This window comes from Mus musculus, chromosome X (assembly GCF_000001635.26).
Source record: "Mus musculus strain C57BL/6J chromosome X, GRCm38.p6 C57BL/6J".
Lineage (NCBI taxonomy): Eukaryota > Metazoa > Chordata > Mammalia > Rodentia > Muridae > Mus > Mus musculus.
In genome coordinates this window covers 134936563-135008651 of record NC_000086.7, presented here as the reverse complement: position 1 = coordinate 135008651, position 72089 = coordinate 134936563, and the positions used below count along the sequence as shown (strand labels likewise).

At 38.8% G+C, this 72089-nt stretch overlaps 2 protein-coding genes across 5 annotated transcripts in view; both read left to right on the top strand.

The window, feature by feature from the left end:
- Zmat1 (zinc finger, matrin type 1) overlaps nt 1–37280 on the top strand; it is a 37838-nt gene extending 558 nt beyond the window's left edge. Inside the window, exons 2-7 of the mRNA NM_175446.3 lie at nt 15007–15113; nt 16154–16255; nt 16343–16517; nt 18023–18088; nt 30905–31004; nt 34626–37280. Coding sequence (NP_780655.2) covers nt 15007–15113; nt 16154–16255; nt 16343–16517; nt 18023–18088; nt 30905–31004; nt 34626–35955 — 1880 coding nt within the window. The 3' untranslated portion in view covers nt 35956–37280. The remainder of the gene's footprint in view (nt 1–15006; nt 15114–16153; nt 16256–16342; nt 16518–18022; nt 18089–30904; nt 31005–34625) is intronic.
- Nucleotides 37281–43897: 6617 nt separating this feature from the next.
- Nucleotides 43898–64126, top strand: Nxf2 (nuclear RNA export factor 2). 4 transcript variants are annotated; one of them, NM_031259.2, is made up of 22 exons: nt 43898–44024; nt 46634–46728; nt 51082–51184; nt 51449–51602; nt 51977–52060; nt 52185–52289; nt 52407–52487; nt 52618–52687; nt 52841–52929; nt 53036–53143; nt 53315–53424; nt 56124–56160; nt 56511–56765; nt 56848–56903; nt 57055–57162; nt 57264–57322; nt 57435–57550; nt 57641–57683; nt 58233–58305; nt 58786–58965; nt 63700–63760; nt 63864–64126. In NM_031259.2, exons 1-22 carry the CDS (start codon nt 43990–43992, stop codon nt 63897–63899), a joined length of 2058 nt encoding a protein of 685 aa, NP_112549.1. In that variant the 5' UTR covers nt 43898–43989; the 3' UTR covers nt 63900–64126. The 4 variants fall into 4 exon arrangements, with proteins under 4 accessions (NP_112549.1, NP_001276664.1, NP_001276665.1 ...); NM_001289735.1 differs by having other exon boundaries at nt 58768–58965; NM_001289736.1 differs by lacking the exon at nt 43898–44024 and adding an exon at nt 44755–44823.
- Nucleotides 64127–72089: the final 7963 nt, after the last annotated feature.

Below are 72089 nucleotides of genomic sequence, written 5' to 3'. Positions count from 1 at the left end.
GGCATCCCTAACCTCCCCTTCCCCAAAGCCCACCCCCCCCCCAGCAAAGGAATGGCAGATACTCTTAAGACAGGAGTTTGAAGGGGAAAAATAATAATAAACATAATTTTTGTCTTAGCTAGCCGCTTTAGGGGGAAGTAGGATGCTGATGTGCAATTTGGGAAGAGGAGGCAGAGCAGAAGTGCTGTGGAGCCAGGGAAAGGAAAGGGAGAGCAAAGAGGGACTATCAGAAATTTAACAGGAACCCCCCCCCCCTCCCTGGTGCGATTCAACGTCTTGCAGTGTAGAAACTCAGGAAATAAACTCGGCAGTGTGATATTTACAGAGAGACGACAGAGTTAGCAATTTGGACAGTTTAGCATGTGTACTTGAGCTTTCAAGTAGAATTTGTTGGACGTGAGGTCATAGGTTCCTCTCTGGCAATGAGGCCTGTACTGAAGAGAAAGTGTTTGGCAGAAGCACAAATTTCAGAAATCATTTGGAGAATTTTCTTTGGTATTTGAGGTTAAGGCCTAGTGAAACAGGGTTAAGGGCCCATCTTTAACATTTCTTTGGGTTCAAGTAAGTGCTGTTGTACCTGCCACCACTTACTATGCCAAACATGGAGAGCTATCTCTTGACTGTTTGAATATAAGCGACCTTTCACACAGGCTATTATGTATCTGTAAGCAGCCTACTATTAGACTGTGAAATCTGCCATTGCAATGTGGTTGAAAGCAGTTTGGGCGATGTTCTTAAATGGTTAAGACGGATTCTGCTACAGAAGTGCTCAGATCTAATAATTACTGTAAAAATATTTTCTGGATTACCTTATCTTGTTCATGGACATCCAAAGTGAAAGATTGTGAATGTAAAAATAGAGGAAACAGGTTAGATTCCCTTTTTCTTGGGTAAAGACACTCATTAAAATTAACCTCATAAAATAATTTCTTCTGATGTATAAATGATATGCCCTTGAGGGCCATTCCACAATATTTCACATCTTTCACTTTGGTGGAATGACAAAACAAATTTTTTTAAATCCCCTATAATATTTGCAATGGGCATATTATATTAATGCCATCTACTAAATACGGAAATTGGGACTCCACTGGGATATGATCATGATTTAGTAACAGGCTAAGTGAAGACAATTTTTGAAAGAGTAATGTCTTCAATCAGCCATGAATTATAGCATTGTTTGGAAACTCCTGGGCTTTTACATTTTCAAGGGGACTTTGTGGTTGTTTTTTTCCTTTTTTTTTTTTTGGTTCATTTTGAAACATGGTCCCATGTACTTTACACTTGCCTCAAATTCACTGTGAACTGGTCCTCCAGTCTCCACTTTCTGAATGCTGGGACTACAGGTTTGTACCACCACTCCTAGCTTTTACTTGGATAACAAACTTTGTCCATAGCCAGCAAATAGGTGAGAGTTGTTTTGTAGGCATTGAACAGTTTTGGCTCTGGTGACCAGTTCATACTGAACTTTAGAAACAATATTTTATAGAAAAATGGCTTTTTACCACTCTGTGTAACTGCTTTGGTTACAGTGTCTTTGGATATGTGCAAATAGTAAAAGCATTCTAAGAGAGAGAATTTCAGGGACCTTCGTGATGGCACAGAGGGAAAAGGAGCCTGTGCCAAGCTTCAGAAATTACTCCTATGCTGTCCTCTGACCTCTCTCTCTCTCTCTCTCTCTCTCTCTCTCTCTCTCTCACTGTGGCACATGTGTACTCACACAAAATGAAACTCACACAAAATGAAGACAAGAACATAATTTAATAAAGTCCAAACAATATCTGGAATCTGGCACAGTACATACAGATTACGCTGTTTATAAAACTACTAGACTTTGGGATCCTGAATTGGTCCCAGATGTCCTTGGTTTGGGCTTCCATGTCTGAAGCAAGGGACTTGGAGAAGACAAACTCTGAGATTATTCTCTGACCTGAAAATATGGTCGATGATTTTGGAGTTTACATTGTTACTTCTTTTGGTGGAATTTGGTGGCTGAATACAAAAGTAATAATTCATAAGTCATAAGAAACCTTGATGGTAGTTACCACTTTACACTCACTGAGTAGTGAAATCTGTGTTGAAATACTGTTGAGAAATTTTACTAGTATAGGAAAAAAAGAAATGTAACTGTAATCTCCGATTGTCTGTCCTTTCATTTTAGTTAAGTATTTTTCATTAACTCTGAAGTCCAAACTAAAAGCCCCTTATATTTTCACTTAAAAAAATGGTAGATGTTTAACACATTGTAATATTCAAAACACCATTAGGCCTCAGAACTTTTATTTATTTATAAAACACTATTTTTCTAGCTATAATGTACAAAAGGCAAGGAAAAAGTCTTGGTTAGTTGTGTGCCAATATACTTTGACTTTTTCTAAGTTCTAATTAAGGTGTGGCTCTGAAATATGTCAGACTAATGTCAGGGTCATCATAATTACAAGATTACTCCCGATAAAAATCATTAAAATGGGTTTGAAAAAGCATTTGCTGGCCCAGTCACAATTTGTAGCCAACATTCACAAAGATGAGCCAATGGCAGTAGACATAAAAATTGTCATATAGGGAATGTTAAAAACCTTCAAGAAATTCTACTGGGATATTGAACAACAAACTTAAAACAAGCAAAAGAAATGCCAAGAGAATAATATGCAAAAAGACATACACATAAAGGATAAGGGGAGTTGGGTGGCTTTTTAGGATGCTCCATATTTCATTAAGTGAACTTTTTCAAAGCTATTTATGACAAAATGAATTCTGATCCAGTAGTGATGCTACATACATCTGTAGTTAACCTTCCTTGTATATTTGCTTTTCCCTTTAAAAATTCTGAGTCCGTATTTTAGATTGGAAACATTGTAGAGTTCAGTTTGGTTGTTAATTGGTTCCCATGGCAATTACCTTTCTCATAGCAATTAAAAACACTTTCCTTTGTCTCCCTATTGTTCAGTAAAACTTTGGGTCATATGTTACTAAGTCCTCCAGCCGAAACCCTAGTTAATGGTCTTTCCTTCATTTACTAAGTAATCACTCCATGCCAGTGTGTGTGAACCATTCTGGCTAGTGCTAAGGACCTACAAATAAATTAGAAATACCTGTAATGGGCTTGGGCAGATGACTTAATGGTTAAGGGCACTTACTGTTCTTCCAGAGGACCCAACTTCAGTTCCCAGCACCCACATCAGGAAGCTGATTACTGTCTGTAACTCCAGTTCCAGAGGATCTGATGCCCACTAATGCATGCACATGGCATACATTTATGCACATACATACAAAAACAAATGAAAATAAAAATAACTCTCAAACAGCTATGCAAAGAACTCAGTAACTGTCGTCGGACGTAGCTAATTTGGTAAGTGTTTGTGTCCAAAGCGTAAGGACCTGAGCTCTAGCCCTCAGAACCCGTGTAAAAGCATGCGTGGCGGTGCATACTTGGGATCTTAGCATTGGAAGGGCAGATGTGCGAGGATGACTGAGGCTCGCTAGCCAGCCAGTCTATCCTAATCCGTGAGTGCCAGGTCAGTGTAAGTCCATGTCTCAGAGGACATAGATGGCATTCCTGAGGAAGATTCCAAAGGTGCTCATCTGGCCTCGATATGCGCATGCACACACACCAGTGTACACGCAGATGCCTAATTAAAAAAAAAAAGAAAAGAAATAAAGCTTGGTAGTATTGATAGGAAAATTATAACACAAATAAAAAAGTGGGAAAAGTATAGTTTTGTGAGTCCAATATTCTGCCAAATAGTAAACGGGATTAGAATTCTATTTCCCACAGTTGTCCCATTGGAGATGTCTAGAGTGTGATGAATGGCCATTTATTTGGTGTTTGGGCCCCCTGAATTATATCAGTATGTAAAAATAATCACTAACCATATTCTTAGCCTACCTATACATTTCATACATGCTAAGATAGAGCTTTAATATTTTCCATCTGAAACAGTCTTTCACATTCATCCACTTGTATTAAACTGTTTGAACGAGTAGCACATATGTAGTGGCTGTCATATAAAGCAGCTGTCATGGGATCAAGGAAATTAAGATTATACAGGGTTTTAGCTATATTTCTGGCTTTAAAAGCATGACTCCTGAGTTCCCTAGCCACAAACACTTATCGTTACAATGGTCACATACCCAATATGCAGAAGGACAGCACAGATATTCATCATAAATGCACTCTTCCCGATCATGAAATTCTGTTTTATTTTGCTAGTGTTGAGGTACCATGGAAACACCTGCACTGATTGTGATGACCTGCGTAAAATTGCAAGAACTGTCAAACTCATAAGCCAGAAGCTATTTTAATCCCCTTAAAACTAAGGATGCAAAGTAGCAGTAGAGCTCTGAGCACTTGTCATGCTGACACGCACAGATCCACATGACTAGGAAAGCTGAAATGTCTGAGTGTTCTTTAAATGGAATGCGGTACCAGAGAGAAAAGAGTGGTTAAAATGGTGTGGCAAGTTTAACATGGCTCCTCATTTTCTTTTACCCCAGGACTATGCTCGGCTGATTTTTTTCCCCTATGTTTACGATGCTATTAAAGGAATACAAAAGTCAAGTCAACTCTTGCCAAAAATCCTATTTGATGAAGAAGGTTTGAGGAAGATTATCTCTAAAGGTCTAGTCACAGAAAATATAGCATATATGCTCTTCGTAAAAGCAAAATTCATATTTCACAGATTTTTCTGTGAATAACAATGAGATTTGTGTATATAGTACTGCAGTTTACTCTTTTGGGGATTTTCCTCTACTTTGTCACTATTAAAGCAGAATATATATGCTCCTTACAATGCTGTATTTCTTTACATCAGGATCATTTAGACTCAAATTCACAATTCATCAAAGCACTAAAATACCTAATATTAAGTGATTTTCTAAACTGGATTATTCTAAGGATAAAATATTTGATTTTTTACAACAAAATCAAATATTCATTTGAGAAATACAAGATTTATTATATATAGCCAGTTTTATTTAGAATCACCTAGTTTTGTGTAAGTTTAAATTTATCAGACTAACCAAAGAACATTTCATTACAGTTAACAAAGAAAATTCTCATTCCCAAAACTGAAGAAATATGATAATCTCCCATTTCCTTTCTTCAGAAATACTCTATGGTTTATAATTCCATAAGTGAAATTGGAGCAAAACCATTATTCTTTTCTGATTTCTGCCGTAAGTGTTAACCTCTTATTACAAAAATGTATTTCATCTTAAATTTCCTGGTATTTAGTATGCAGAGAAAGTTTAAAATATAATCATTTAGATTTCACATACAGTTGCATTATTTTTGATTAGGAAGGTAGTTATTGTGCTCTAACATGACAGCCTGGCTGTTTGCAAAAGGCACAATCCAATTTTGTAGATTAATTTTTATTTCATTTGAGCATATATTATGATGGAAAGTGAATGAATATTTGAGTCAATATGGGAAATTCCACTAAATCCTAACTATAGAATATTGCCAGTATTAATATTCATAATTATAAATTACCTAAGAGTATTTCTCTGCTATTACTATTGTCTTTCTCTAGCGTGCTGCAATTATTTTCGAACCAAATCCACATAAACTTACAATCACAAGTTTAAAATTTTAGCTCTCCCAATCCTTTATTTCTTCTACGATCCCTAGCTGTTTCTGTTACGAAGTAAAGTCATAGATTAGATTGGTTCGAAGTGTAGGTGCTTTTACCCCACAAAGAACATTGGCAATGCTTTCAGATACATTTGCTTTTCATACTAGAGAATGCAACTCTTAGCTTACTGGTCAGAAGCCAGAGATACTGCTAAATAACTGCAGTGCATAGGATAGCCTTTCTACAATGTTATGTGACCCAAAGTGACTATAGTGACAAGGTTGAAAATTATTGAATAGATGATCTCTTAAATAACACTGAAGTGAACTAGGGTGATTTTATCTACTAAAAAATAAGAATTTTAAAGCTTCTAGATGAGTACATAATCTTACTTTTATTTAGTATGTAACATGTGTTGAACATTTTGAAATAAACATCTTTTTATATTTGTCAGATCCTGGGACTTAAAAGTTATACATTATATTTCTATATTGTTTGATGGGAAATAGTTTAGAATAGTTAAATGATTTATTCAAGGTTATAAGTCTTTTTACTAATACAGCATTTTTATCTTTTGCCTGTTACCTAGAACTACAGATCAAAGTCCCTAACCTCATTGCAAATTATTATAAAAATTTATATTTTCTCAAATTACATAAACCTTCCATGTAAGAAGGAAATTAAACAGTAAAACATCTTTTTCACTATGCTTCTCTGGTTGGCCTAGATCTGTAGATTAAGTTCACCTCAAACTCACAAGAGATTTGCCTGTCTCCTCAGGGCTAGGATTAAAGGCATGAGCTATCAGACCTCACTAAAGCATTCTAATTAATAGGAAAATAGTATTGATCCATTCTTCAACCAAAGAATGAAGCCACACTTAAGCATAAAGACATTACATTGAATGAACTTTCTTATTCAATACTGTTTATAATTTGTCACAAAACTCCTGTTTCATTTCAAATAAGCCTCCTAACTGTGCAAGAGAGTATCACTGACATCTTACTATCAAAACAAAAGTTTGTAAAGTGAAGTATAAAATAAGCTTTAGAAATCTAAGTCTGGAAGGCTAACCTTTGTAAACAACTAACTACATTGTAGCAGACTGAGACCTGCTGTTTCTCTTGGTCTGATGCTTTTGGTGGTGTTGTTTCTTTGTATTACTTTTTTAATTTTGGGCTTTTTTTAATGTATGTGTGCTCTGTTGTATGTACACATACATCCTAGAAGATGGCATCAGATTCCTTTAGAGATGGTCATGAACCACCATGTGGGTACTGTAAATTGAACTCAGGACCTCTGGAAAAGCAGGCAGATCTTAACCAATGAACCATCTCTCCAGCCCTGGTCTACTGATGCTTTTTATAACTCATTTCTTTTGAAATTAGGTAGCCTTTTAAGTTCATCTTTACCCCACCAACCAATACAATGATTATTTTCTATATTAATAAAGAAGAGGAGAATAGGAAGAATATAAAAAAGGGAAAGAAAGGAAGATATACGTCCCTTAGGTTTCTTCAGCTATGCCTCTGTTCCTAAATCCCAGTTCTTTGACAAACACTTCAGTTTAAGGGCTCTGGGAGCTAGTTATTTGAGTGGAAGTCTTTTCTACTGGGCAGTGCTAGTCACGTGGGTCACATCAAGCAAATTGACTCTCCCTGTCCCAGCAGCTATCAGATGCCAATTGCCTCAGCCAAACTAGGTTCTCTTTCAAGTCAGACTTGTTTCTTTACAATCGTCCAGCCTAAAGAAGATGTCTACCATTAAATACTGCAACCCTTTTTATTGATTATTTTATTTATTTACATTTCAAATGTTATCCCATTTCCTGGTTTCCCCTCTGCAAACCCCTTATTCCATCTCCCCTCTCTCTGCTTCTATGAGGGTGTTCCCCTACACTGGGGCATCCATCGAGCCTTCACAGGATCAAGGGCCTCTTCTCCCATTGGTGCCCTACAAGAACATCCTCTGCTACATATGCAGCTGGAGCCATGGGTCCCTCCATGTGTACTCTTTGGTTGGTGGTTTAGTCCTTGGGAGCTCTGGGGGGTCTGGTTGGTTGATATTGTTGTTCTTCTTATGGGGTTGCAATCACACTGCAACCTTTTTAAGAACTAGCTCTCAGGGAACTCTTGGGCAGAATTAGATTTGAATCCTGGCTCTATACCATAATAGATGTATGACTTAGAGAAGATCACTAATCTCTCCAAGCTTCATGTTTCACTTTTGAATAGGTATATTCACATTCATGATGAATGTAGGGGGCATGCAACTTGAGGGGAAACTGTATTACATAGAATGGTCCCTAAGAAGTAATAAATTTGGTCTCAATAGAAATCAAACTTCCACAATACACCTGATAATAAATTTAAGACTTAAAAACATTGTTTTTACTTTGGGGGGAGATGTTGCATAGTGATGTATGCCACAGCATGAATGTGGTAGTCAGAGAACAACCAATAGAAATAAGTTGTCTCCTCCCACCATACAAGTTTTCTGGGAGTCTTTAAACCTGACAGCAAGCACCATTACCCCCTGTACCAGCTCACCAGCTCCAAAGAGGTCTTAAAAGGCTGAAGCAATTAGTTAAATATGGCAACGCAAAATATAAATGGAATATAAATACATATTAGATCTGTTTTGGAGGCCAGAAACATTTCTTCCCATGTAATTGTGTTCTTTTTTTTATTAGATATTTTCTTCATTTACATTTCAAGTGCTATCCCGAAAGTCCCCTATACCCTCCCCCCTGCCCTGCTCCTCAACCCACCCACTCCTGCTTCCTGGCCCTGGCATTCCCCTGTACTGGGGCATATAATCTTCCCAAGACCAAGGGCCTCTGCTCCCATTGATGGCTGAGTAGGCCATTCTCTGCTACATATGCAGCCAGAGACACAAGCTCTGGGGCGTACTGGTTAGTTCATATTGTTGTTCCTTCTATAGGGCTGCAGACCCCTTCAGCTCCTTGGGTACTTTCTCTAGCTCCTCCATTAGGGGCCCTGTGTTCCATCCAATAGATGACTGTGAGCATCCACTTCTGTGTTTGGCAGGCACTGGCATAGCCTCACAAGATACAGCTATATCAGGGTCCTGTCAGCAAAATCTTGCTGGCATTTGCAATAGTGTCTAGGTTTGGTGGTTGATTATGCTGGCTCAACTGGCGGTTATCATGTAGAAGAATGCGAATTGATCCATTTTATCTCCTTGTACAAAGCTCAAGTCTAAGTGGATCAAGGAACTTCACATAATTGTGTTCTTAAGGAGTACAGTTTAGTCAACTCCAGGAGGAATAAAACCATGTGTTTGTCAGAAATCACCTGAAGCACGAGTCAGCAACATGGTGTGATATTTTCTTGGGCTATGTTAACAGAAGAAGATGTGTATTCAAAATAAGGGTTTAAGTATATATAACACTACATGGTTAAAACATATATTCAAAATGGTTGCAATGCTAAATTTTGTTTTTCAGAATTAAAAAAGAAGATGGAGCAGAGTGCAATGGTCTCTCGTGTAATAGCAAGTAGGAGGCTGAGGATATAAAGTCAAGGCCAGCCTGAGTTACATAATGAGACACTGTCTCAAAACATACAAACAACAGCGAAAGAATGGTCCCTTTTCCTAGTCATTATTGTTACTATGACATCATTATGGAGATTGTGGTTAAGTTACACACCATATAAAATAACTGCAGTTAATTCACAAAATAAGTAAAGAGAAAGGGAAAGAAAAAACATAATAATTGTAAATATTGAAGGGATTTTATATTAGACAAAAGGGGATTTATACTTCCTGCAGTGTTAGAAATCAGAGTAGATCCAGTGGAAGCTCTCAGAAGTGTTCACTGTATTGTTCCTGTACCAGCACTATTGGCAGTATTACAGAATTTGTGAGTAATTTGTAGTGTGAGCCCCATCCCAGAACTATTGAATCAGAAACTCTAGGTATGGGTTTTTTTTTTTTTCAAGACAGGGTTTCTCTGTGTAGCCCTGGCTGTCCTGGAACTCACTTTGTAGACCAGGCTGCTGGCCTCGAACTCAGAAATCCACCTGCCTCTGCCTCCCGAGTGCTGGGTCTTTAAAGGCGTGCGCCACCACGCCCGGCTCTAGGTATGGGTTTTAGTGCTATTTCTTAGTATCTCTCTACTTCATGAGGGCTAGGATTATAGGTATTTACCCCCATTTCTGGGTTATGCAGTGCTTGGGATTGAACCTAAGGAGTTGTACACTCTGCCATCCCCAACCCTAAAACCATAAATAACAATAATGATGCATAAGAAGGTGTTCCAGAAAATTTGAGATTCAATTATATTTGAATTGATTAAGGCAGCTTACTATTTAGATCAAGTAAACTAAGTATGTTTTTGTTTGACTTTTTATTTATATTGGTATTTTTTAGTTAGAATACAAAATAATGGATCTCTTTATGACACCTTAATATAAACATACTGTTGTGATTAATTTGCTCTTCCTCTCTCTTCTCCCTTGGCAATTAGCTCTTCTTTCTCTTTCTACCTTTCTTTCTGCCAAATATATATTTAATATTTGCAGTTCTTTCCCTCATTAATCTCTTTTATTCTCTTCTTGTTATCCCTCTTTAGACCCCCTCTTTCCTTCACATTGTCTGGCTTTCAGGTCATATATCTATATAAATAATTAAATGTATAATGTTAACTAAAAATTATAGAATAAAAGTATTTCAAGTAAGGCAAATGTATAAGTAATAATGGAAAGTTTAGATGGGAACAAATGCTGGTAGGATTCATTAGGGCAGTTGATTTAATTCTGTATTAAATAGAGGAAAATTACTGATTTTTACATGGGTCTTTAATAAAAATTTAGATACATAACTGGGTGGTAGTGGTGTATAACCTTGAACTCAGCACTTGAGAGGCAGAGGCAGGTGGATCCATGAGAGTTCAAGGCCAGATTGATCTACAGAGCAAGTTCTGGGACAGCTAAAGCTACACAGAGAAACCCTGTCTTGACAAACAAAACAAACAAAAAAATCTAACATATAACATGTATATGTCATTGTATTTGATCTGGATTATGCATAGAAGAAAACATAACATGTGTCAGAGTCTAGCTAATTTTACTTACCATGTCTAATTCATTTTCCTGCAATGGACAAAATTTTATTCTTGTGTATGCAATAGATCTCTTCATTTTATATAAATACTATATTTTCATTATCCATTTGACTCTTGATGGGCATCATTACAAGTTATGTAACTTGACTAGTGTGACAACTGGTATAAAAAACAGGGATGTACAAATTTCTCTGGGGTATATTTGCTTTGTGAGTATAGCAAAGATGTGGAATATTAAGTAATACTTCAATATTGGACCATCACTCATCTTCTTTTACAATTTCTCATTTTCATGTATTTCAACTTTATACACTAAACTCAGGACTTCAACACTTGCATGATATACTAATAAAGAAAATTTGCCAGTGATATAACTGTAGATGGTAAGGTTGAATCTCCACCTCTTAACAGGAATAGGATTACTTAAGCTTAACTGTAATACATCTAAATGTCTACCACACTGATACCATATGCTAAGCTCAGCCTTTAATACCCTTTGCTCTTGAGAGATGAACCTTTTCTTTATATATCTATAGACATTTCTGGTTCAAGCCTCAAGCCTACAATGGACATCTACAACTAATTGAGATATTCATGTTTTTGTTTGTTTGTTTGTTTGTTCCTGTCTAGAGATATCCATGCTGAGTCACTCGTTTCTCTCCATTTAATATAAATTTAAATGCCCTATTGTCGCTTGTCATTATTTGGTATCATTCTAAGCTTTCCATTATTATTTATACACTTGCCTACCCTGAATACTTCTATTATTTTTTATTAATTTTTTAGCTATAAAGAGGTATTTTTAATTTAAAATATATGTTTTAATATTGATAGTTAACACACAAAGTAATTTGTTTTGTTTTGGCATTTTCTTGTATATCTATCATTATTATATTGTTCTATTTTGTCTCCCTTCCCCACTGCCCTCCTCTTTACCCCTGATTCCCATGGTTGATTCTCTGCCATCCCTGGAAAGCAACCCTCCTTCTGTTTCCTGTATTTTCCCCCTATCTCTTAAGATCTCTTCATCCATATTATGATCCCCCTTTTAACTTAATGATTTATACACATACATGCATACATATGCACACACATATACACAGGTGTATATATATATATATATATATATATATATATATATATATATATATATACATACATATAATTTTAAAAATAGATTCCACTTATTCCAGAAAACATGTAACATCTTTCATTTAGAATCTTGCTTATTTTACCTAGTATGATTTTCAGTCCATCCATTTTCCTGCAAATGTCATGATCTCATTTTCATTTCTAGCTTAGTGAGACTCCACTGTTTACATGTATTTTAAAGCATAGACAAACTTTGTTATCTATAAATAAATTTGATCCCAGTTCCCTCAGCAAGATATAATGTACTGTCCTACATCTTTTATCATCTGAAACATTTTGGTCTGGGGATTAAAGTTTGTCCATACACACCATATCTTCCTTGTTAAATTGTACTCTCCTTGAAGTTAAGAACTAGTCATTTCCAACATGTGTAACAGTTATGTATATATAATGGAAAGAGTCAAGGTAAAACAAAGGTTTGTGTACCAGCTCCCCCAAAGAAAACATGGTAGTTTATTTTAGTTTCACTTGCTCCCAGTTTCCTAACTCAGAATGTACAAAGTACTATTTACTGTATACATTTGTGTTAAGGTCCAAGGGTTTAACACAAAAAGATCCTCGATTTATTAATCTTTTTTCTTTAGAATATGTAACATGAAGCTAAGCATAATTAGTGTTAGTAAAACTAGATCATGTTGAAATATACAAAGGGAATGAGCTAAAGTATTGTTATTTAGAATTCAAAGGAAGATTTAGATGGGAAAAAATATAAGAAATCAGAATTGTTAGGAATCAATGGAGAAAATAGCTAAGATTTTGAACCTGGGCATATTATGGCATTTGATAAACAAAAATAGAACAAATCTCATTTGAGGAAATAAAGACAGCAAGTCTTAAGCAGTACTATTTTGAAGGAAAAAATATAGTGGAGTAAACGTGGATTTATTAAGGAAAAGTGAAAACTCCCAAGAGTGGGAGAAGCTCTCAGATGGGGAATGACTGTTTCTTCAAGAAATTTTCCTTCAGTAGTGTTACTTTGCCACTAAAGGATTGCCTGCCCAAAAATTTGTGACAGGCCACATGATATGATCTTCAAAGAGGCTCACTGCTAGTGTCCTTGTGCAGGGTTTTCTGCTTAGGTCAACTAATAGGCATGCCCAAGTTCTCAGGATTGTCCTTAAGTCTGAATCCAGTAGACTTACTGGTCAGTTACTTGAGGATGGATCTAGAGCCTGGGTCCAAAAGGATAGTCCTGGATCTTGGACTTGCACTAACCAGCCTAAAGTCTGGGGATTTCAGTTCCTGGAGACTGAATAAGTAAATAAGGGCTTACTCTAGATTGTGGAGCTCTAGGGGCCAGCCTGGGTACTGTTTATACAAGAGTGATGCTGGTAGGTCTGCTGGGAGATGCCCAGAACTAAGAACAAGTGGGACACACCTGAGCAGTAATCTTCTAGAGCATGACTGCACATTTTAGCATGGAGGGTGACCCTGCAGGTGTTAGCTGAGAGGTATATGGTCCTAGTTGGGACTGTGGCAAACTAAAGTTTCTGTCTACAAGTACAAGCCTGTAGCTTGTATCCACAATAGCTGGCTTAGAGGTTGGGGGTCTATGTAAGGTGGCTCGATGGACCAGGACTTAGAGGAATCAGCATGGTTGTCAGGCTAGCTGAAACCCAAGGCTGTTGGTTTCAGTCTGGTGCTGGGGAAGCTAGCTAGATAATAGAATAGCCTGGAAACTAAAATTATTGTACCTCTAGAGCTTGAGATTCCAGGTTCCAGACAGTTTCCAGAGCTGGCTTGGAGACCCAATCTGGAGACCCCTGCCTGAAGTCTGGAGCTTTGGAGAATCTGCTAGGTGATAGCTTTTAACAAAGTATGTTCACTATTAGGGTTCAAAATAAAACATAATTTTCATTACCTGCTTCTTCACTTATACATAAAAATAACTTTATTCTGTGCCATCTAGGATTTGAAAAGGAATGTTACAGGTTAAACAAAAGTTTCCATAATGTGGTATATAATATACTTTATTTATGAAATTCACCCAGGTACTGTAATCTACAGGCTGATTTCATCAGTTCCTGCAAAGGTATTTTATGAGTGAATAATTATTTGAATTGAGGTCCTATCATTGTGCTGATATCTATCCTTACCATATATAGAAAGTTCTACATGCTTTTTACAAAACAAAAGTTATGGTGAATAAAACATTAGTATTCATCTCTTGTCTGCCCCACTTTCAAGAGCTATATGTGTTTAAATTTAATCATTATTTTATACCATTATTATATTTATATAATTATAATTTTATAATATAAATATATAAATTTATATCATTCTGTAACTTTCTGTATCTATATCATTCTGTAACTATTACATGATATAAATTTATATCATTCTGTAACTTTCTATGTGTATATGTATGTATATCATGCTAAAATTGTTAGAAATTGGGTATATTGTATTTTAATAAAACTTTTATTTATTTAGTCTATCACCCATGAAAGTATTATACAAACTTATTCATTTATCCAAGTAATAAGCAAAAGTTTGATAATTTTGATTAATAACCTGTAGATAAACTAATAAACAAGGGCAACAGAATACTGTGAGGCTATTAAGGACATTAGACATAAATTTGGACCTAAAATGTAGATATAAAACTTTTTGGTATGTGCTATTTATTACAAACAGAGGCACTACAGCATACATTTCCTGATGGTAGTAGATGAACATAACTTTATATATTTGGAGGGAAACTTATGTGAGAACTGTGTGTACAAGTAAGTTTGCTAGTATTTTTGAAACAGTAGGAGAGATTTGACCATCATAGACAATGATTTTTAGATAATACTGGGGCTGTATCTCAAAGTATATGACAGTCTTGCATAGATATCTTAGGATTTTCTTATATTTCTTAGGGTTTTCTTCTGTTAAACAAAACATCAAAGGTATTTTTTTTAATTCAGCCTTTCATTACTGATTCCTTAAATCACTTTTTGAAATTCATCAAATTACTTATATCCACTTAACTATTCCTTTAGAATGTTATTGCCTAGACTTAACCATTTTAAATTGGTAATTATTGTCATATTATACATTGTATGTGAGTGTGTGTGTGTGTGTTATGTGCATTTTGAATGGCGTATTTGAGGAAAAAGCTGTTACTACATACTCCCAAACATAAAAACTTGATTAATTCAAGTTTCATTGATATGATAGATTTTTTCTTTACTTTATTGATAGATCCCACGTGTGATGGACAAGAACAACCTGCGTATTTTACAGATAATTTTTGTAAACCATGTGGAGTGGTTCTACAGCATGAATCAGAAAGGATTTCACATTTTGAGGTCGGTTGAATGCAGTGGGAATAAGGATGAGAAATCACATTTTTAAGCCTATCAGTCAACTTCATATAAGTCATCTTGCTTGATTAGTATAAGAACATGAAACATGGTATCATTTCTGTTTGACAGATGAGAATATTGGTTCAGAAAAGGATAGTCACATACAAATATAAGTTTAGGGAATCTAGGTTAAACACAATGATTTTTGACTGCAGGGTTTCTTTTCTTCACACCATTCTGCCTCCCTTTGTATTCACTGTTACTATAGTAAATATGATGTGTTAACAAGTTTGAGAGATAGTATAGAACTCCTAGAGTTTTCCTTTATAATAAATGTAGACTATAAATTTGGCTGCCAGCATCCTGTCATTGAGGTGAGAGAGGCTTATGAGATCCACCACTCTCAGATCTATTGACAAACGATTGCTAGGAGGCAGGAGATCGCGAGGCCGTATCACTCCCTGTGGATATATTACAATTACTGGTTGCTGGGGAAGAGAGATTTTTCTACAGTGGTGTAGTCCCTGATAAGGTGCTCACAGTCCCATAAATATCTCTTACCCATCTTCGTGTAAGCAATCCTAATGATGACCGTCGTGTCACACATAAAAGGACATGGAAGTAGAAGAGGTAGTGAGCTGGAAAGAGATGGGATTAGCAGGCACTGGAGAAGAAAAGAGACAATAATAGTAATATAACTAAAATATGCATTTATGAAAATGTCATAATGAAACCCACTAAATATATGGCTAACATGATAATAAAACATAAAAGTACTGACTTTTAATTTGTAGAACCATTTCTATTTAAATTTTGACTGAGATTTGGAGTTTTAAAAGGAGTGAAACTCTTTCATAGTTCTTGCAGTCAAGGGTAGAGGCTGTAGCTCTATGTGTCATTTGCCTAGCCTGTTCAAGGCCCAGGTCTCAAAAGAAAAAGTTAATGCAAAGTGCTACAACTCGTGTCTCCTGCCCTCACATTCAGAGAGGTCGACATTTTAGGTGTCTCTGCTGTTAAATAAACGAAGTCATATCTTTTTTCAGAGTGAAATACATGCTCAAAATGTTAAGTTCTTTTTTCAAATGCATGGAGAACAAAGCGAAGTGCCTGGTAGGAAAGTGAACATGCATGCTGGAAATTCTCAGGTGAGTTGTCTACGCTGCATGTCATACTTCTGAACTATAAACTTTTGAATCTTTCAAAAGTATATAAAAAGACTGTGCTTTTTACAGGTGTGCTCGAGTGGAGAAGTCAACAGAAACAACTTTACTGATCTGCACAACATGAGTTTTGACTCCCTAGCTGCTGCTCCATCTCACTATGTGGGAAAGAGCCATTCTCCGACTCAGAACCAGTCACTGGAAGAACATGATCAAGTATCTCCATCCACATGCTCACCAAAGATGGGTAAGACTCTATTCATCTTTTTATCTCAGATCTCAGATGCCTAATATATCTTTTTTTCCCACATTGCCCCATCCTTTTTGGAGAGCAAAATTTTACTGCGGTTTGGACAACTTAGTTGTTCTTCTGCTTAGTGTCTTTCTGTGTCCTTGTCTGTAGAGATAATGGCTAACTAAATTTTAAGAAATATTATGACCACTATTCAGTTTACTAAATCCAAATATAAGCATGTGATTGCTACATGTTATGACTAATAATAAGCAGCTAGAGAAATAAAAAACCGCAGATTTTTTAAATTATGTTTCCCCCTTGTCATCATTTTTTGATGTACTATGATCTAAAACTTTGCCTCACTTGTCTGTTCAGATCAATGTCTTCACTATAATATAGTTGTATACTGTACTCCATATAGTGGATGGTGTGTTTATACCCATAGCTTTAAGAAACTAAATTTCTGAATCTCTTCCAATCCTAATAATACACTGTTTTATTTCCATAAATATGAAGTGCTAGTGAATAGTGAGAGTATTCTAAATCCAATAAGTGCAGAGAATTATAGAACATTGCCTCTTTGTTCCTTCTAGTAACATTCAAATGAACAAAGGAGGGACCTCTCACTGAATTGCCGGAACTGGCAGAGTACATTTTGGAAAACATAGCTCATATTTTGAAAAAACTTGCATGCTACCACAAAAATGATGACTGATCAGCTGGAATAATTGAGCACACTCATAAGAGCCTTAACACAATGTCTATTAGGCATTCATTCCTGAAAAAAATCAGCATTTATGTCATATATCATGTAGATATGATATATGTCAGTCATATAGCATATAAATATTGTCCAGAGAAAAGTCATTACCTCTGCAAAGTCTTAGAATTTATTTTTTCTTAATACACTAAAATATTATTGTTCTTTAAATTTATTCTAGTCTCTCAAATTGCCATGTATCTATTGGCTTGAAAAGGGACAGATTCATTGTGCCTTACAAGAGAAACCATTTTGCAAATGACTTATCTACAGTCCCCAAAATCATTTTATTGGCTTTAAGGAGGAGAATAATTGAAAAGGACAGAAAAAACATATTGTTTCAAGTTATCAATTACTGTGAATCATTCTGATGTAAACATCACAAATCAAGACAGAACAGATGTGTTATTCAAGAAAAATATCAATTTAGAAGTTGATGCAATCTGATTTACCCTGTGAGTTACAACAACTCATCTTGAAATGTCTCCCATGCTTTTATTATTCCCATAAATGAATATGCTCAAACAATACTAGGTGTAAAATATTCCTCCAGGCCCATGTCTTTAGTGTGCAAACTAGGTCACATTTATCTCATCTCTCAAAAGAGCCTTTATGACAGATTCCTTTATTCTGAAGCCCTGTCCTGAAGAAAGTGGAAAGATAGTAGTTCTAGAGAATTTCTTTAATAATCCACAATGGATGCACTTCTAATATGTGAATACATGTTGATAATTTTCCATTACAATTATTTCTACAGATGAACCCAATACTACTCCTGCACCTCCACCCTTCCTGAAGTCTGTTATTGTGAAGCCTCCTCCAGGTAGGAGTAAAGACAGACTACCGCCTTGTCCTCTAGCATCCCTGTGGATCAAAATAATCTAAGCAGATATTGTAAGCTCTCTCCTCCTTCCTTAAATAATCTGCTAATGTCCCATAACATTATAGTAGGAACAAAAAGAAATGATACTAGAAAGACATTTATAGCTGAAGAGCAGAGAACTGTCTTCCACCAAAATGAAATACAAATGACAAACAGCATTCTAATCTCTTTCATAGGAAGTTTGTATTCTATAAAACATACTAGTTTGTTTATAAACCACTTTCTTTTATTTTAAAAAACTGATAGTGTTCAAATAATCTAGTCCATTTACTTTGTTTTTTATAGGAAATGAAAGCCAGAAAGTCTTTTATGTCTCTTAATTTCAAAAATCATATGAGTACATATGTGTCGTGTGGTCCCATGTTATTTTAAGGAAGTACTTCAGATCACTACAATATTTTGATATTCGTTTGAGGTATTAAGCTAGTAATTATTGGTAGTATAAATAGGAATATACTTTATTCTTCTTCCCTAAAGAAGAAAATATGTAAACCAGTTAATAATACCTTGTTGTAAAAGACTACAGGTATGTTTTATGCACATATTTTGCTAACAAAGGAAATGAAACATCATAGTTCATAGATTTCTATGATCTTGATTGATAGACGTGGAAAGGTTTAAAAAATGACCAGATGTCTTAGAGATAAGAAAGGGTAGCAAAACTTCAGGTCCAACATAGAGACTGGCCTTGACTGGAGCAACATATCTACCTGCTTTCCATGCCCATGCAAGCACCTTCTCACTGCTGCTGGCTCTCACTGCTCCTTCATCTTCTCTCGCCTACCTTCCTTTCCTCACCTCAGTGTATTTCACCTGTTCTTTTTAGATAGACTTTCTGCTCTCTGTGAAAGTGCTTGTTAATCTTGACTTCTTAAAATTCTATTCTTTTCATGCTCAATTCCTCATAGTCTTGTTCTTTTTATTTCTGTTTGCTTTCTAACATCAGCTGTCCATTCATTGCCAAAATTTAGGTGTTCCCAGATTTCATTATTGACCCGACTCTACAAACCCAATTCTGTGTATTCCCCTAGTTATACCTGTCATCTGTATTCCCATAACCTTTCCATCAAACTTTAGATTACATGTCAAAATGGTAGGTCTTATTTCATGTGGACACCTCAGAGCCATTTTAAGTCAATACTCTTCCAACGTAAAACCCTATAGTTAACTGTCAGCTCCCCAATACCACATCGCCCTCAGTTTCTAAAGCTAATAAAATGCCAAACTGTGACTGTCTTCTCTCCTGAATTGTTACTGTCCGTTTAACTCTATCCCTGCTCTTCCTGCACTACTCTAGGTCTTCACAGATTCCTAGAGCTTTGATAATCAGACTGTGAGGTATGGACTGGCAGGGTCGCTATCTTTTGATAGCATATTGGCAAAAAGAATTCAGCCCTGCTTAAAAATCTAATTCACTTCTTCACACACACCCCAATGTAAAGCAGTGTTTATCTTGTTGGTGAAGAGCAAGCAATGAACCAGCAAGTACTGCAAAATAATAGAGTATCATGTCATGTCAGATGAGGATACATAGTATAGGAAAAAGAGGGCACCTGGAAAAGCCAGGGAACCTTGAAGTTTACAAACATAAATATAGTGCTCAAGATAAATTCTACCTAAGAAAGTAATAGGCAAAGGTTGAAAGATGATGAGAGGATAAGTCCTGCTGGGAAGGAGAATGCCAGGCATGAGCCCTGAGATGAAAGCATGGTTGGTATTTACCAAGAAGAGTCCACAAGATGCCACTGGCTCCTGCATCGTAAAGATGTGTACCAAAGTCATATGTAAGGCCCGTATGCTATTTAAGGATCTTGGTTTTACTCTACACTAGGGTCAGTGTAAAGACTAACTGTGAGTGTAAAGACCTTCAGGTGACTGAAGGGTAATTACAGAAAATATGTGCTAGCTTATGTGTTTTTTTTTCCTAAAAGAAAATGATTTTAAAACAGAGTTGTGGGCTGCAGAAATGGTTGCAGTCCTAAAAATTCTAGGGCTCCTCTTCCAGAGGATCTAGATTGCATTCACAACAACCACATGGCATCTCACAAGCACATTCATTGTAGTCCTGAGGGATCTGCTACCCTCTTCTGACCTACGCAGGAACCTAATTCACTTCCTTAGGAAGACGTGTAAATGCTTCATACTTTAGAAAGTAGAAGACACGGAGTCATAGCCTTCTAAATATTTTGCCTTGAGCTGGATTTGTCTCCACAAAAGCGCTCTCAGTGTAATTATTGGAGTGTTTCATTGAAAATACAAATATTTCTGTGACGCTGTCTTAACTGAATACTCGTCACTGTTTCTCCTGCTTCTGACTAAACTCATACTCAGTCTTAAGCATACTGGTGCTGCCTGGAAGCCTCTTTGCTACCCTCGGGGCTACTTTTCTGTGTGTCTCCTTACCTCTCTATGTGCTTTTTCTCCCATTTCAGTCTAAGGTCCTTAAGGGCAGTAATGTCATGTCAGTTTCTAGTGCTAGACATAAAAACCAGCATAGAATTGTTCATACCCCAGCAAAGTTAGCTTAATGTCTGTATCAATGAACTGCTACTGAATGTTTATCTCACGTGCTTTTCCTTGGTACTATTTCAGTTTCCTACATAGTGTGGTTTGAAGTACTAGAACATTCTGTAGGGACATAGAGTTTTACGTAGAATCTGAAAGCCCGGTGATTTAAGTAAGCCTGAGTACAAATGGTAGTTGATGTTAAAAGGAAACTTTGGAAGAAGTGTTGAATTGCCACTTGCTGGATTTTTTTTCTACTGGTAAGCTGAGGGTATCCGAAATATGTGGTGTCTGAGGAAATCTGGACTGAGTCAAAATGAGAAGTGTTTGGACTGTTGCTGCTACTGTGGGAGATGACACTTTGAAATGTCAAGGTTATCAGAATGAGGGAAGAAGGATGTCTTAGTTGGCTTTTTCTGTGATAAACACCATGCCTAAAAAGCAACGTTGGGAGAAATGCTTCCCATTTGCAGTTAACTGTGAAGGGAATTCAGGGCAGGAAGCCAGAGGCAATAACTGAAGGTGATACCATCAAGGAACATTGATTACTGGCGTGTTTGCCATGGCTGACTCAGTCTGCTATCTTATAGCAAATAGGACCACTTGTCGGGGGGTGAAGCTTTCTACAATGGGCTGGGCCCTTCCACATCTGTCATAAATCAAGGAAGTACCCCATAGGCTTGCTCACAGTCAAATCTGATGAGTTTTCTCAGTTGACGTTCCCTTATCCCAAACGAACCTAGCTTGTGCCAAGTTGACAAAAATCTTACCAGCGAAAAGGATCTTGATGACCTTCTTATCTGAATGTGAGGTCATCAGTATAATTTAGTCTACTTTTTGGAAGAAATCAATTTACACTAATCTCTCAAGCTAATGTTCAAATAATAGATGTGCCCTGTTGTAATTCCTGTCTCTCCAAGCAGTAAACATTTGAGCATTATGAAAACACTAGTTCAGCTAGAGATAGTGGTTCATCTCTATAATGCCAGTACTAAGGAGCGAGAGGAAGAAAGATTACTGTATACTAAATGTTTGAGACTTTCCTGGACTACATAATGAATTCCATGCCAGCCAGGGCTGCATAGCAAAACCCTTTCTCAAACAAGAACAACCAAAAGGAAGCCATCAACATAAAAAAAAAAAACTTATCTAGAGATAAATTAGCTAATGTGAATTTCACAGAAGAATAACAACAGAATTCCATGTTACAAGTGAGCCAGTGTTTTTTTGTTGTTTTGTTTTGTTTTGTTTTTGTTTTTAAAGTAGTTGTGTAGCTATAGAGATAGCCCAGCAGGTAAGAGCCACGGCTGCGCTTACAGAGGATCTGAGTTCAATTTCCAGCATTTACATTGCAGCCCATGACCATCTATAACTCCATTTCCAAGGGATCTCAACACATACATTCTGGCCCCCCATGGGATTCTCACTGCATGTACATTGTACACAGAATACATGCAAGCAAAGCAGCCAATACCTAAAATTTTAAAAGGAAAAAGGCAACTTAACACAGTATGACACTTTAATCCATTATTTTCATTTTCCCTTGTCTGTTATTGCTTCTATTCATCTGCTATTCTGTGACTATCTCTCCATATTTAACTTTCTCTTCATCATTATTACTGCTTGCTTAAGTTCCTAATCTAACTCAGCTTTTAAAGCTCAGGATTGGCTACAGTACTAAGAGAGAACTAAAGTATATATGTATTTTTAAATATTGTGTTTGTTTTAGTTATTTTACTAATTCTAGCTCCAATATTGCACTTAGAAGCTTCAACTTTACTTGTAACTCAACATATCTAAAATTAAAGTAAGACTGTAAGTCCAACTTAAATTGTAAAACCTTTGTCTTTGCCAGGATTACTGTTATTTATTAGGCACTTATATTTGAATCTCTAATTAACTACTTAATTCCCTATATGTTTTCTATAAGCAACTACCATCAAATCTTGTATTTCTCTTTTCTGTACATTCATTACATTTCTATTATCATCTCTTCACATGTTAACACTTTTGGAAACAGCAGTCTATGGCTGTCTTCTGCCCTTTAAACACCTTTGTATATGGTAATTAAAACTTAAAGTAAGTTTTTTTTAAAAAGATGCAAACAAAGTAAATGTATGTATAGAAGAGCTAAATATGCTCAAGGAGCAGTTTCCAATATAAGGAGAATTAAGAAACATTAGAGACAGGTTATAAGATTAGGGCAGGGGTTATAGCTCATCAGGCAAAGATGCTTGTTGCTAAGCCTAACAACTTGAGTTCCATTTCTGAAACCCACATGGTTTAGGTAGAGAACTAACTCCCCAAAGTTGCCCTCTAACCTGCACATGTATACTATGACATATACATATATGCACACATCATATATATGCACACACAAAATATATTTTGAGTTCATTTTAAAATATTAGGCCAAGAAGTCTGACAACTGGGCCAGCTAATAGGCTTCCTATCTCTTCAGAATGTGTTTATGTATTTATACTTACTCCCTTAGACTTATACACTATTCCAGAAAGTGGTAGAATCAGCATGTGGAAATCCAAGAGCTAAGGTATCCACACTGTAGTTCTGCAACTGTCTCTAGACTCTTGACATGTGACTAGCAACCCTTCTAAACTCTATATTTCCACTATTGGAATCTTAATACTGATAGAATTTGTGGAGAAACAAAGGAAGAAAAGCTAAACAGAAAACTTTGCAATAGCCTCTATAAATATTAAAGAAATACATAAATACCCAAGTTTAATGAGACTTTATAATCACAAAGAAGACTCAATAATCTAGGAAGAACTTCAATAGTGAATACATAGTAAAATTATCTAGAAAACTTTCTTGGAAGTAGGAGAGTTCTTTTCCATCACTGGAGACTAAGATTTTTTTGGTCTCATGGGGAGGGGACTGGTATAATCATCCTAGAAAAAGATGCTATAGAAAAGCTACAAGCTAAGGTAACATGAACATTTTCAAAGAGATTCTTTGTATAACCAGCATTGAAAACCATGAATCTAAAGAAAATTGGGAATTTTGTTTATCCTACATTACTTAGGAATACTCAGTATACATGCTGTTGACCAAGGTCATCTCCAGTTTGGTTTTCACACCTATAAAATAAAGATAGCAATAACTTCCCAGAAAAGGTTGCTATGAAGGCCCACACTTAACTGCCTAAGTAGTCCATTTAATAGACTTCACAGTTAAACATTGTTAAACCAGAGACTCACAATCCAAACCACAAACTTGATATAGGAAAATACATAGACAAGGAATTGGAAATTTTTCCCCTCAAACATCTCTTTCATTCATTCATTCATTCATTCATTCATTCATTCATTCATTCATTCATCTATCCATCCATCCATCCATCCATCCATCCATCCATCCATCCATCTATCTATCTATCTATCTATCTATCTATCTCCTGGTCCACCCAACAACTGTTCTACATCTGATACCTCCTCCCTGTTCCCCTGTATCCACGAGGATATCCCCACCTCTACCCCCACCCCACCAAACCTCCCCACTCCCTGGAGCCTCCAGTCCCTTGCATCTCTGACTGAACCCAGACCTGGCAGTCCTCTGCTGCTTATTCAGTGAGGGCCTCATATCAGCTGGTATATGCTGCCTGTTTGGTGATCCCGTGTTTGAGAGATCTCAGGGGTCCAGGTTAATTGAGACTTCTGGTCCTCTTACAGGGTCGCCCTCCTCCTCAGCTTCTTCCAGCCTTTTCCTAATTCAACTACAGAAGTCAGCTGCTTCTGTCCATTGGTTGGGTGCAAATATCTGCATCTGTCTCTTTTAGCTGCTTGTAGGGTCTTTCAGAGGGCAGTCATGATAGGCCCCTTTTTGTGAGCACTCCATAGCCTCAGTAATATTGTCAGGCCTTGGGCCCTCCCCTTGAGCTGGATCCCACTTTAGGCCTGTCGCTGGACCTTCTTTTCCTCTGGCTCCTCTCCATTTCCATCACTGCTGTTCTTTCAGAGAGGAACAGTTCTGGGCCAGAGTTTTGACTATGGGATGTCAACCTTGTCTTTCTGACGGAGGTGGGCTCTATAAGTTCCCTCTCCCCAGTGTAGGGCATTTCATCTAAGGTCCCTTCCTTTGAGTTCTGAGAATTTCTCACCTCTCAGGTCTCTGGTACATTCTGGAGGGTCCCCCAAACCTCATACCTCACAGGGTTGCATGTTTCCATTCTTTCTGCTGGCCTTCAGGAATTTCAGTCCTTTTCCTCCACCCAATACAAGGTCATGTTCCCCTCTCTGTAACCCCCATCCCCTTTCCTTCCCAGATCCCTCCCTCGATATATCTTGTGTATTTGGTACTTTTTTGGTTAATATCCACTTGTTAGTAATTACATACAGTGCACATTCATTTGGGTCTGAGTTACCTCACTTAGGATGATATTTTCTAGTTCCATCCATTTGCCTGCAAAACTCAGGATATCTTCATTCTTAATGGCTGAGTGGTATTCCATTGTATAAATGAACCACATTTTCTGTATCCATTCTTCTGTTGTGGGACATCTGGGTTGTTTCCAGCTTCTGGCTATCACAAACAAGGCTGCTATGAACATAGTGGAGCACATGCCTCTATAGCATGGTAGGGCATCTTTTGTGTATATTTGAAAGAGTGGTATAGCTGGGTCTTCAGGTAGATCTATTTACAATTTTCTGAGGAACCTCCAGATTGATTTCCAGAGTGGATGTACCAGTTTGTCATCCCACCAGCAATGGAGGACTGTTCCTCTTTCTCCACATCCTCTCCAACAAGTGTTGTCACCTGAGGATTTGATATTAGCCATTCTGATTGGTGTAAGGTAGAATCCTGGGTCATTTTGATTTGCATTTCTCTGATCACTAAGGACTTTGAACATTTTTTTATGTGCTTCTCAGCCATTTGAGATTATTCTGTTGTGAATTCCCAGTTTAGTTCTATACCCCATTTTTTGATTGGGCTGTTTGTTTGTCTGTTTGTTTGTTGGTGGTTAACTTCTTAAGTTCTTCATATATATTGAATATCAGCCCTTTCTTGGATGTGGAGTTAGTGAAGATTTTTTCCCAATCTGTAGGTTGCTGATTTGTCTTATTGGCTATGTCTTTTGACTTACAGAAACTTTCCAGTTTCACGAGGTCCCATTTATAAATTATTTATTTTAGAGTGTGAGCCACTGGACTTCTGCTTAGGAACCACCCCCCCCCCATTCCAATGAGTTCAAGACTTCCACTTTCTCTTCTATTAGATTCAGTGTGTCTGGTTTTATGTTGAGGTCCTTGATCCACTTGGATTTGAACTTTGTACAAGGTGATAAGTATGGATCTATTTTCATTATCAACAGCCAGTTAGATCAACATCATTTGTTGAAGATGCCTTTTTTTTCCCATTGTATAGTTTTGGCTTCTTTGTCAAAGATCAAGTGCCTGTAGTGTATGGTTTTATTTCTGGGTCTTCAATTCTATTCCATTGATCAACATGTCTGTCTCTGTACCAATACCATGCAGTTTTTTATCACTATTGCTCTGTAGCAAAGCTTGACGTCAGAGATGGTGATTCCCCAAGCCATTCTGTTATTGTTGAGCATTGTTTTTGCTATTCTGGATTTTTTACCTTTTGATGAACTTGAGAATTGCTCTTTCCGTATCTTTGGAGAATTGTGTTGGAGGTTTGATGGGGATTTCATTGAATTTGTAGATTGCCTTTGGTAGGATGGACATTTTTACTATGTTTTTGTTTGTTTGTTTGTTTGTTTGTTTTTTGGTTTTTGTTTTTTCAAGACAGGGTTTCTCTGTATAGCCTTGGCTGTCCTGGAACTCACTCTGTAGACCAGGCTGGCCTCAAACTCAGAAATCTGCCTGTCTCTGCCTCCCAAGTGCTGGGATTAAAGGCATGCGCCACCACTGCCTGGCCATTTTTACTATGTTAATTCTGCCAATCCATGAGCATGGGAAATCTCTCCATTTTCTGAGATCTTCTTTGATTTCTTTCTTGAGAGACTTGAAGTTGTTGTCATACAGATTTCACGTGTTTGGTTAGAGTTACCCCAAGATATTTTATATCATTTGTGGCTATTGTGAAGGGAGTTTTTTCCCTAATATCTTTCTCAGCATGTTTATCATTTGTATAAAGGAAGGCTACTGATTTATTTGAGTTAATTTTATATCCAGCAACTCTGCTGAAGTCGTTTATCAGCTGGAGAAGTTTTCTGGTGGAGTTTTTAGGGTTACTTATATATACTATCATATCATCTGCAAATAGTGATATTTTGACTTCTTCCTTTCCAATTTGTGTCCCCTTCAACTCCTTTTGTTGTCTAATTGCTCTGGCTAGGACTTTGAGTACTATACTGAATAGGTAGGGAGAAAGTGGGCAGTCTTGTCTAGTCCCTGATTTTAGAGGGATTGCTTCAAGTTTCTCTCCATTTAGTTTGATGTTCGCTACTGGTTTGCTGTATATTTCTTTTATTATGTTTAGGTATGGGCCTTGAATTCCTGATCTTTCCAAGACTTTTAACATGAAGGGGTGTTGGATTTTGTCAAATGTATCTTCTGAATCTAAGGAGATGATCATGTGTTTTTTTTTTCTTTGAGTTTGTTTATATAGTGGATAACATTAATGGATCTTCATATATTGAACCAACCTTGCATTCCTGGAACAGTAAAAAGAATCAACAAAGCTGGTCCTTTGAGAGAATCAACAAGATAGATATACCCCTAGCCAAACTAACTAAAGGGCCCAGAGACAGTATCCAAATTAACAAAATCAGAAATGAAAAAGGAGACATAACAACAGAAACGGAGGAAATTTAAAAACAAAACAAACAAACAAACAAAACCCATCATTTCTTACTACAAAAGCCTATACTCAACAACACTGGAAAATCTAGATGAAATGGATGATTTTCCAGACAAGTAACACATAGCAAAGTTAAGTCAAGAGCAGGTAAACTATCTGAATAGGCCCATATCATACAAGGAAATAGAAAAAGGCATTAAAAACCTCCCAACCCAAAAAAAAAAAAAAGCCCAGGGATTTAGTGCAGAATTCTACCAGACCTTCAAAGAAGACCTGATACCAATTTTCCTCAAACTATTCCATAAAATAAAAACAGAAGGAATACTACCTAACTCGTTCTATGAAGCCACAATTACTCTGATACCTAAACTACACAAGGACCCAACCAAAAAAGAGGACTTCATACCAATCTTGCTTAAGAATATCGATGCAAAAATACTCAATAAGATTCTTGCAAACCAAATCCAGGAACACATCAAAGCCATTATTCACCAAGATCAAGTATGCTTCATCCAACATCTCTTATAATTAACTTGCAGTATTAGTTTAAAAAACTAATTCCCAAATTCATCCCAGAAACAACTTATTCTCCACGAAAGGGGGACAGGGGATGATTTTAGAGTTATCTTTCATTCAGAGTTTTCAAAGACACAAGATCATTAAAGCTGTGGGTACTAATGGGACTATCTTATAATGTTTGATACAGCTGTACTTTGTGTAATATCTAAGACATGTGAAACACATTTATATCCTAAGATATTTATGACTTTTTTTTCAAGACAGGGTTTCTCTGTGTAGCCCTGGCTATCCTGGAACTCGCTCTGTAGACCAGGCTGGCCTCGAACTCAGAAATCCATCTGCCTCTGCCTCCTGAGTGCTGGGATTAAAGTGGTGCGCTGCCATTCCTGGCTTGATATTTATGATTTGTAATAAATTTTTTCAATATCCTTTTCTTAGCCTTTTGAAATATATGTAATATAATTGTTATCTATTATTGGTATACAATGAAGTAATACCCAAAATCTTCTTGACCCTATCAGGATTTTAGTATTTTTATGACATATTTTATGGCATATTCCATTGTATGTACCATGTTTTATCCATTCATCAGTTGATGAGCACATTTCTTGCATATTGTGAATAATGATGTAATAAACATGGGAACGCACATGTCTCTTACATACTGATTTCAGTTGCTTTGAATGTACACTAATATTATATTTACAAGAATATATGGTAATTATTTTCTTAACTTTTAAGTATCTTCCGTATTTTGAATGGCTATTCTAACTGATGTTTCTACCAACGTTTTCTTCACACCGTCACGAGCATTTCCTATCTTTTTTGTTTAGCTCTACTTCTTGGGGTTTGATGGAGTCTCCTTGTTCTTTCAGTTTGCATTTACCTGGTGATTAGTAATGTTCTGTATTTTTATGTGCTTGGTGGACATTTGGATGTTTCCTTTTGAGAAATGACTAGAAGAATTTTGTTATTGAGCTTTTGGGGTTCCTTATATATTCTGGATATCAATTGCTTGTACATGTGTACATATGTATGTACATATGTATATATATATATATGCATGTGCATATATATGTATGTACACATATATACATATATACTTGTATATGTGTATACATGTGTATATACTTATATGTGTGAATATATATACACATGTATGAATGTATATATTGCAAATATTTTCACCCATTTATAGACTGCCTGTTAACTCCATTATGTATTTCCTTTGTTGTTCAGAAGCTTTAAAGTTTTTTAGAATTTGGTATGTCTATATTTGCCTTTAGTTTCTGAATTTTAGGAGCTTTGTCCAAAAAGTCCCCATGTATTACTGTGCCCTGAAACATTTAACCTGTGCTTCTTTCTGTAATTTCCTTTGCTGTTGTTTATCATTTAGATTATACTATAATTATAGCATATCTCCTTTCCTCTCTCCAAGCCCTCTTATATACTCCTCCCCACTCGCTTTGAAATTTATGACCTTTTTTCAAAACTTGTTATCACCTGCATATATGTATTTGCCTTTATGCCAATGTTAAACTTTATTGCTTTAGTCCATTCTGAGTTGATCAATTTAGCAGGTAAGGCAGAAATCTACCTACATTTTTATGTAGATAATCAATTTTCCTAACACCATACATCCAAAAGACTGTTCTCTGTATGAAGGATATCTAAGTACCATTATTAAAATATTCATTGAAATTTTATTGTAACCTATTGATCACTGGTATTAATAGTGAACAATGTTATTCAATGTCATTTTTATTTTATCCTATAAGTAGTCTCTTGTTTCTCAAAATAATGATTGTTCAGCAAATTTCAATACGCTTAATTATGATTAATCTTCCTATAAGTGATTAATCTACTGTTTGATTTACAAGGTGATTCTGATTGTTCTTAAAATCTATATACCAATTTATTGCCTTGTGTCTGGAAGAGTGCTGATTTTGTACTTGTCTTGTGCAAGTTGTTCTTTCCTCCTTCTCATCCTCCTCCTCCTCTTTCTCTTCTTCCTCTTCCTCCTCTTCTTTCTCCTCCTCCTCCTCCTTCTTTTTTTTTCCTTTTTTTTTTTTTTTTTTTTTTTGGTTTTTCGAGACAGAGTTTCTCTGTGTAGCCCTGGCTGTCCTGAAACTCACTCTGTAGACCAGGCTGACCTCGAACTCAGAAATCCGCCTGCCTCTGCCTCCCGAGTGCTGGGATTAAAGGCATGTGCCACCACGCTCGGCCCTCCTCCTCCTTCCTACCAAGAAAAATGTGGAAGGATGATGAGCTTTAGAAATAAGTTTATGTCCTGCTTCTAATTCCACTGTAAAGGCAGAATAGTTAGGTAGCAGTTATACAGCTTCTTTTTTATAGCTTTTAATTTAACTCATTTTAAACAGCAACTATTATTTTAGAATTTTACTTTTATGTTCTAACCTATGTGTGGGCCTCACTGGTTCTTTATTCTAAAATTTGTGGAAATCATTTTTATAATTAGTGAACTACAGTGATTATAGGTTGAAAAGTAAAATTTTACAATTTTTAAATTAAAGTTATGGGACATTTCATGGTTTGGTTGGGTAGAAAAATAATTAACAGCAAACAAAAAGGGTGTTGCAGAACTAGGAATAATACGTTTGTTAGCCACGTCGTTTGAGGTCCCTGCTATACAGTATATATAGCAACAGTGAGCAACGCAGGTAGCAGATGATTAAGAAATAAACAAAGACTATGCCTGTAGTGTAAGTGTGAAGAATTCTAGGCATTAAATTTAGAGACTTGAGCTCCAAGATGCTAACTCTACTCTTTGCTCCCATCACCACCAGCAAATTATTTTATCTTTTGGGACCAATTTTTCTTGAAAAGCTTCAGGTAGAGGGTTTCTAATAAATTCTTATCTATCACTGACAGTATCTGATTTGAAGAGTTTCCATATTGATGTTTTTAAATTCTCTCATTTTATAGCATATAGAATGAGAACCTACGTATGCCATATCTGCAGTATCACCTTTACATCTTTACATATGTTCCGGTCCCACATGCAAGGAACTGAACATCAAATTAAGTAAGTGTTTTTCTCTTGTACAAGAAAGGCATTCTCATGTTACCAAAGACCAAAGCTTCCAGTCAAATACTCTTTAATATATTTTACAAACTTTCTAGATAGTCATTTTCCTATGACCTGAATCTAGAAGTGGTAAGTGGTACTTGTAGCATTCTATATGCTAATGCCAAGGATATTTTACACAGTAATGAACTGACAGATCTGTCTGTTAAATTAGTACTCCTTCTAAATAGACAACATTATGTTTTCTTTGTAGATGTGCTAACAGATCATTTCTTCAGGCTAGCCATGCAAATTCAAAGCATCTCAAAATGTTTTCTTAATTCCAAGGATTCTGTGATCTAGTCATCATCTTTTTTAAAAAACAAAAGATTTATTTTATTTATTGTATGTGAGTACACTGTAGCTGTCTTCAGACACACCAGAGAGGAAATCTGATCTCATTACAGATGGTTTTGAGCCACCACGTGGTTGCTGGGAATTGAATACATTGGAGTATAATAGTTAAAAATAGAGGTCATGAGCCATTTTTAGTCAATATTAATGTATGGTTTTAAGAAGAGGAGAAATTAGTGGACAATTGCAAAGTAATTTTGGTAGTAGGGGAAAGGGTCATTTATATTTTGTATAAATTAGTTTGTTGATTTTGAAATCAGAACATAAAATGTGTTATTTTATCCTATAAGAAAGTATTTATAGTGTTTGGATATGAGTATTTAGGAGCTGTCTGAGTTACTTTTCTATTGCTATGATAAAATACCATTATCAAGGGAACTTATAAAATAAAGCATTTAATTGGGCTTAACAGTTTCAGAGGGATAAGAATCCATGATGATGAAACCAAAGTCTGATAGCAACAGCTGAGAGTTCATGATCTGCAAGTAGGAGGCAGAGATAACAGTGGGGATGGTCAAAGTCTTTTGAAACCTTAAATTCTTCCTGCAGGGATACCCCTCCTCCAACAAGGACACGCCTCCTATACCTTTTCAAATAACTTTTCATCAACTGGGGACCAAGTATTCAAACATGAACCTATTGAAGCCATTCTTATCCAGTCTACGACAGGAGTGAAATTGTCAGACTCAGCAGATGAAAATACACTTTACACATTAGAAAGAAAACTTTGGGATTTTAAATAAATAACCTATCACATCTGTATGTCTACAAAATAACTGATTTCTAAAAATGCCATTCAGACAGTTTATTATGGCAATGGTTATTAAAGTTGATTAGCCACAGTATACCAACATGCATTAACATTTGTAATATTACAGTAGCATAAGACATTTCCACTCTTATGTCCATCCACCATTTACCGTAGGACTGATTTTTTTTATAAGCATGTATTTCTTAGATAAAATAATTAGTTCTATGGCAACATCTTCATGTATCTATAAAACACACTTGATCATATTCATTCTCCTATTATCCTAATATCCTCCCTAATTGTTCCCCTTTTACTGCTATGGAAATTTAAAAAACTGTCTAGATCTCACATATGAAAGAAAACAGTCAATACTTGACTTTCTGGGTCTGGCGTATTTAACTTAATATCATACTCCCCAGGATTTTTTTCAGCAAACAATATGATTTTTAATTTTCTTCATAACAGTGTTTCTTTACACATCACAAGGCATTCTTTACCTGCTTATGGTCACCTAAACTATTGTATAGGATGGTTATTGTAAATGGTATTGCATCAAGTATTGCTGTGTAGGCATCTCTTCTTGTAGGCCACCTAGGATTCCTTGGGCTATATGTTTAGGAGTAATATAGTTGGATCATATGGTAGTTATACATTTAGTTTTTGAGGAAACTCCCTATAGAGGTCCATAGTAGCCACACTGATTTAAATTCCCACAAAAATAGATATTTTTTTTTCTCTGCATTCCCATCAAAATTTGTTTTCTTGTGTTTCCTTTTCTTCTTTTGTTAATTACTTAATTTTGTTCTTGAACAATTTTGTATGTGTACATTATATATTTTATTTTTACTCTCCCTACCTCTCCCGTTTCCCTTTAACTATCCAACCCCCCTTTTCCTATAAATCTCTTTCTCCTATTTACTAGCTTTTGGTTCTGTTTAGTGTTCCATGGAGTTTAATTAGGGATGTCTATGTGATCTTGAGTTTGGAACTAACCATCAGAAGAACCTTGTGAAATCACCATTGGGTACACATCTAGATATTATACTTACCCCTGTCCAAGAATCTGTTGGTTAACAATGGATCAACAATATGTAGTAGGACCTTATGAATCCTTTTCCTCTTCATATCTGACTTGTAGGAGGGCCCAACATCTGTGGACCCATTGGCAGTGTACACAGCTCCTGTAAGTTCTTATTTGTCATATCTATGTTGTGTTTAACCTGAAACTTTCAGCCCCTTTCCTCTTCACCAGCACTTAGTAATTCTTTCTGGCCCATCTTCTACAGTATTTCTTGAATCTTATGTAGGTAGCATACATGTCTAGTCTAGGGCTGAGCCTTTATTCTCAGCATATTGTTCAGCCATAATTTTCTGCATTTATCTGCAATGGAGAGGTTTTTCTATTTAAGGCAGATAATAACCTCTGTGGATATAAATATAGATATTTAGGTCATACTTTGATGATATGTCAATTCAGCTCAACCATCTTACAGTACCTTCCCAGGGTCTAAGCCCTCTTCTGATGGGTTTTGGAGCAAGTTTACAGGCGTATGTAAATGGCTTCCCTCTTACAAAGCAAGCCTAAATCCATTTAGGGAGCATCTTTTCTCTTCTCTAATATTTCCCTGGCTATGCAATTTCAGAAAAGCTATTGAAAACAATATGTATTCTGCAGCTGTTGAATCAAATACTGTATACTTTGGCCATTTGATTTATGGTGTCGTTTACCTCTGAAGTCCCTTTGTTGATCTTTATAGTCTCGGCAATGCATATAGTCTATGCATATAGTCTATCAGTGGAGCAGTTGGGATTTGGAGATATTAAAATGCATGGGTTTATTCATCCAGAAAAAAAAAGGCTGGACAATAGGAAAACTTTTTAAATGTTTCCTCATTTCAGCAGCAGTGAATTAATCTGAGGAATACAGGAGACTTCTTTGGAGTCAGCTTAACAGTATAGATCGTAGGTCTCTATCTTGAACTGTACTTTTGCAAGGTGCTGCTTTCTGCTGGTTTCACCAAGCATTTTCCTTCTTCTGCTAAAAGCCCCATTGAGGGGCATCTTTTCCACTCTTAGTTTAATGCTCTGCATTCAGTATTATGGTATTCAAATCTCATATACTCCTAACACTCAGTGTTCCCTCCTTTCACTCTGTTCTTGTCTCCTATTGCATTTGGGTATCTTTCCACAGCATTCCCTCTCCCTGCCGCTCTGCACTTGTGATTTCATTTCAATTTTGTGGAGAAATTGGTGTCTCCACTCTGCTGTCTTCTAAGAAATGTTTTTGTGTAAAACTTGTGAAATTCTACAGAGGTATCTGACTATCTATACTATGCATTTTGAGCATCAAATTCTTTTTTTAATTTATAGTTTTTAATTTTTTATTTCAACCTCTGTAGATTTTGTTGAAACTAATATTTTAGAGCAAAGAAAATACACATAGTAATCAAAACTTTGTATTATTTTCTTTGTAGAGAATCTCATGTTATCAATCAAGTGAAGAATTCAAAGAAAATGCAAGAGTCTTGTCAAGCTGAGTGTGGAGATGACATCAAAATGAAGAAATCTAGAGAACTAGAGCCCAAGGGTCATTTCAGGGAAATGGAGGATAATTACATGGAAGCCCAAGCCCATGAATACAGAGAAATGGTTGATTCTAGACCCAGACATAAAATGCTTGAACAAACACTTCCACTTGAAAATTTCTGGGCACACCCAGGACCATACAATGATTCTAGAGCACTAGAAGAGCAGTTACCTCACAATTTACCAGCAGAGTCAAAGACATATGACTCTTTCCAAGATGAACTTGAAGATTACATCAAAGGGCAGAAGGCCAGAGGACTTGATCCCAATACTAGTTTTAGACGGATGTCAGAAAGCTATAGGTATAGGGATCAGAGATACAGAGAAAGGGTTGATTCTGAACACAGACAGAGGCCTTGTGAGGAAAGATTTTCATTTGAGGCTCCACAGACCTACCAGCAAGAATACAGTGCCTCCCCAGTGGAGGGCCAATCTCCTCACTGGTTACCATCTCATTCAAAGAGGAGAAATGATGATTTCCAAAATGAATTTGATGATTACAACAAGGTGCAGGAATCTAGAGAATCCGAGCCAAAGACTTCTTTTAGAAGAATGGATAGCTCTTTTGAAACCCATAATTACGAAGAAATGGTTGACAGAAGATCCAGTCATACAATGTTTGAGGAAGGACTCCCATGTGAGACTTTCCAGACTTACACAGATCCATACAGCAGTGCACAAGCAGTAGAAAACACGTTACCTCATTGCTTACCAGCTTATGAAAACCAACCGAGCCTAGATGCTGAAAGCCACTATCAGCTTACCACAGAGGAGTTCTCAGAAATGCCTGCTTCTCTGAGCCTCAGTCAACAAGAAGATAACCCTAGCTCATACAATGTAGACTATGACATTTACAAGCATCTGCCCTCAAATGACAATGCCAGTGCCCATGAAACAAGTCATAGAAGGCGACGTCAGAAGAGAAAACGACACCTGGAGGAAGGAAAAGAAAGACCAGAGAAGGAACAGTCCAAACATAAAAGAAAAAGAAGCTATCAGGATAAAGATTTAGACAAAGACAAGCTCATCAAGCAAAGTAAGAGAGAGGAAGATAAAGCTGGAGTCAGCTCTGAAAAAACCAAGCATCGAAGAAAGAAAAGAAAACATGAAACATCCTCAGAGAAAGAAGAACGTAAGCACAAAAAAGAGAAAAAGAAATCTGTTGAAGAGAGAACAGAAGAGGAAATCCTTTGGGATGAGTCAATTCTTGGGTTCTGACCCTATGGTATACCAAGAAGGGCTAAAAGAAAATGATACTGATTTAGATACACACAGGAATAAGAGGAGAAACCAAGAAAAGTACAGAATCAGCACAGAAAACCTTTGGGGTTTTTTGCTTGTTTGTTTGTTTGTTTGTTTGTTTGCAAAAATTGAAATTGAACATGAGAAACAATATATAAAACATCTAAATCCAGCATTCAAGGAACTGTTTTGAGGTTAACCTACTCAAAAAATTTGACCTTTTAGTTTTACTTACAGAAGAGTGAATAAGAAAACCAGTGGGGGAAAATCTGATGGAATCAGTGGAGAAGTTTTAGATAAAATTGAGCACTTCAGAAGAAGAGAAGGTAAAGTCAGTGTCCATTAAAGAAAACAGTCTCTCTCTCTGCGCAAGTGTGTATGTATATACGTGTGCTTGTATATGTGTATGTATATATATGTGTGACCGTGTGTATGTGTCTTCTGCTCTGCTCTGCTCTCCTCTCACCTACTTCCCTGCACCCCTCTTTTTCTGTCACCTCCCTCCTTTCAAAATGTAATTGAAAGTAGAACCACAAAGTCTAAATCTACCCTTCAAAAAGCAAGGACACAATACCAAGAAGCATGAGTGGAGAAGAAACCTGCTAAAGAGATAGCAGAAGATTCAGTGTTTTCAACTTTGCAGTTTTGTTACCTTACGGTTGAAGAAAGGTTAAAAACTTTGGTTTCCTGAAATTTGTGTTCTTTGTGTATTTGTACATGTGTACAGTTAATCTCTAACAAAAGCCAGAAGAAGTAACATTATTCGTTATGCTTTTTAAAGTCACTTTCTTTGACTTTCCAAGAGAGAAAACTTACTCTATTGCTTATGTATAATATGGTTTTCTTAAAGTAGAGGTGTTTCTACTTTGTCCATCAAGTTGTAATGAAAATAAGTTGTTTGCTCATGGAAATAATGTACTTAAAATGGTGAATTACAAAGCAGTCTACAGCCATACCACCCTGAATTTTCCCAGTCTTGTTTGAATTTGGAAGAATGGTCAGGCCTGTGGAAGACCGGACTTCACAGAATCCTTTTAAGAATTTGTGTTAGTACTGGTGGTATTTTACTACTGTCATGTGGTAACGTTTCTGTTTTCTCCAATGAAAATGTATGAAACAATGTAGACTTTTTCTGTTAAATCTAATTTGCAGTGTATTTTTGTATTTTCTAGTTCTGAAAGTGGAAAATTAGTGTATAATAAATTAGATGATATATACTTTTAAAATGTTCTCCAAAAGGGCTGATAGAAATCGGTCTATATTCTGAAAAATGTTTATATTAAAGTGTTTTAATTTCTAAATATTGCTTTGTGATCTTTTCTGTCAAGAGATGATTGTTCTGCCCACGAGAAGACAAGAAATGGTGTTGGCCACTAATTCTCTAGGAAGACCACACATTAAAGCTGTAATTTCACTTATTCCACTGATTGCTTAGTAGAAGTTAGCATTCAGTTTTAGCTTAACTTTGGGTTAGAAAAAAGACAATTAATGTGAAACTGAAGGAGAAAAGTGTTGTAAGTGGTAAAGGATTGTGACGGGGTGCTAACTTTAAAGTGTTTGATTTTAATTTTTTTAGGCTAGTGCGCTCTTTTATGATCAGTACTTTCTGTAAGCATTTGAGTGTTACTCTGCTACACTAGGAAGTGGAAAGGCCTAAGGTTCTAAACCTCAGGATTAGAATTGTAGTTGTACCATCAAATTGCTCTATGATTTTGCCAAGATACCACCAGAATTAAATATGTAGTCCAGGGACAAAAAAATATAAAATATAATAGTCCCTGGATATGACAATCCTATCAAAAAGCATGCCAAATAATGATGGTGATGTATCTCCATTAGGGCAAACTATTTTATATTTTTTTCCCTGAAGTTTGAATTAATGACAAAGAGATACTAGAACATAATGATGTTTGGCTTTTTAACCTAGATAAGTGAGCTGATCCAAAGCATATCGGGTTGTCATAAAACCAATCCCTCATCCATGAAGCTTTTAGTATAATATAAATTTAGGCCAGTGTATTAACACTCTCTCTTAAACATTTGATATACAAGTAAAAAAAATAGTGTCAGGTAGAGAAAGTAGATTGAATTTCCAGCCACAATGTTGACAAATTATTTTTGAATACACACACACACACACACACACACACACACACACACACACACACACACACTGTTCACAGAAAATGTTAGAAATCAATAGATTTGGTAGGATTTTTAGAATTTATAGGTTAGTTTTTGGATGTCTGTTTTGTGCTTAAATTGGAGACATTTAAAACTATACCATATTTTGTGAGAAGACAGGGACAGATGGGAACAGGAGGGAACCTGTCAGGGGTGGAGCGAGGGAGTACTGGGAGAGACGACTGGCACTAGGTAGGTATTTGGAGGTGGAGGTAGAAGCCTAGTGCAATGGAAACTCCCAGGAATCTACCAGGGTAACCCTAGCGAAGACTTCCAGTAATGGGGGATGGAGTTGGAGCCTGATCCAGCCTTCTCCTGTAACCAGGCAAGATTTCTGTGAACACCAACCCAGGCACAAAACCTTCAGCCTACAATCTACCCTGCCTTCAAGATGTGGCCAACTAATGACCAGTCTAACTTGAGGCCCATGTCATGAGAGGGAGCCCACCCCTGACACTGCCTGGATAGCCAGGAACCAGAGACAGGGCAGCCCAGAGACCCAGGATAGAATTAAACATGACTGGCAAAAAAAAAAAAAGTCAATGAAATGATTCCTAATGGTATTGTGCTTTACTCATAGATCAGTGCCTAAGCCAATTGTCATCAGAGTCACGATCCAGCAACTGATGGGAGCAGATGCAGAGACAGGCAAGCAAGTGCTAGGAACCCTACAGGAAAGGGGAGGGAAGGATTGTAGGAGCCACAGGGGTCAAGAACACTAGGAGAACATGCTCCATAAAATCAACTAAGCAGGGCTCATAGGGGATCACAGAGACTGAAGCAGCGATCTTGACCCTGTATGTGTCTGAGCTGGGTCCTCTGCATACATACTTATGGATAGGGAGCTGGATGCTCCTGTGAGACTCCCAACAGTGGGAGCAGAGACTGTCTCTGACTCTTTTGCCTGCTTTTGAGATTCTTGCTCCTACCACATTGCCTCATCCAGTCTTGAAATGAGGGCTTGTGCCTATTCTTATTGTAACTTGTTATGCAATGTTCAGTTCATCTTCCTAGGAGGCCTGCTTCTTTTTGTGAAGGGAAGCAGAGGAAAAGTGGATCCATGGAAGAGGGGAAGTGGGCAGGGGAGGACTGGAAAGAATGAAAGGACAAAAAAGAGCTACAATTTTTTGAAAAAGAACTATCATAGCATTCACTAAGGTGCATTAACTACTGTGATCTTTTCCAAATGTAGAAATACATTTTGCATTAAAATTAGTCACTGTTTTTACCTATATGGCTAAAACAGCAAATTTTACGAATTAAATTCATTTAAATCTTATTGTGAGTGGAGACAAGGAAAAGGTTGCAGTGGTGATTAGTTTCAAGGAAGTCACTCGTTGCTGGTTTTAGAAAAGGGATTTTCTGAGATTTTAGGACAAACAGGTTTTTTTTTTTCCTCCCCAAAATGTTACATTATCCAGAAAACTTAACTTTATGGTTGAAGCCAGTGACAAGGACCTGGAGTCTAACTTTGACACACTTGCTTTGTTCCTATTACCTGCTTCTGGTCACAAGATTATATTCAAGGTAACACATTTAAATACATATATAGGATTCAAAATTTTTTGACTTCTTCAGCTGACTGCTAAACATATTAAGGTGGACTGTAATAGAATAAATAAATAATGAACTTGGATATGTAAAGCAATGAGAAAGATGTTAAGGGAAACAAAGTAGGTAGTGTCTGCCATGAATAGCAAGCAATACAATTTGTTAAGCTTTTACACGTGATGCCTAAAGTAGTTGAGATGGGTGAGGAAAATAGCAAATTGTACCTTACAAAAACCTATGGTGTGCAACAAAAACGAGAATTTTAAGGGAAGGAAAGGGAATGGGAAAATGATGTAATTATAAACTTGTAGAAATAAATGAAATAAAAGAAATTATAGTAATTTTCAAGAAAAAATATTGCTAATCATCAAGAAACTGGGAAACAAGCAAACCAAAATTAAATTATAAAGATCAGATTAAATATAAAATATTGTAACTAAATAATAAAAATACCTGCAAAATTAAAGATAAGTAGACTTTAGAGATATAAACCCAGACAGATATAGCTCATTCCAGTATGATTTGCTTGTTTTCTGTTTCCTGACGCAAACTGTTTTGTGTTGCCTTGAGTATGTTCTACTACATACTCTTGACCATGATGTTCTGCTTTATCTTATGCCTCAGAGCAATAAACCATCTCTCCAGCCTCAACTACTAGAAGCCTTAAGCAGAACAATTAGGTAAGAGAAATAAAGGGCATCCAAATTGGAAAAGAGTAAGTCAAATGATCTCTATTTGCAGAAATCGTGGTCTTATATGCCAGAAGCTTTCAAAGACTCTTACAACTGAAATATAAAATCTGTGAAGTTTCAGGATACAACTTACAAAATCAACATACAAAAAAATCAGAAGCATTGATTTATACCAATACCAAATTAAACAAAAGAAAAAAGCAATCCCATTTCTAGAAGCTATACATACAAAGGTAATAAACGTGGAATAAGTTTAATCAGGAGAGTGAAATAGCTTCGTAATGAAAATAATGTTTTAAATTATGGAGGAGAAACAGAAAAGGGAACAAGAAAACCCATATTAATGAATTGAGTGAATCAATATTGTTTTTCAAATTTGATTAAAATATAATAACATCATTCACCTTCCTTCCTCTCCACCATCCAAAATTTTCCAGGTCTCTCTGCCCCTGCTCCATCTCAAACCAGTTGCCTCTTTTACCTTGTTATTGTTACATATATATGTGAATCAAGATATAAATACAACTTGCTAAATGCAGTTAGTGTATTTTTGTGTATATCAGTTTAGGGCAGACCACTTGGTACTGGATGACCATTTAGGGGGTTCACTTCACTAATTTTCCATTTTCTTCTGTTCTTCAGGTTGTTTTTACACAGTAAAACACAGTCACTTAGTAGAAGAGTAGCTTTAACTTGGTCAGCTGTAGTGAATCAGACAATTGTCATCCTGCATTCATGTAGAGAACCTTGAAAAATAATCCTTAGAGTGTTGTAAGCTAATTTGGTTACAGAGTAAAACTGAGAGATTATCCAGAAGGTGGAAAGAGGGAGATTAGTAGAGGTAGGAGAGACAGAGTGAGCAGGTGAGAGGAAGTGGGGATAAAGTTAATTCAAGGTGACAGTGACTAGTTTCATTTCCAGGAATGCGGAACCAAATGAGCTAGCAGAAGCAGCAGGAAGCTACAGAGAATTGAAGCAAGGAAACAATAGAAAGGACTAATGTAAGAGGTGAGAGATGCTCAGGACTCAAAGTGGGGACTTTGGATAAAATGCCCTACAGAGAGGAGAGGGAATTTACAGAGCCCACCTCCAGCAGAAAGACAGGGCATCAAGTGGGGGATGGAGTTGCCACCCCACAGTCACATCTCTGACCCATAACTGTTCCTGTCTGAAAAAAATTACAAGGATGGAAATGGAGAAGAGCCTGAGGAAAAGAAGGTCCGGCGACAGGCCCAAAGTGGGATGCAGCTCAAGGGGAGGTCCCAAGGCCTGACACTATTACTGAGGCTATGGAGCACTCACAAAAAGAGATCTATCATCACTGCCCTCCAAAGACCCAACAAGCAGCAGGAAGAGTCAGATGCAGATATTTGCACCCAAGCAGAACAGAAGCAGCTGACCGCTGTTGTTGAATTAGGGAAGGCTGAAAGAAGCTGAGAAGGGCGATCCTGTAAAAGGACCAGTAGTCTCAATTAATCTAGATCCCCGAGATCTCTTAAACACTGGATCACCAAACAGGTAGCATACTCCAGCTGATATGATGCCCCAAACACACATACAGTAGAGGACTGCCAGGTCTGGGTTCAGAAATAGAAGCTGCACCTAACTCTCAAGAAACTGGAGGCCCCAGGGAGTGGGGAGGGCTGGTGGGGTGGGGACATCCTTGTGGAGACAGGGAGTGGGGAGGAGGTATGGGATGTGGAACAAAGGGAATAAAATCTGGAGTGTAAAAAAAAATTAATAATAATAATAATAATAAATTATTCATTATAAATTTTTTAAAAAGAGAAAGAATTGTATCTGGCCCTGGCAAAGGAGAAACAGGCACCCAGTAGCCAGAGCTTCTCCACTGCATCTAGAGGGTCTTCTGTTTTTCAGACATACCAGGGACAAGCTTACACCGGCTATTTTGTTTGGACATAGGGGAAAGTTCAGTAAGTAAAACCTTTCAAATATGGGTTAAATGTGAGGATAATAAGGAGTAAAGAAGTGATCAAGGGGAGGAACCTGAGTAGGGAGTGAGGCGTGGGGGAGCCAGAAGTCCATACATAGAAGAAGGCCTGTAGTTGATCTTTTGTCTGGTCTTTGTGCCTTTGAGCCCCATTTCAAACAAGTTAGTTCCCCTTCCAGAGGTAAACCTAACTGCTCTCAAGGGTTTAGGGGCATCCATCTTGCCGAATTGCTTCAAGCTAACAAAACAAGCGATACAAAAGAAGGCAGAAAGTAGAGTGCCTCAAACAAGGGCCAAGCCAAGGAGCTACTAGAAAATAGCAACAGGAGCAGGCAAGATGGCTCAGCAGGTAAGAGCACTGACTGCTCTTCTAAAGTTCCTCAGTTCAAATCCCAGCAACCACGTGGTGGCTCACAACCACCTGTAATGAGATCTGACACCCTCTTCTCGTATGTCTGAAGACACCTACAGTGTACTTACGTATAATAATAAATAAATCTTTTAGAAAAAAGAAAGAAAGAAAATAGCAACAGTCTTGTAGAAAACATTAAAAGTCAAAGTCAATGAGGAAGAATTTACAACAAAATTAAAATAAGTTTTGTTGAGTGAGGTGACGTGCAGTTGTAAACACTGGCTTAAATGTGTACCATGAATTCTATAGAGGGATAAGGCAATTAGCTGTCAGACTCCTACAAAAGGAACAAGCACCTGCAAGTTTTGTAAAGGAAGTCAAGTAAATTCTACATCTTATTGACAATTCAAAAGAGAAATAGGATCATTTTTGAGCCATTTTTTTAGGAGCATCTACCAATGCTTCAAAGACATGGCTTAGATATCGTAACTTTCCAAAGCTGTAAGTTTGATGACAGAGTATCTGGCAGCCTCATTTAACCAAGGAATGTGGGTGGTTAGTGCATGGGCCCTAGAGTCAGCTTTTGCTAAGCGGGGGGGGGGGGAGAGGAAATCCAGGGTAAAAGCCATGCCCAATTAAACTAACATTTAAGTCTCATATCAGTAGGATGATATGCTTAGGTATAAGGTTCCCCTGTTCACGGCATCTCATGTGTCAGTTTGTACAAACATGGTGTCAGGTTCATTTTGCTATTATATCATCATCATCATCACCATCACCATCACCATCACCATCACCATCACCATCATCATCATCATCATCATCATCATTACTATTGAGACAAGATTTTATTTTGTCACCCAGGCTGGCCGCAAACTCACAGAAAACCACCTGTCTCTGCCTCCAGAGTGCTGAGATTAAAGTCCCACTACGTACGTGTTCGTACGTACGTAGGTTTCAACCTAAGTAAATAGTAGTGACGACCCACTCCGCGCAGCCAAGGGGCTCTTGACTATACATAACAGGGGTGACAAACGAAAAAGAGGCCTGAGCCAAATCTCTATATCTGTGTCTGAATTTTGAGTTTACATACGCAGCACGCAATAACCACGTGAGCCTGCAATGATCACGTGGGCCTGCAATGATCACGTGAACCTCCGTTATCTACCCCGTCACGTGGACACGTGACGCTGGCGTTTGAAGAGAGCACGAGGAACGGCTCAGTTTCCTGGAGACTAGACAGAGCGAGCGAGCAGCCGTTCAGTGTAGTCGTTGGTGTAATGTGGTCCTCTCCAAAAGAGAATCTGCAAGGCAGGTAGGGTGCCAAAGTAGTTTTTATTACTTATACCCATCTCTGAAGAGTAAGTACCAAGCTCCCGCCATTAGTTATACTGATGGCGGCGGCGGCATATCTGGGGAAGAGCTTATCTTTAGAGCTGTGATTCCTTCTGGCTCGGCTCTGACTAAAGTCCTTCGGACTTTTCTATCTCGCCCGTAGTAGGGTAGGGGGATTTATGTTAGAAGACCTACATGGTTCTACAGGTTTGCTCAAAGGTGGCCCGCTGAGATGCTGAGGTGAGGGCTCTCCATGGAGGCCAAGGGACATTTTATTAATGTGGCCGACTTTTTTCACGTATGATAGGGAAACCCTGTGTGCAAAGAGTGGGGTGTAGTCATCGGCCATCTAGTTTTGTGGTGGTGAGACTGAGGGTGAGGTCAAGGAAGGACACGACACCAGAGGCAAGAGGCGGGAAATGGTGGGAAAGCAGCGAGAGTCCACCACAGAAAAGCAGCAGAGGGGACCAAAAGTGGTGACAGTGGCCGTTTGGCAAAACGCCTGGGACCCACCGCTTCCAAGTTCGAAAGTTACTAGTGGGAAAGGCCCAAAAGTAGGCAAAGCGGCAAAGTAGACTTCTGAGGGTGACAGAGTCACATCGAGGTGGCCAAGCTTCTAAGCGGGAAAACAAAGACCGCCTAAAGGCGAAGCGGGTCACCTTAGGGAGGCAAGGCGTGGGGAGCCACAGTGGGGAGACGAAGTAGTGGAGAGTACGGTACCGAGAACCACGGTGGGAAGGCGAAGCGGCAGGTGGAAGGGGCCGAGGCGGGACGGGCAGGTGAGCCTGGGTGCCACGGGAAAGCCACAGTTTAGAGGTGAAGTGACCTGGGTAGCCGGGTACCAAGGTGGGTACCATAGTGAGGAGACAACAGCCACAGGGAATCCACAGTTGGGGAGATGAGCTGTCGCTACGGGGTGGGACACGCGGGGTGTGGGCGGCCTTGGTAGGGGAGTTGTTGACTATAAGAATGCCTTGGTGAGGATGCAAAGTGATGCTGCCCCGAGCCGCTCCGCGGCGGGAGCGGGGGCGGGGGCGGCGGGTCTGACTCTGGCGGAGGAGGGGGGGGGAGAGAGAGAGAGAGAGAGAGAGAGAGAGAGAGAGAGACACGAGAGAGGCCTAACGGCGCATGCGCAGGAGACGTATTTCCCCTCCACACACACACGTGGCTGGTGGCTTCCAGAAAGTCCCGGGCTAGGGATGTGAAGCGTCATAGGCGGGGCGGGGCGGGGCGGGGCGGGGCGAGGCGGGCGGGCTGGGCGGGGCTGAGTGGAGCTGAGTGGAGCTGAGTGGAGCGGAGGTTCTGCCAGGAAGCCTCAGCCCAGAAAGTGGCGAAGGCAAGCTGAATTTCAAACTTTTTACAGTTTTCTCAAGGGCTTGAGATATCAGGGCAATGTCTTCCTAGTTGAAACCTCATCTTTTCCTTATTGCCCTTTTGTTTATTGTCTGCTTAGCTTTTGACTTTTAAAAATTAACCTTAAAAATTTAGGGTTCCTCTTAGGATATTTTTATTAATGTTCATATTCACTCCTGAGTACTTTCTCATGTCCCCACTTCAGTCCCTTCTTCTGGTCCCTGCCTTGACTTATAAGAGAAAACACGCGAAAATCATCGTGCCCCCATTATCTTTTCTTTTTCTCCTCCTTTTAGTCCTCTTCCCTCAGTTTCTCTGCATTCCTTTCATTTGTGTGTATGCATATACACATGCATGTGTTTTAATGTATATTTTGATTAAGAGAAAATGCTCTATTTGTCTTTCTGACTTTGGCTTATTTTGCTCATCTTTGTTTGGGTTTATTTTGGGTTTTTGATCAAAGTTTTTTAGTGTAGCCTGACTACCCCTCGATCTATCTCTGTAAACCAGGCTGGCCTCAAAGTCCCAGGGATCTATTTGCCTGCCTCTGTCTCCAAAGTGCTCAACTTATTAAATATAGTTCCTATGGACACAATCGTATTTTCTGCCTTTTTAAAAATTCATTTAAAAGAGAAGAGGAAGGGAGCCATTGAAAAGCATTGGAAATGTGAACGTAGCCATGGGGTAAACTTATTTACACCATGTAGAGTTTATTTCTGAATATTTACTTAAAATTCAGTAGGTTTTCAAAGTGTCTATGGAGCAATCTCGTTAAATTGGGGAAATCCAACTATTTTACACTCTTTGTTCTTTCCCAATTTTCTAGCCACCACTTATTTCATTCCCTCTTTAATACATTCTCATAACTTTATGTATAAATGGTACAATTTTTAAATATACTAAATAAAATTATAAGTGAGATGACTTAGAATAGTAGTGACTGAGTAAATAAATCATAGCGATAGTGTCACGGGGATTCGAAATAGTTAAATGGATTGAGGTTGGATGTGTTTGATGGCTCATGCCTGTAATTTCAACTAAGAGCGTTGTTGGCAATTTAAGATGAGGCTGGTGCATATAGTGAATTCCATGCCAACCAGGGTTAAATAGTGAGAGAACCTGTCTAAAACATAAAATAAGAAATGAATATTGTATAAAGCATATAAAATATGTAGTGTGTGCTATTTTATTAGTATGCAGCTTAAATAAATTAGTTTCATTGTGCTCTTCTCTCAGGTCTTCCATGTTTGTTCAGAAGAACATTAATTCTGAGACATATAAACAACGATATGGTTTACCATACAAGAGATCTGAGAGATTCTATCATTCAGGTAAAAGGACATTCCTATTATAACAATTTATAAATTGTTAGTAATATGGAATGTGATAAAGGAGTATTTTCTCAAATGTATGTGTATTTAGTGTTGTTGATACAGTATAGTGGTTTTCAAAAACATTAAATTTCATTTTACTTGGTCTTATTCTTTCAGCTAAAAGTTCATTAATTACATTAATTAAAAAATCAACAGTAAACAGTTTTTGGTTTTTTTTTTTTTTTTTTTTTTTTGGTTTTTTGAGAAAAGGTTTCTCTGTATAGCCCTTGCTGTCCTGGAACTCACTTTGTAGACCAGGCTGACCTCGAACTCAGAAATCCGCCTGCCTCTACCTCCCGAGTGATGGGATTAAAGGCATGCGCCACCACGCCCGGCAACAGTTATTTTTTAATTAAAATTTTATCATATGGTCAAAGTACTATTAGCAATGTCTTGTTTTTTACATTTGTTTTATTTGATAAAGATATAATTCCATAATTTCTCCTTCCGTCCTCTCCATCCAACGCTGCCCATGTCCTTCTCCTCCCTATCATATCCAGTCTTCTAAAATTAATGTTGTATAAATGCAAATAAGTATCTGACCACTCGCTAAGTCTGTTTACTGTTACATGCCTGTATATGCTTATTGAAGCTGAGCATTCGGTAGTGCATGGCCATTTAGGGGGCTCATCCTTAGTGAAGACTAATTGCTCCTTTCTAGGCAGTCTTTAATTTACTGTAGCTCTTCATCTACGAGTATAGTCCCATGAAATTTCCCCATTCTTCTTGTCCTGTCAGCTGATGATGTCACGGTTCATGTCTTTTTTTTTCAATAGACCTGAGATTATTGAGATATCACAGGTGTGGCCTCCTGCCATATCTAGAAATCACAACTGTGCAGCAGACTTAGTGAGCCCCCGGTTTTTCCAATCTTTCTGCTCCCTCTTCCGAAATGGTCTCTGAGCCAAAAAGTGTAGGAATTGTGTTTCAGGTGTATCAGCTAGGACTAGCTTCCCCACAGTCAGTTGTTTTCTCTGCTGTATTTTGACCAGTTCTGGCTTTCTGGAATGGTCTCTGTCTGAGCAGCCCTTAAGTTCAATTAGACAACTTGATGTTTACCACCAAGATATAAGTGCTACTATTGCATCTTTAAGGATAGCCATGCTGCTTGTTAGTACAGTTCTTGGGCATTACAACTGAGTAGGACTATTAATTGCTTTTCTCCTTGGAAGCTTTCCTAAAACCTTCCAGCACTAGCATTTCAGTAGCCTTTAAATCAGTAAGTCAAGAATTATGATCTTTTTTTTAGTAATAATGTTCCCTTGCTTTTTCATGTTACTTGTGTGTTGTGCTTTATATATCTGTTAGCATGGCTATCTCTTCTGCTTTCATTTGAGTTAAGGGAAATTGGAAGACTATAAGAGAAGCTAGGTTAAAAAGAGAAAAAAAGAAGGAAGGGAGGAAAGAAAGAAAGGAAGAAAGAAAGAAAGAAAGAAAGAAAGAGAGAGAGAGAGAGAAAAGAAAATATCAGTAAAAGGATAAGAAAACATTGACTGAACATATGATAAAGAAAAACAAGTAAACAAAATTAGATGCTAGACAAATAAAACAGACCACTGTAAAAGCTTTTAAAACTTATGTCAAAATGATGCTTTGGAATGACACTTTTTTGTTCGCATCCCCTACAAACTGGAGGGGGGACTTTCTCCTCTCTCCTCTATAAGATTCAGGATATCTGGCCTTATGTTGAGGTACTTGATCCATTTAGGGTTGAATATTGTTGAGTGATGAGTATGGATCTGTTGGCATTCTTTTACACAGAGCCATCCGATTTGACCAGCACCTTTTCTTGGAGATGCTATCTTTTTTTCAGGTGTGCATTTCTGGTTAATTTTTCAAAAGTCAGGTGTCCATAGGTTTGTGGACTTATGTCTGAGTCTTCAGGTCAATTCGATTGATCAACATTGTCTGTTTTTATGCCAATACCTTGCTGTTTTTATTGCTATAGGTCTGTAGTACAGTTTTTGGTGATGGTGATGATGCCATAAGTTCAGAAGTGTTTTAGCTATCCTGAGTATTTGTGTTTCCATGTGAAGCTCAAAGCTGTTCCTTCAGTTTCTGTGAAGGTTGTGTTTAAATTGTGATGTGGATTGTGTTGAGTCAGTGGATTGACATTGGCTATGGGCTTGCTGTAAATCACCCTTCTTATGTTTAGGTGTGTCTCCTCTACCCCTAGTCTGTCCAGGACTTTTATCATGCAGAGGTGTTGAGCCTTTCTACATCTAATGAGATGACCCTGTGGTTCTTGTTTTTCTGCCTGTTTAATGTGGTAGATCGCATTTATCTTTATATGTGTTGAACAATCCCTGAATCATGGTGGATGATCGTTTTGCAAGTATTTTATTGAGACGCTTTTTCTTCTATATTCATAAGGGAAATTGGTCTACAATTTGCTTTCCTTTTTTAATCTTTGTGCGATTTGGGTATTGGCATAATTGTGTCTTGTGAAAAGAATTAGGCAGTGTTCCTTCTGCTTCTGTTTTTGGAATGATTTGAGGAGTGTTAGTTTTAAGTCCTCCTTGAAGGTCTGGTTGAAATCTGTGATGAATCCTTCTGTCCTTGAGCTGTTTTTTTTTTTTCTTTGTGGGAGGAGGGGTTGTGAGAATTTTAATTTTTGTTTTATTTCACTGAAGAACAGGGAGTTTATTTAAGTTTCATATCTGAACTTGATATAACTTTGGTAAGTTGTATATATGGAGAAATTTATCCATTTCTTTTAGATTTTCTACTTTGTTGGAGTACTGATTTTTAAAATATGTCCTTATTATTTCTCTGGATTTTCTTGCTGTGATGTGCCAATTTCCATCTCTAATTTTATTGGTAGCTGTAGGTTGCCTTGTGCAGGTTGGCAAGTGACAGAGATTAAAGTGGACTAGGAAAAAGAAAAGCAGCTGAGAGATGCTTTAGGAAAGTAATGGGATCCTGTTCATATGTAGTGGTGGAGCCCACAGGGAATTGGAGCTGTAGTGGGAAGAGAGGATCCTTCAAGTGGGTTATGGGAAGGCAAAGAATTATCTGGAGAGGCAGGGATAAAAGTGTTAGGGGAACCCTTGGTCTAAACCAAGAGTAGGAGTCTCTAGTCAGTGAAGTTGAAGTAGGTGGAGGCACACCTATAACCAGGCTGTTACTGGGCTGAGGGTGAGAATGGAGAAATCATAATGGAGGAAAGGAAGGATAGTGTGAGTCACCTACATGTGTCCATGCCATTATGGCCACTGGAGGTCCCAGGCAGTGTTTCTAAGGGTCTTTCACTGACACAAAAAGATGAAAAGAAAGAGCAAAGCTTTTCGAGGTTCAGTGTAGTCCACAGGAACTAGAGAGGTGGTTGGGAAGACAGGCCATTCAAGCAGTCTGCTGCTGCAGGGCTGGACATTAAACAGGAGTTGTAATTGCAAACAGCTGGGTGGGGTGGCTTCTTTTACAAGCTCTAGCATCTTTACATGGTCAACTTGGTTCTGCCATGCTGGGACTGGCCCTTACATAAAACCCTAAGCAAGCTTTCCTGTCATGTTTCCAGCAGGTCAGTTTTTGCTCCCCATCATGCCAGTGGATGTTGTAGAACAGATAGTTGAGGCAATCTTTTCTCTTTATGGTACAATACTATTCTTATACCTCAGTATGGAAGTCTTAGCTTCATAAGAAATGTTATGGTCATTGACTAACAATAGATTCTAAGTTAGTTGGTTTGATATTGCATTTCATTTATAAGATCTGGACATAATTATCTTTGTTCAGTCAGGAGGCCTCTCTTTTTTTTCTGTGGGGCTTCTTGAACTTGGGGGAGAGCAGATACAAATAATTATTTTATTTTTTTAGTGCATCTTTTTGTGTTTTTAAACTAAAAGCAGGCACTATGGTGTCTCACATGATTAGCTTAAATATCTTTTCTGGTAGTTTTGTGCCTTGACATTTGTTCAGCTCAGTGTGTATTGTGAATTATCACTGTAAGATAGCTCAAAGTTGTCGTCTTCCTCTGCCTACCAAAGTGTTTGTTTTCCCTAAGAGTGGAACAAATCACAGTCTTTGATGGTCTCAACTCAACGTACTGCTGCCTTAGCATTCTAGGCATTGAGATTATAGGGGCCCTTTCCAGATCAAAATGACTCCTAAAAGAAATGATAATCAGCCCTAGTTCCTGAATTTTTACTTAATGCAGAGCCTGGCATTGGAGGAAGGTGGGTGAATTGTGGAAAGTAGTGGAGCTTTTTTAATCAAAGGGAAAACATTCTCATCTTGCTGTTGATGATAAATTGTTCCTATTATACTAAACATTGTGATATATCTGCAAACTTGTATTGTTCCTAATTTCAGAATACAAAATGAATTATAACCATGGTTTTCAAGGAAGAAAGAGAGGTGTGAATTATATCTGGAGTCAATTTGACAGAAAGAACAATCATTTTGATCATTATGGGTATGTGCTCCCACCTTCAAAATTTCATGATCACTCCAAAGTAACATAGTAAGTGTCCAAGTAGCTCTCAACTGGCAGGTAGCAGCCCTAGGACTGTGTACCTCTTTCACTCTCTCTGGTCTTCATTCACTGGGAAACTGAAGAGTAAATAGAGATTAAATACTAGTTAAGCCCCTCAATTTGTAGTCATGGTGTTACTGCAGGGACAATGCACGAAAAAATTTCTTAGTATTTATAGCCGTTTTGCTTCTGTCTCTTTCCTAGTGCTCCATATGCCATGGGAATGAAAAGAAGGAGAGAAAGATGCAGTTATGATGACCAATATTTTCTTAATGTGTGGGATGATAGTAAAACTGAGGAGGGCGAAACAGATCTGGATGCTGAAAATGAAACTGAGGAGAAATGGTACAAGGTCACAGTGAGTATCCTAACAAGGTTTGCATTAGCTAGACTATTATGGCTCCTAAAAGAAGGAAGATTATATTGATAACAATATATCAGTCACCTGAAGAAATGCTATTGCCTGGAGAAAGAATGAATCTAGGACAGGATATCTGATATGCCACCGCTATGAAAGTATCGTTCGGCCCCCAGGTTGAAAACCCCTAGTCTAGAAGCTCTGTGTTTAGCACAAAAGCAAAGAACCATGTCAGCGGTCCCTTTAGAAGTTCTTTAAAGCTAGGTAGAACACTAGGTAGAGTGTCCAAGAAAGGTTACTTGGTAGTTAAGTCTGCTCTCCATTCTGATTCCAAGGGGTCTCTCATCTCTCCTGTTCTTCATTTGTACATGTAGATTCCCAGTGGAAGAAAGTATGAGAAGACATGGCTAATGAGGTCAATCCAGAACTTCTGTAGTGAGCCCTTCATCCCTGTTGATGTAAGAAGGCTGGAGAAGCCAGGGAAACACAAGGGAACAGAGGAGGGAGGTCTGGCTCAGCAGGAGCTGGCTGCTGAGCTCTAACATATTTGTTGGTTTTTTCCCCCCCTTTCTTTGCCTGTAGTTCCACTATGACAAAACCCAGGCCCGGTTCTTTGTTCAGAATGCTAAGACTGCCTCTGCATTGAAGGATGTCAGCTACAGGATTTGTGATGAAACAAGCAGAAAAGTGTGTGCTAACAGCATTCTCTCTACCTAGTCCTGGAATGGGTGGCGACTGACCAAGGACTGAGCATCACCTTTGAAATTTGAGATCATAGTATTTCTCCTCCTCTCCTTCTTACAGATAGCGATCTTTGTCAGTCCTTCTGTTGTGCCCTATTCTGTGCAAAACAAGTTTACATCAGAACAAATGGAGTACATAAGGGTAATGCAGACTCAAGACATGCTGAGTGTCCACTTCCCAGACCCACCTCCTTTTCCTCTTACTCCCTGAAATTCAGGACACTATGAACCCCAGAGCCTTTGAGCCATTCTGTCCACCTCTGTCTCTGCAGGAATCTATGATGAACCGGTATGACGCCTCCCAGAAAGCTCTGGACCTCGAAAAGTTCCGATTTGACCAGGGTATGGGTGACTAAAGTAATTTTTGGTCATGCGAGGGTAGATGTATCTAAGAGGAAAACATAGGGATAGTTAACTTGGAAAAGATGTCTGCACCAGTGCTGGTCCAAATGGACCCTGACGGCCTTCTACTTCCTTTTATTCCACTTTCTGAAGACTTAATGGACAAGGATATTGACATGATGCTGAATCGAAGAAGCTGCATGGTTGCCACACTACAGATCATTCAAAGTGATATCCCTGAAGTAAGGCCATAGAATCTGCACATTTCAAGAAGGCATGGGATGAAGGGAAAAATGTCACCAAGGCACCAGAATAGTAATCATATCTTGACCTCTCCCTCTCTGAAAGCTGTTGTCCTTGAACTTGACAAACAACAAACTGTACCAGCTGGATGGGCTGTCAGACATGACAGAGAAGGCCCCTCACGTTAAGATCCTGAACCTCTCCCGAAATAAAGTGAGAAATGAGAAGGGAGCACTGTGAGTTGGGCTGATCATGGGTAGTGGTGCACACCAGGGTGATGGTGAGATGCAGCCAGAGAGCCTGGGGGTGAGGAGGCTGCAACTACTGCGCCCCAAGATTTCTTGCCTTGAGACAGCTTTACCAATTCTTTCCCATCTTTTTCAGCTGAAGTCATTCACGGAATTGGAGAAGGTGAAAGAACTGAAGCTGGAAGAGCTGTGGCTGGAAGGGAACCCCTTCTGCAACTGCTTCTTGGATCATTTTGAGTATATAAGGTACACAATAGCTGCCAAGTCCTTTTCCCCTTCATTGCCAATATCTCGGTTTTTCTTTCTCATTGCTGTGATTAAATCAACTGCCAAAAGCTACTTATGAGGCAAACAGCTTATTTGGCCCACAGGTTCAGGTTACAGCTCATCATTGCTTTGAAGTTAAGGTGGGAGGAACTTGAAGCAACTGTTCACATCACATCCACAGTCAAAAGCTGAAGGCAGTGAATTGATGGCTGCACACTAGTGCTCCGCTCACCATTTCGTTCACCCAGTCCAAAGCCTAGTAAATGAAATGGTGCCACCTATGTTCTTGGTGGCTCTTCCCACATAAACCCAATTAAGGAATGCCCTCAAAGGCATGCCATAGGCCAGCCTAGTCTAGACAGTTTTTCACTGAGTACTCAGGTGCTTTTAGTTTAGGTCAAGTCCAAAATCAAAACTAACAACCGCAGGCACCATTAACCACTGATAGCTTGAGCTACTCTTTTTTTTTTCTCTTAAATTCTGTTTAGCATTCTGTTTTCTTTTTTCTTTTATTTTTATTTTTTATTAGATATTTTCTTTATTTACATTTCAAATGCTATCCCAAAAGTTCCCTATACCTCCCCACCCTTTTCCCCTACACACCCACTCCCCCTTTTTGGCCCTGGCGTTCCCCTGTACTGGGGCATATAAAGTTTGCAAGTCCAATGGGCCTCTCTTTCCAGTGATGGCCGACTAGGCCATCTTTTGATACATATGCAGCTAGAGTCAAGAGCTCCAGGGTACTGGTTAGTTCATAATGTTGTTCCACCTATAGGGTTGCAGATCCCTTTAGATCCTTGGGTGCTTTCTCTAGCTTCTCCATTGGGGGCCCTGTTTTCCATACTATGTACTTTTGCAAGAGTAAGTACTGCTGATCCTCTGGGAGGATAACAGGCCCTGCCTTCTTTATATGCTCAGCTATTCTTTCAGACATCCTTTCCTTCTTACCCTGCCCCTGTCTCTTTCACCTTGTCTGGGTTGTTTTTCGCTTGGATTCCTCCAGAATCCTCCAATGCCTCATACCAATGATAGCATCCTTCCTCCCCTGTCCTGAGAGGAGCATTCTGTTCTTGTTCCTGAACTATCACCTAATTTGACCTAGGATGCCCCGAAGGCTGACCTGCTCTAAGCTGAGGGCTGAGACCCTGGAGTGATGCAGACATGGCCTTTTGTTGAGAGCTCTACCTCCCTAGATCAAGGATCCAGAAATGGGCTGCCACTGGGGAGCAGAGAGCAGAAGAGACTAGAAAGATGGAAAGACAGGCCCCAGAGGGCACCATCTCTCTTCTTCCTTCCCTACTTACCTGCCAAGTAGCCTCCCTCCCTCCCTCCCTCCCTCCCTGTGTATCTTTCTTTTTAATTTTTTATTAGATACTTTTGTCATTTACATTTCAAATGCTATTCCCAAAGTCCCCTATACTCACCCCCTGCCCTGCTCCCCTACCCAGTTACTCCCACTTCTTGGCCCTGGCATTCCCCTGTACTGAGGCATATAAAGTTTGCAAGACCAAGGGGCCTCTCTTCCCAATGATGGCCGACTAGGCCATCTTCTGATACATATGCAGCTAGAGACACGAGCTCTGGGGTACTGGTTAGTTCATATTGTTGCTCCACCTATAGGGTTGCAGGTCCTTAGGTACTTTCTCTAGCTCCTCCATTGGGGTCATCCTATAGATGACTGTGAGCATCGACTTCTGTATTTGCCAGGCACTGGCATAGCCTCAAATGAGACAGCTATACCAGGGTCCTTTCAGCAAAATCTTGCTGGTATATGCAATAATGACTTTGTTTGGTGGCTGATTATGGGATGGACCACCAGGTCCTACCTAGCATACAGCCTAAGACAAGCTAGTTGACTCCTAGAAAATAAGACTTCCATTCAGGTAGGCACAAGTGCACAGGAGAGAGTAAAGTGACCGCAAAGAGTGGCCACAAGCTCTTCATCCTGTTTTGAGCTTGGTTACTTGCCTTTCACATCTTCTCCTGAGGAATAACTTCTGCCCCTAAGAAGGCTCATTATTCAAGACTGAGGTCAGCATAGGAAAAACATGAGCCTACATTTACTGGACCCAGTACTGTAAAGTCCTTGCTTTGCATCCGAGGACTGGCTCGAGGCTGATGGGAAAAATGATTGCTGAAGCGGAGCCCTTTAATTCCCCTATTAACCCTAACCCCTGACCTCTAGCACCAGGCCAGACAGATCATCTCCCATTCTTTTGGTGTGGTTTCCTCTTCTATTGTGTCTCTACCTTCTTAAGTTCCCCTCATGTCTCCCTTACCTTACTTTATTTAACTCCATCTCTGTTGTCACAACCCCACCTTCCTGTTTCTTGAGTCCTTAGCCTGACTTCCCTCATTCCGTGTCCCAGAATCCTGTAAAACCCTGGAAACTTAACGAGGTGGCAGAGCCCTGGGCTTTCTCCCCAGTACCTTGCTCCTTGCAGATCCTTCTATGGGTACTCTGAGGAAAAGAATACAGGCAAGGAAAAGGAAGAAGCCATGGACCATAGGCTCCCAATGTAGCTCCTTCTGTCCCTGGAGAAGTGGCCAATGCAGTGTGGGTGGGATGTACTCAGGGGGAGAAGAGGGAGGAGAGCAATCAACAGTCCCCAAAGAAATAAAAGCAAGCCAAACTTGAACTGCAACTCACATGTTTTGGCCTTTTTTTTTTTTGACAGTACTATTCATGACCTATTCCCCAAGCTGTTGCGTCTGGTAAGTTTCTGCCTCCAACAATGTCTTCACTCACAAATGACTTCCACACCTGTCCTAAAAGTGGTTTTCATGTACATTATATGTTTGCATCAGACCATTGTCCATTTTAGATGATGTGGATTCCTGAAAAACACATCAATATTCTCCTTAGAAAAATACACACACACACATACACACAATCCTACAGTCCCATCAAACCAAGCCTCACTTTATCACCCCTGTAATTTCCAGAGGCAATCAAAACCATGCTTCTGACCCTTTATTTTTCCTTGGGTCTCTGAATCCCCTTAGTCAGCCAGTGCCATCTACTTTACCTGTGCACTGCTCTAGCCTCCTCTTCCTTTCCTCAGGATGGCGAGGACATAATAGTACCAAAAAGAAATCTTCAGAATGGCAAGGGCCTAATAGTACCGACAAGAAATCTTCAGAATGGCAAGGACTTAATAGTACCGACAGGAAATCCTCAGGATGGCAAGGACTTAATAGTACCGACAGGAAATCCTCAGGATGGCAAGGACCTAATAGTACCAACAGGAAATCCTCAGGATGGCAAGGACCTAATAGTACCAACAAAAATGGACATCGAGGTCCCGCAACCATGCAAGGTGAGAAAGGACCAAGAAGGATGTGTGGTATTCCAAAAGACACTTTGTTAGATATATAGTCTGAAATGACTTTCTGTTTCAGGAAAGCTGTAACACATCTGAAGTCATAAAAAATCTAGTTCTACAATTTCTGAAAGAGTAAGTACCCCTGGAACTTAAAGAAATGTGGGGGAAGCTGAGCCAAGGTGAACTACCTAATCACATTTTGCCCATAGTTGATTTCAGGTCTCTTAGGGTTCAGACCACAGAGATAACCTCTTCTATATTTTCTGCTCCTTACTCCTCCTAGGTACTACTTGTTTTATGACAATGGAGATCGACTTCGTCTTCTCGATGCTTACCATGACCAGGCCTGCTTCTCCTTGTCAGTTCCTTTCGATGTCAGTGACCCAAACCTGTGAGTATCACAGCTCAAGCTCTGTTCTGGAGCAGTGTGCCTCTCCTTAGAAAGTGCCTGTATTGAATAGAACATGCTGTTCTCTTCCTCTTTTCTCCAAGGAACAACTTGGAAGAGTATTTCAAATACAGCAGAGATCTAAAGAGGCAGCAAGACTCAAGTAAGTGTGATGGAGAGGACTGGGCAGGGTAAGGGAGTTAAGGACACAATTTTCAGTGTCAGTGGCTAGGTTGTATCATGCTTGTGACCTTTGCCTCTTCACTCCTCTATAGGCATGCGAATGCAGTTGCTGAAGCACACAAAACATGACATCGTGAACTCTCTTAGCTTGTTACCCAAAACTCAGCATGATCTTTGCTCTTTCTTGGTGGACTTGTTTCTCCACACGGTGAGTGTCTGGTTCTTCTGTAGGTCATACCCAGAAATCTGGACGTATGTAGGATCCTATGCTCATGGCTTTTACCATCTTCCTTTTCAGGAAATGATGCTCTGTTTTTCTGTGAATGGACTATTCATGGAAGGTGGGTATCTGTAGAATTCCCTTTCTAGGTCCCCTTGTGCTTCCTCCACTAGATGGGTACCTCTGAGCAATTGGCCAGTTTCTCATTCTGTACCTTTCCTTCCTGTCCTCCTCTATGTTCTACTACCCACAAACCATCTTAATCTAACTTGTCCATGCTTTTTTACCGAATTGCTCACAGGTAAGGGACCCAGTCTAAGGGGTTTGTTGCTTCTCACCCTAGCTCCATACTCTGTAGCTTTGGGCCAATTTCATAAAATCTCCAGTTCTTTATTTGTAAAATGTGACTAATTAAACTTATATATGTGACAAATGTGAAAAAAGACCAATCAAACACTGGAAGTGATTTATCCCAGGCTTCAAAATGTTGAAAGGAACACATCAAATGGCAATGAATTGCCCTCCCCATTCATGCCATACCCTCCTGACTCCAGGCCAATAACTGACTGGTTCTGACCCCTTCAGCATAAAACCCTGAATTGAGAATACTATTTGCATATGTAAATAAGGTGCCATCCTAAGAAAACATTATTGTTTCTTGTCCTTGAAGTGGAAGGAAAATGTCGAGGCTGCATCCGTGCCTTCACGAGGATCTTCATTGCTATCCCTTGCAGCGATTCAAGGTCTGTGTTGTGTTGCTTCTGGAAATTCCTGCACATGCCCAAAGCCAGCAGTGTGACACTATGATAATCCAGTTCTCAGGATATTTTCAATATTCTAGAAGGCCAACAGATAGAGCCAACAATTAAGCTTTGTGTTTGAGAGTGTGGACTTTGGGATCAGGATACTAGGTTCCTTCCTGATAGAATATTTACATGTTGTGTCATTGGCCAAGATGTGGGACTTAGCTCTGATTCAGGGTCTTCCTTTGCTGTGCAGGGTAAATACATTGGGGTAAAATTCAAAACTCTAATCAAGTTGTTCTTTAAGAGGTTGAACTTTATATGGGATGGGTAGAAAGAGCCAAACAAGGATGTTGGGAGCCAGGAACAGATGGAATGTGGAAACCATCTTGTTAGTGATTGGCAGTTAATATAGGATTACCATTGATAAAGTAGGCTTATCCATTTCTTAACTTGCCTTAGAGTGCACTCTTCCTTCAGAATTTGCATCATGAACGATGAGCTGATTGTGAGGAATGCCAGTCCCAAAGAGATACAAAAGGCCTTCACCTCATTGCCTGCACCCGACACGTCATTCAAGCCTTTGCTCTCTGAAGAACAGCAGGAAATGGTGAAGTCTTTCTCTGTGCAGTCTGGAATGAAACTTGACTGGTCTCAGAAGTGAGTATGGGGTTTGCAAAGAAATGGGTGGGGTGAGAGATCTAGCAAATAATGGTACTTTGCAGGCAATTTGAAAAATAGTTGTGATATTTTACTTCCCCTCTCCAAAGTGAATTTAGGAATGTGTGTCCTAATCTATACTGATATTTTAAAGGGATTTTGAAACACCACACCATCCATGTGGCATATCTTGTATATGCAAAATCATGAGGAATAAACTAAGAAATAACTAGAAGTGAAAAACAAACTCAAAATGTTTTTTTGAATATAAGATTAATAATGCAATAATTATTTGCATTTCTGTATATTAAATATACCAAAACTACATTAAGAAACCAGTTTCATTTATAGAAGCATAAAGAGGAACAAGTACTAAAAATCTATAAGGGAGAGCAGGGGAATATAACAGATGAACGAAGTCTTCCTACCAGTATCTACTCACATCAACATGCTGAGTAGTATTCCCATACCAACTGACCAGGATAAGAACTTGGAATGTCAGGTGGAAAACCACTATGTCTGAATTTATAAGACAGGAAATGAAGAGCCTATGTGTCTTCATTACTATTCTATTGCTATAAGGAGATATCATAACCAAGGCAAGTCTTAGAAAACATTTCATTGGGGTCTTGTTTACACTTTTCAAAGATTATCCCATGATGATCATCATGACAGAAAGCAGACAGGCATGGGGCGGGAGCAGTTGCTAAGAGCTTTATATCCTGATCTGTGGGTTACAGAGAGAGACTTTTGAAGCTCACTCCCAGTGACATACATCCTCTTAAATGGCCACACCTCCTACCTTCTCAAACAGTTCCACTCCCAGGATGACTAAACATCAAAATGTATGAGTGTATGGAAGGCATTTTCATTCAAACCACCATACCATGTCATATATGCCATCCATAGAACTACTTCTTACTTGAGAAAAGGACCAGAGCTGAGATTTGAAAACCAATACCAGGCACTCCTCAGTAACACTGAATGCTTCTTAGAGCCCCCACACCCTTAACACCATGCAAATACCTCATGAGTGAACAAAAGGAACTGTATTAGTACAAGAGTAAAGAGGACAGCTACTATCACCCCTCCTCCATTGTGCAGTAATCGGTATAGGACAACTTCCAGATAATATATATATATATATATATATATATATATATATATATATATATATATTGCTTCAAGTAAGCTCAATGATCATAAAGTCAGAACTATTTCAAGAATCTTACGAGAAACTTGACAAATATTTAGGTTTTGATCATGTTTTGCATCTGTTTGCTAAGTACCTTCACTTAAATTTACAATATGATAGATGGCATAAACTGGAGGCTAAAGCATGCAGAAGCATTAGTAAGCATGAAAAATAGAGCTTGGGGAAAAGTGAAGAATGGAGAGAGCTATGGGAACTCTGAGACAGTACTAAAGAGCAGAGATTTGAGTTATTGGTATTCAGGAAGGCATTTTCTCAACCTCCAAAGGAGTAGAAAGCTTATAAATAATAATAATGGAAAACTTCCTAAGTCTAGAGGAAGATATGAATATCCAGACACACAAAATTAAGGGTCACTATCCTGGTTTGTTTTCCTACTGTTGTGATAAATTCCATTGCCAAAAACAGTATAGGGAGGAAATGGCTTGTGTGGCTTGCACCTTACAGTCAGTCACCATGGAAACACAAAGCAGGAACATGAAGGCAGGGACTCAATCAGAGACCATAGAGAAATGCCGCTTACTGTTTTGCTCCCTGCTTATCCTGCCTTCTTGTACAACTCTGGACCACCCATACAGGGATAGGATTGCCCATACTGGGCTAACCCTTGCTACATCTATTAAAATCAAGAAAACATCACATAAACATACCTATAGGGCAATCTTATGTAAGCAGTTTCCAAATTAGGATTTCTTCTTCCAAGGTGTGTCTAGTTCACAAGTGAGATTAATGATTATAATCACTGAACTTAACTGAGCAATTCTATCCTGAGATAACTTACAATGAATCTGTCGCAGTTATAGGATAGATTCTTGTGAAGTAGGCACACCTTGGAAGAAGAAACCCCAGATATGGAACTGATGACAGAGCAAAGTAATGATACTACCAAAGTCCAACTTGGTAACAGTTCTTTTAACATTACTTAAACAGGAACATAGATGAAGAGCTGGTTAACAGCATAAATGACTCAAAGATAGTGGCTTGGCCAAAACCCACGCCAGCATAGATAACAGTTCACAAAAGCAGGAAACCTAGAGTCCACTCCACAATCTGAAAGCAGCTCAAGAAGCTGAAAAGCATCCTTTGTTACACTGAGCTTCTAAGCAGCTTAGCTCATCTCTGCTTCTTCCAGACTACTTGGCTAGTCTGAGTGACTTCTAGGCAGCTCAGCTTGTCTCAGAGTGACTTTTAATAGTCCTTACTGCTTATATAGAATTGCTCCTCCACCCCCTCACCACTCCTTCCTCACTCCTCTAGCATCCCCCTATGCTGGGCCATCAAGCCTCCCTCCTCTCCCATTGATGTCAGCCAGATAAGGCCAACCTCTGCTATATATGTATCTGGAGTCCTGGCTCCCTCCATGTATACTCTTTGGTTGGTGGTTTAGTCTCTGGGAGCTCGGGGTGGTCCAGTTAATTGATATTGTTCTTACGCGGTTGCAAACCGCTTCAGCTCTTTCAGTACCTCCCCTAGCTCTTCCATTGAGGTCCCTGGGCACAGTCTGATGGTTGGCTGTAAGTATCTGCATCTATTTTGGTCAGGTGTTCTTAGGGAACAGCCATACCAGGCTCCTGTCAGCAAGTGCTTCATAGCATCAGCAATAATGTGAAGGTTTGGTGTCTACAGATGGAATGAATCCCTAGGTAGGCGGTCTCTGGATGGCCTTTCCTTCAGTCTCTGCTCCACTCTTTGTCCCTGTATTTCCTTTAGACAGGAACAGTTCTGGGTTAAACATTTTTAGATGAGTGGGTGGCCCTATCCCTCATCTGGGGACCATGACTATCTACTGGAGGTGGTCTCTACAGGTTGTATCTCCCCTTTGTTGGATATTTCTGCTAAAGTCATTGCCATTGGCTCCTGGGAGCCTCTCACTTCCCTGGAGTTTGGGACTTTCAGTGGCTATCCCAGTTCCTCATCCCCCTCTGCTACATGTTTCTATTCAATTTCCTGATCCTCTGTATGTCTATTCTTTCCAATACCTGTTCCTGCCCCCCTTTTCTTCCCTCCTTCTTCTCTTTTCCTCCCTGGTCCCTCCCTCCCTCTACCTCCTGTGATTATTTTGTTTCATGTTCTATGAAGGATTGAATATTTCTTATTTTGAGAACTTTCTATTCAGTCCCAAAGCAAATTTTTACTGGGATTGGGTTGTTTCCTTGATGTTCATGCTTTTCGGGTTTTGTTTTGTTTTGTTCTAGTATATTTTTGACACTAATCCTCTGTCAGATATATAGCTGACACATATTTTCTCCTTTTCTTTGGGCTGCCTCTTCACTCAGTTGGGTTTCCTTCCTCTACAGAAACTTTTAATCTTACAAAGTTCCATTTGTTAATTGTTGGTTTTGCTATCTGGAGTCCCATTCAGAAAGTTCTTATCCATACCTGTATCCTGTAGTATGCTCATGTTTTTTCCCCTGGAAGTTTGAGGGTTTCAGGTTATATGTTGAGGTTCTTCATCCATTTGGAGTTGCTTTTTGTGCAGAGTGAGAGAAGAATATAGTTTCACTTTCCTGTAAGTGGATATCCAGTCTTTCTGGATTTTAACCATTTGTTGAAGAAAACTTTCTTTTCTCCATCTGTATTTGTTTACCTTTGGCAAACATTCGGTGTCTGTAGTTGCATGTAGTTATATCTGGGCTTATTCTATTCTATTGATCTATTATATTGATCTTCTTGTCTGTCTTTGTGCCAATCCTCTGATGTTTTTATTACTGGTTTTCTTTTTTTTTTTTTTTTACTATAACTTGAAGTCAAGTGTGGTGATGCTTCCAGCAGTATTCTTACTGCTCAGCTTGTTTCTGTGAAGAATCAAGTTGCAAGTTTTACTGGGATTGTATTGACTTGATAGATCATTTTGTAGAATACATGATTCACAATACTTTTTTTCTGATTTGTAAGTATAGGCCTTTCCACCTTCTAGTTTCTTCTACTATCTTTGTACAGAGTTCTTAAGTTTTCATCTCACATGTATTACACTTCCTTGGTTAGGTACATTACAAGTTAATTTTGAGTCTGTTGCTAATGGAATTATTCCCATGATTTCTTTCTCAGTCTTTTTGTCATTGGTATGCTAGAAGGCTAAGAATTTTATAAGAGTGCTGCTTTGGTATCTTGCCTCTTTCCTGAAGGTATTTGTTGATTCTAAGAATTTTTCATGGTTGAATCATTAGTGTGTTCCTTAGGTATAGAATCATCTACAAATAAAAAGACACTTTTCCCCTTTCCTTCCCTAATTGCATCCCTTTACCTCTTTCTCTTATTAAAGTTCTAGATAAGGCTTCAAGAACTGTGTTGAAAAGAGGTGGAAAGAGTAGACACCCTTGTCTTATCCCACTGATCTTAGTGCCTTGAGTTTTTCACTGTTTAGCATAATGCTATCTATAAGGTTATTGTTTAAAACTTTTTCCATATATGGCCCCTTAGTTCCTACTCTGATTAGGGCATTTATCAGGAAGCAGTGTGGGACTTTGTCAAAGGTGCTTTCTGTATCTATTCAGTTGATCATGTTATTTCTGTTTCCCCAGGTGCCTTCAAGATAACGAGTGGGACTACACCAAAGCTGGTGAGGCCTTCACTGCTCTCCAGGTGAGGTCTGAGAATCTAGTAGTAAAATATGGATGTTTCTATGCTCTCAGCAAATGGGGATCAAATGCAGGGCTCTTCTAACATTTTAACTCTTTCCCTGCAGAATGAGGGCAAGATCCCAAAGGAATTCTTCAAATAAAAGGATACTAAAGATGTCCTGTGGATAGAGTATTCCTCCTCATCCACATTATTTCCCTTTATAAGGCCTTTCCCACACCTGGGAATAGAGAGAGGCCTTTCTGACCAAGAAGCAAAAGTTAACATGTAGGCCAAGTAATATAACCCCCTCTCCCCACATTGGCAATTTTTCTGTCTCCCTCCAAAGTTGTTTGTGATTTCATAATAAAGAGTTTCTTTACCTTGCTTATTATGTCTTGAAGTGCTTTTCTCCTGCTTAAGCCAAGAGCCAGAGGTACCAGGACCAACAGGACCTTTGTTCTCAAACTTCTACTACTTTAACCTCTGGCTGGCCCCAAACAGATTGGTAAGAATTGCTTCGGTAGATACATTGTAAATAAATCCTCATGCAAAGGGTAAGAGCTACTTGCAGTGATGAGCTCTCCCTATGCTTCCTTCTGTTCTTCTGCCTCACACTCTGTAAGGAGCTGTACAAAAAGTATTATAAAAAAAAAAAAAACTAGACCATGCTGGAGATCAGGAGAGACAGCCTGTCTGTGGACACATTGTTCACAGGAAAGATGCAAGGTGCTCCATCACTATGGTTTGAAGGAGGGCCTTCAGGCACAGTTGTCACTAACAAACAATAGAGCACAGTCTTACTTTTTGGACAGTTCTATGGGACCTTTCCCAGAGAGGCAATTAGAAATCTCCAATTCTAGGCAAATGTTAAAAATGAGGAATCTACAAAGTTTGTTTCCTGTCTCATGGATTTCCTCCTTTTTTGTAATGTTTACACTAGATAATAAATGGGCACACATTATGAAATTCAACTAATAGTGATACAGAGTTTTCTAATTATAGGTCCTTAACTTGGGACCTGCAGTCCTACACGTTGATAAGTTACCCTTGGCCTTCACTGTGTTTGCTGTAATTGCCTACTATTTAACACTTGCAGTATTTCATGTGCATTGACAGCACTATATGATGGAGCATGGATTTCAATAAAGTATGAACTAAGGGGATAGTTTTCATGGCGTAAAAGAATAATGCTTACTTTGTTCTTTTTTAAGATAAAAGCACAAATATTTACTTAATATGAATTTTCAAGATAGGATAGAATTTTATAGAGGTTCATGCCAACTTTGTTCTTACATGTAAGAACTCAGACACAAGTTTCTGTAAGTCAGTTCTCAGTCATACCATGGAGGAAACAGGGCCCTGATGCACATTTGTTAGTCTCCTCATAAGAAATGGAGATGACCCCCACATGCGGTTGAGCATTCACATCTTTGGGCTTAACTCAGAGTCTCTGAGCTGCTGGGTGGCTCTTCTGAACAGTGACCATGGAATTCATGGTGTGGCCTAACCCGTCTGTCTGTCTACAATCACAATGATCCTAGACAGCCCAGACAGTACTACTCTCTGCCAATTCCCACAGTTCCCTACCCTCTTTCTCAGAGAAATCTTTATATACACCACCCTTTTTTCTTTATTTTTATTTTATGAATGTGGATGTTTTGGCTACATGTGTGCCTATGTACAGCATCTATGAAATGCTCAGTGAAGCCCAAAGAGAGCATAGGTTGCTGTGGTATGAGAGTTACGCATGGTTGGTACCCACTATGTGGATGCTGGGAATTGAACCCAGGTCCTCTGTAAGATCAACAAGTGTTTTTAACTGCTGAGCCAGCTCTCCAGCCATGTACATTATTTTTAAACACATCAATCATCATACATATTTCTTAGTGTTATATGAAATATTTTTATCATATACATACATTTATGTGAGTGTAAGTTTCATATGAATTGAATTATAATACCAGTGGCACACTTTAATACCTGTCATTTCCATTGTACCAGTTATTGAAATAAATCTGTATACATCCACTCCATATGCCATACATTTTGTTCTATTTTATTGTTTTCTCATACAATACATTCCAACCACAGTTTCCCCTCCCCCAGCTTTTTCTAGTCTCCCTCCCTCCCCTCCCCCACATCCACCTCTATTCCATTTCCCTTCAAAAAGAAAAAGAGCAGGCCTCAAAGGAATAGCTACAGAATATTGCCTAACAAATCACAATAAGACTGGGCACCACCTATTGACAGGATGAGGCAACCTAGTAAGAAGAAAAGGGTCTCAAGCACAGGCAAAAGAGTCAGAGACAACCCTGCTCCCACTGTTAGGGGTCCCAAAAGAACACCCAGCTATACAATCACAGCATGTATGCAGAGGATGTAGCTCAGAGCCATACAGGGTCCATGTTTGCCACTTCACTCTGAACCCATATGAGTCCTGCTTAGTTAACTCTGTGGTTTGTGTTCTTGTTGCACCTCCCTTGGCTCCTACAATCCTTCTGTGCATAACAGGAGGAAAGAGGATTGCCATATATTTTTATCGGCTCTTCAGTGGTCATTTTCTCTCATTCTAGACGATTTTGCCTTTGTTAGGTTTGTTAGGTTTGTTGCTGGGATAAAACACTGTTGGAAAGCAACTTGGGAAGTAGTGGGTTTATTTGGCTTGCACTTTCACATCATAACCCATCATTGAGGGAAATGATGGCAGGAAACTCGAGGTGGAAACTAAAGCTGAGATACTAGAAGAATGCTGCTTGTAGGCTTGCATAGCCTGCTTTCTTATAGCACTCCAGCCCTATTAATTAGTAAAATATTCCCAATGGCCAGTTTGGTGGAGAAATTTCTCCTACTAAGGTTCCCTCTTCCAAAGTCCCTCTAGCTCACTTCAAACTGACATAAACCTAGCCAGCAAAGTATTAGTTTATATAATGATATTTTCTATAATGATTGTGTGAGTGTGGAGTCATCTAAATGCAGCAAATGGCAGCCATAACCAGGAAAGTCCATACAAATTGTCTTTTTTCCTTTCCCTGGACTTGGACACACACCAGTTCAGGAAAATGTGAGAGTTTGTGAGGCTACAGGCTATGAAACTCACTTGGCCATAGTTACAAGAAAATACTTCCCCTATGTCACCCCAGTAGCTTCCTGCACACCACATGCAAAGACATCAAGGTACTAGCCTCCTTGAAGAGGGGACATGTCTTCCAGGGCTTTAATGTGAGAGTAGAAGTGGACTAATCCCTGCCTCATTGTGGCCTAGGAATCTGTATGGAAGGAGCCCCAGAAGCAACTATGGGAACTGGGTAAGTGGCGTTTGTTGAGTCCTTTTCTAGATGGACTCTCCAGCTATTGTGTGAATTTCCTTGAAAATACTTCAAGTTCTCATATTCCAACAGTTTCTCCCCAAATATTGTTGTTTTTGTTTTTTTTTGTTTGTTTGTTTTTTTACCTGACACTCTTACTCCTGGGATACCTGCTTTTGTTCTACTCCACACTACACGATTGCTACTTTTGCAAATGTGGATTCCATTTGTCCTGTTTGATTGCGTGGAGGCTTTCCTAGATCGTTGCCAGGATGATCACAGTATTTACCTCCGTGTCGTGGCCCTTCTGATGCCACTGCCCTTAAGCCCTGTGCTGTAAAAAGCCAATACCTGGGTGTGAACACTGTTTTTCCCACCCCCACCCCCCAGAAATGACATCCAAGAGCAGAAGCTTCAAACGTAAGCTATGCAATGAAGAAGCTGTGTATCTCAGGCCTTAGTTCTTTAGCTTCCACCCAAAATGTAACCAATCATAGAAGGTTAGAAGGAGGAATTTGTATCCAAGTGTGTCCTAGATTTAGAAAGGCTTTGATCTCACAATGACACCCCTCCCCCGGAGTCTTGTATCATCACAATAAAGTAAATTAATAATCTCCCCCGCAGTCCTATCTGGAAGGTTGTAGACCCTGGAGTGTCCGATCAGTTATCTCAAGGCCCAGGTTGTTTTCACTGAAGGCCCCAGTTCCTTCCTTTAATTGGGCTGAGCGCCCCGTCCCCTTCCTCTGTTCCACTGCCACAAACTCTGTTTGAATTTGAGAGGACCCTGACTACTCCAATAAGGCTTTCGTCTTCTTTAGTAAGGGCTCTGCAGGCCTCTGCAGAGATCACTGTGTGTTCCACAAGAACCTGGAACGACTTCAGTGACTGCTGCAACCTCCACTCCCTGAGTCCATGAAAGAAAAGCGAGGAGCAGACGGTTAGTGGACATCTGTGTGCTGTGTCACCTTGGATTCCTCTCACGAGAGGCAGTGAGGGAATGAAGCAAGGAGAGACATGGACTTAGAGAAGCTGGGATTAGGTAGATTGGGATCATTAATGTCTGAGAGCCTTCAGCGCTCTGGAAATTTAAGTATGTTTACTACATATAGTTTATCATGGACGCCGGATTAATGCATAAAGATAAACAAGGAAGGAGAGTTATTTTATACAGATGAACAGGAGGCATGGCTAAGCAATTTCATTAGGAACCCTCAACAGGTTGTGCAGTCTTTATGCTGTAAGCATCGGAGGAGGAAGCCACAGTGGACATTTTCTGCTCACACTCAACAGCCACATTCAGACCACACTCAGCTTTGCCATCCCTCCTAATCTCACTTGGAAAAGTCTTCTGCACTCCCATAAGTCTGAGGCATTGGGGCCCTTGACATGTGCGCAGCCCTGTCAGACAGTCAAGACAGTCAAGGCAGGAGACAGAACTCAGTCCTGTGGTGGCTCTGGCAGGGCTCCTGCCTTTCTTCAGTGTCCTTCCCAAAAGATGCACAGTCCCTTCTTTCTGGAGCTCCTGGAATGAGGAGACAAGAAGGACTCCCAGAACCTGTGATGTGGGCACAAAATGATATGGCGGAGTGCAAGAAAGGCACAATTAGTCAATGGATGAGAACATTACTCCAAGTCCACTATACAGGACCGTGGCCAGCACTGACTTTCCTCTGCAGTAGAAATGAGCATGTGTTGAGTTCTTCTAGTCCCCAAACCCACTAAGATTCAGTGATACTATTAAAATAAAAAAAAAAAACATTTCTGGTGAACATGGAGCTGTTAGGTTGAGGAGGCAAACACGGGCAAGGTGAATAATGAGCCAACAACAAAAATGTCCAGGGTTTCTTACTACCCTAAACTGTGCCAAAGGATGGTGGTCATGTGATAATGCTGCATGATTTTGGGAGGGGTGTGTTGGGAGAGCTGAGTGGCACAGGTTGAAAAACCTGCCTTTGTAACAGGATCTTAGTATGATGGTTGGTTTTCTAGTTCAAAGTGGGTTTTGCATGTCAAAAATATAGTGATAGGTATTTACTGTATCTAACATTTTAAATTGAGCATTTTACATATCTCTACCAAGGGTAGTTTCCCATGAGATTAGCATTTAATCACTAGGCCTTAAGTATATCAGCCTCTCTACTATAGGTAAGCGGACCTATCAATTAAAGTCTATCAGAGAAAGAAAAGACTGACCTCTAGTAAGAAAAGAGAATTCAGATTGAAGGTTCAGCTCTTGGTTGGATCTTGGCCCAGTCATCCTTCCCTAAAGATTTTGTTCAGGATATACTATTGCAGCAGTCCTCAACCTGTGCCTTGCACATCAGATATCCTGCATATCAGATAAATACATTACAATTCATAACAGCAACATTTCAGTTATGAAGTAGCAATAGAATAATTTTATGATTAGGGTTCACCACAACACAAGGGACTGTATTCAACGGTCATAACATTAGGAAGGTTGAAGTATTGTATAAGCAGATTTCTTAAGATACGCAATTGTATGCATGCACACACTTGTGTTTCTTATTGATATACTATTCTGAAAAATCCTGCCTAAAACACCATGTGATGATGTTTAAATTGCTAATTGCTTGGTGACTCTTGGAGTAGCATGGAATGAGAATATGTAGCATGTTGAGTACATGGACTGAACTGTAGTAATGGTAATCTTAATGCTATTTTTGAAAGAAACACTATAGTGAAAATCCAAATCTCCAGCAACATATGTCCAACAAATAAATAAACAAAGCGGCTGAGGAGGTAGCATGGAGAGTAAGAGCACCTAGGTATGAGGATCTGGATTCAAATCTCAAACACCCATATAAAAATTACTGGGTGCATCTGTCTTTGATTATAACTCCAGTAGTGACTGAAGAAGTGGAGAGAAGAGTATTGCTATGTGTTTCTGGCCACCAGCCAATCAGAAAAACAGCTCCAGGTTCAGTGAAGAGATCCTGTCTCAAGAGGGGAAAAGTGGAGAACAAAACACCTGGTATCTTCCTCTGGACTCTGCACAAGCCCATATGGGTGAACACGCACACGCACACACACACACACACACACACATGCTACACAGAGAAAAAAAATTGTCAGAGAGACACACCGAGAATTAAGATATAAAATGGTACATTTTAAGAGGACAAGCTACCTGGGTCAATGGTTTACCCAATTCTAATGACCTGAGTTTGATTCCCAAAACCCGCATGGTGGACAGAAAGAACCGACTCCTGCAAGTTGTCCTCTGACCTCTATACACCTAGTATAGTGTGGACACTTCACCTTTACACTTAAGCGATGTAACAAATATTTAGAATCTAGAAAATACATCATGGTTCATTCTAACAGGAGAATGATTTGTAGCAGAGAAAACAAGTACCCCAAATCTAACAAAAACATCAAGTGGGAGTTTTTTTGGTTTTTTTTTTTTTTCAATACAGGGTTTCTCTGTATAGCCCTGGCTGTCCTGGAACTCACTCTGTAGACCAGGCTGGCCTCAAACTCAGAAATCCACCTGCTTCTGCCTCCCGAGTACTGGGATTAAAGGCGTGCGCCACCACTGCCGGGCTACATCAAGTTTTATATCTATAAATCTGAGAGTGCAATGTTAAACCAAATCATTAAGTGGTGGATGAGAGCACCTACAGAATAATAGATATCTAGATATAGATATTAAGTATTTGTGGATGCTTTTATTCATAGTTTAAAAATAAAGCAAAATATGAGCTCCCCATTCTATTTTTGAGTCACATCTGTAGGTAAAGAGAAGACTGAGTGTAAGCCAGGGCATGGATGCAAAGCATTTGTCACCTTTATTATCCTACGTACTAAGCACTTGAGACTTCATTTTATACCTTTCTGTAGTATTTGGATGTTTAGTATGTCTGAAAAGTAATGATGATTTTTAGGGACCAAAGGGTTTGGGTTTTTTGTTTGTTTGGTTGGTTTTGGTTGGGGTTTGGTTTTGGTTTTGTTGTTGCTGTTTATAAAGCTAGTGTCTATCCATTTTACCAAATAATTAAATGCAGCTGAACACAAAGTTGAAAGGATCAGCCAACAGAAATCTCGCTCCTCATAACTGAGGAAAATAAGAACATTTTGCTGTTCAACTCCCATGTTGGTTTTTTGTTTGGTTGGTTGGTTGGTTGGCTTTGGTTGCTTGAATTTGTGCTAACATAGTATGTGCATGTTATGTGGGCATTTTGTAGAACATTGATATATATGGAGTTTTATGGTACCTTGTCCCCTTTATATGTTAATGCTAAATCATTTGATATAGGCAAGTGTTGATGTCTGGTTTTGTCAAACACTTTATAGCTGTTCCTGTCCCATTTCTTTGAAGTAAGCATTTGAATGCAGTGGTAGGCAAATGCCGCATCTATTTCAGATAATATGATGTTATTGGAGTCGGCTAAACAGCTTTCTATGTTCTTACTTTCATCTGTATTCCATTCGGTCTGTTTGGAACGGATTGCAGCAGCACAGACAGAAAAATTACAGTGCAAACCCAATGCACATGACTCACCTTTTGAATGGCTTCAAGGTGTAATGCTAATCATGGTGACTGATGAAAATGTATAACATTTGCTAGAAGGTGCCGAGCAACGCTCTGAATGCTTTTAATGTCATCATTCAATTTTCCCCCAAAAGCTCAGAGAACAGATATTATTCCAATTCCTATTCAGAACAAAACAGAGGTTTTGTGAGTTTTCTTTATCATAAATACAATACATAATTATTTTACAAAGTTTAATGAGACTCCAAAAAAGGAAAAAATGAATTACTTAAGTCCATGAAACCCACAACTAGACTGTGTCTGTCTGGAACAAATCCACAAGGATCTCATGTTAAAGCCTAAGCCCTACGCGCTCTTTTTATTTTTGCTGTCACCATTACAGGAAAAGGGACTCCTTCAAGGTCCTGTGGTTGTTCAACATGGAAATGGAAACAGTTTTGTTTTCACGTCTGTTCTGTTTTAAAGGCTTAGTTGGAAGCTAGAAGGAAATAAGGGGCCTGGAAACCATCTAAAATAAAATAAAACTTGC

Bases quoted from the DNA above. Each gene is read 5' to 3' on its own strand.
- Nxf2 (NM_001289735.1), top strand. From the start codon at position 43,990: ATGTGGTCCTCTCCAAAAGAGAATCTGCAAGGCAG. The intron at 51,185-51,448 runs GTATGTGCTCCC...TCTCTTTCCTAG, and splicing joins AATCATTTTGATCATTATGG to TGCTCCATATGCCATGGGAA. The intron at 56,161-56,510 runs GTAAGTTTCTGC...TCCTTTCCTCAG, and splicing joins TCCCCAAGCTGTTGCGTCTG to GATGGCGAGGACATAATAGT.